The sequence below is a fragment of the Camellia sinensis genome, chromosome 13 (assembly GCF_055761805.1).
Source record: "Camellia sinensis isolate YWXY chromosome 13, ASM5576180v1, whole genome shotgun sequence".
Taxonomy (NCBI): Eukaryota; Viridiplantae; Streptophyta; class Magnoliopsida; order Ericales; family Theaceae; genus Camellia; species Camellia sinensis.
The window spans coordinates 30,384,580-30,456,668 of record NC_138973.1 but is presented as its reverse complement, the minus strand read 5'-3'; the positions used below and the strand labels follow the sequence as shown (position 1 = coordinate 30,456,668).

The window sequence follows — 72,089 nt, the reverse complement described above, 5'->3', positions numbered from 1 at the left end:
GCATTTATTCAAGTTATTCTAAACAATCTAAAACAACAAGAGTGTTTTTTTTTTTTTTTTTTTATATATATTTGTTGATGGTATGACTCCATACAGAACATAACCATTCAAACTTAATTCCAAACTGACGAGCATTTCTTGACTAAAAGATCAAGTATTTTTACTACTGCACTAGTTGTGTTGCTCATAATGCGCATAGTTACGAAGTCACCAAACAAGAGATTTTAAATAGGCTATGCATAAGCATGAGAATATTATTAAAGTAAATTAAACTTCGATTCAGGCCTATAATGAGAAATTTGGTCCTCCTTCACTCTCTTCTATATCCCTGCAATTTTGTTAGGATGATACCAAATTGAATGATGTCATTTTTTTTAAAAAATGTTATGAATGATTTTTTTAAAACATGACCCGACTTCATCTACACTAACTGTGCTATTCCCTTTATAATGTAAAATAAATATATACATATATATATATATTGAAGAAATTTTTTATTTTTATTATTATTTTTTTTTTTTTGTCATTTATAAAAAAGATACTCTGAGGTGTCATCACTGCATCCGTAGGCTTAGGCTCCGGAATAACCGGTTACTAGCTTAATTTAACCCAACCCATAAGAAAACATCCATCACTGATGCACCAATAGATCTTAGCCACACGCCTCAAAAAAGGCCAAGTGTCATCGGAGTATAATGGAAAGTCTCCGTAAAAAGCCAACTGAATAACCTAGCAGATTCGCACCCCCCACGAATGAACCTGACTCACTCCTATAGAATGAGCTGCCTCGGCCACCATGCCACTGGTTTGAAGAAGATGTTGGTACCGAAATTGACGACTCTGTTAATTTGGGTTGGATAAAATGGTTATAATTTCTAGATCCTCTGCACAGCAAATAATGGTGTCCAGTATCAATAAATTAGGGGTCCTTACGAAGTGATTTCTTCAGAGAACAATAATTTCTCTATACAGTGCATCCAAGTACATACTTTGCTATAAATTTACAAAACAGTATAAAAAATAAATTTTAAAAACAAAAAAAAAAAAACAACAACAACAACTAAAAAAGGACCCGAAACCAAATTCAGAAAATTGAGACCATAATAGTTCTTAAAACTAGAACATGGAGACTGGCTTTCCTCCCCCATTTAAAACCATGATTTTATGTTGAAGAAAGCTTAAAAACTAGAACAATGAACAACCACCAATCGGAGGTGGAGTTCTTTGTAACGATGCGATAAATATATAGGATTATTACTATCACTAGTTTTTTAGATAATTATTATAAAATTAATTATAGCAACCTTACCATGTACAAATGCAATAATCAACCGTTTCTAACTAATAGTAATTATCCATCTTGCGTATAAGAGGTTGGGGGTCAACTCTTGTCAAATGCAAGAGTTGGGTGGCATTGGTTACACTTCTTTAGCTTCAATCTGTATAACCTGACATCCATTGTAATTGTCACTTAGTAGTTCTCTTTCCTCATCTCTTTAAAAGCAGGCTAGATTTGAATTCTTAAAAAAGAAAAGAAAAAAGAAAGGCATACAAATATAACAAGCATTAAAATTATGTCAAGAATAATAAATTTTTGTCTCTCATCCACATAATTTGTGACTACACTAACTAGTCCCTGTAGCATCTAGCGGCTCAGTCAAGGTTTCTGGCAAGTAAAACACTATTTCTTTTCTGCTACAAATAAATAAATGAATAAATGAAAATAGAAAACTCTTTCATCTTCAACTCTCACTTAACTCTAAATCCATTAAAAAATAAATTGTTGCAAAAATGTCAACAAAATTATGCTTATGTGATCCAATAACACGGCACTTGATCGTAGGTTCTTATTTAGAAATTCTATAATTTAAAAATATTGGCTTTCTTCAACGAAACCGTTCATGATCTCTCACCATTGGGTAAACATTAATGTAATTCATAAGCAAGTATGTTACTATGTGCTTCATTTATTTAATTTTGTATTACGATTCAACTATTTCTCTGACTTCTACACTCACTCTCTCAAGTCAAAACAATTTTATAATAGAATTATTTTTAATTATCAACAACGACTTCCCAGCTAGATCAGGTATTCCATAATTGTGATTAAACAAAACATTTAGCTTTGAATTATAAAATCCAAAATATGAGCTCATTTTGAAAAAAAATATATATATATATAAATTAATTAATTAATTATAAGACTTTGTTTTTATTATAGTTTGTCAAGGGACCAAGCCAACTGGCTTTAGTTGGTAATTTTGACTTTTATTTTGGTGTTAATTACTATTTTTTAATTGAAAAAATTATGAGTGCTTCCTCGAAAGCTCCTAGGACAGTACATGAATATACCAAATCAAATGTCTAATGATTAGTTATATATAAAAAAAAATGCATATTTTAGTATAATGATAATTTTAATTATGTACACAGTACGTACATGCATGTGTACTTCAAATCAGATACGTGGACATTTGCATGCTATATAAATCATCTTCCTAACCATCTTATTTTGCATATTAAAGTGTAATTTTACACATTTAAAAAAAATATAATTGAAAAAATAATTGAGAAAAACACTTTGATAGTTCACGTTAAATTAAATTTTTTTCATACACATGTTATTTGTATTTTATTTTTTTTAATATTCAAGCAAAACTCATTGTCTGTCAGGAATTTTTTTAGATTTTTTTTATTTTATTTTTAAAATACATGTAGAATTTACTCTATATAAAAAAGTAAAGAAAACATGAGAAATGACACATGTATGTATAAGGATTTTAGAATTTATATAAAACTCGGTTACAGCTAACTTTCATGTTAATGAATTGTTGGTTATTAATATATATGAATAAGGCAAGTGAAGTGAAGGTGCCATGAAATGAAACACTTCAAAAACAGCCACATCTTATCTGTAAAGTCAGGGAATGACTTGGTTGTATACAAACTGATTGCATTTATATAATTATAGGACACCATATTCACTTACCCTTTTCTTTGTCTCTCTCTCTCTCTCTCTCTCTCTCTCTCTCCTATAATAGGTGTTTGGGAAGAAACTTTTTTGGCTTTTTGGATTAAAATCATATTAAAGACAAAATAAACTAAATAGTTAATAAGACAAAAATTTTATTTTTTCTCATAAACATCGTATACAATTACAAAAAAATTCAACTCTCTTTCCAAATACAACTATTTTAGTCTATTAAAATAGTTAAAATTAAAATAATCAACTTTCCAAACGGGACAAGTTACTTGTGGACAGACCAGCTAGTAACTCTATTATCCAAGATTTTAAAGGACTGCTCACACTTGGATTTGGTAATAGCATAAAAGAATTTTTTTTTTTTTTTTAGAAAAAAGTGGATTTCCTAGAACTTGCAATTTGCATACCTCATATAAAAAGGAAATTTATTTATAAACAGAATTTTTATATAGAATTTTTTTTTTAAAATGATTTGATAGTATTATGTTAAAAAAAAATTATAACCACCTCCACATCACTGCCACCACCACCACTACCAACTCTACCATACTAATTCAACCACTCACACATTAATTTTTAAGATAACAGCAAAAAAAAGAGAAAAACATTTTCTATGACATATTTTTTTTAAAAGAAAAAAATTCATTGAAAAATATTTTTTGTCCAAACTATAAGTTATTATTAGTTCCTTCTCTACCAAATTTTTAATAATTAATTTTTTTTCAACTTATTTAAGTCATTTTTCTTATAATCTATGAACAGAAGTTGCACTAAACTCTCACTAAAATAAAATAAAGTAATAAATACTCTCCATAAATTACACCAATGAAGGCAAACATTGCAATGTAATCATACAAATAGTGTGACTTAGCATCTAGTCAACCCACACTTTGGTCACTTGCAAAATATGATGGAATTGATAATAGAGACGGACAATAAAATATAGAAATCGGATCTCCCGAGAAAATTTGCTGGCATTAGGCTATTAGTTATTATGAAATTCTGTCCACAACATATAGATGTTGGATGTAACATTAATATGTAAAGACAACAACTGATTTTTGTTAGGACACATAAAAAGTGGCGAGCTCATGATGTCAATTTCAACAATTGAAAAGAAATGAAACCTTTTTGCATTTGGTGCTTCCACAACCTTGCAAAAGGACAGAATCTTGTGTTAGATCTTAAATCTTTTTCTTTATTTCTACAAATATTACAATATATATGCATCAAGTTCTACTATCTAGTAATATCCAACTGGATTTGAATAGTGTGGGAGTTAGCTAAACACAACAATGAACAAATCCACTTCAAAGGTCACATTAACGCTGTGTTTAGTTGGAATATTTTGGAAGGAATTTAAAAAGAAAAAGGAAAAAAGTGTGTGAAACTATATGAAATACAGATATATTTTATTTTCATTCCACCTACCTTTTTCTTTTTCCTTTCTAAATCGCCTCCCAAATCCTCTAACCAAACCCAACATAATAGTGGTGGGAGAATTCTTCTCTCGTTACATCTCTCTCTATATATATATATCATAAATAATATGTACTTAGTAAAAATATCAATAAAATTGCCTAAAATTTGAATATATAGTGTAAATTAAGATCATGATCAAAATGAATATGATCTATATATTTTAAATTTCAAATATTTTTTAAAATATTTTTTTCTTAATACGTAACATTACAATAAGATAAAAACATGTAGAAACAAATGATAGCCCAAATTAAGAACTCTTAAAAAGATGAAAAGGCTAATTATTTATAAAAAGTTTCACAACTGTCTCCCATATTCCCAACTTTACAAACACAGCCAAAAATTTGATGGTTTGTAATGCCACTATAATAGTTTAAAGAAATAATGAAAAACATGACTAAGGTGCCAACACTAAAAGGTGAGCTTATTCCCCCACCCACTTTATAGAGTTCTTATCTAGGTAATAAGCAAGGTGTCTAATAAATAAATAAAAAGATTTCCAAAGAAAATATTAAGGTTGATTAGACTTCGTACCTTTAGAATTTTATCAAAATTTTATTTACATCTTTTCACTTTAATTATAGAATCAACTCTACACGCTTTAATTATATTTAATATTTACTCAAAATTGTACATTGTTTTAAGCATTGAGTTGAAGATCTAGACACTATAATTTCAATTTAGAAAACACAAAAAATAAAAAACTAGCAACAACTATAGTGTAGACGGTTATTTTAGACATTTTACAATATTTGAAATGTTATTTGTAAATCACATGTCAATTTTTTATCCAATAATGTAATAGATACTTAACAAGATGTTTTACATTGCTATAAATTGATAACTCAAGGTGAAAAAGTGTAACATTTTATAATTGAAGGTGATGGAAAGATAGTGAGTGATATTTTAAGGGGATAGTGTAACTTGTCAAATAAATAAACAAATACAAAAAAAAAAAAAATTAGGTAAATTGCACTGACCGCTTTAGAGATTTAGAAAAAAAATACAAATCTCCCGAGTTTGGCATTGTTACAGTGATTTTCCTTTTAATAAAGCTGAAGCGTCATAAATTAATGTAAATTATATGTAAATATAGTGATAAATAAGATAAAATATATAATTTTATGTTTAAAAAAAAATAGCCAACCTTATTTTTTTATTCATATGAATAATTAATTATTGATCAAAATGATGTTAAATATTATATAAATTAAAATTTTAAAAAAAGTACAATATAATTATATGTAAAACTTGTGAAGTTCAAAATATTTTTTCCAAACTTAAGATAGAGGTTTTTCGTTTTTAGAGAACTAAACTTAGATTGAGGTTACTGTAATTTAAAAAATAAAAATATGGTGTATACTATATATTAAGAAAAAATTACACTTGTCCCCCTAAAGTTTTATCCATTTCTCATTTTGGTTCTTTAAGTTTAATTTTTTTCACTTTGACTCTTTATGTTTGCAATCTTTCCCACTTTGGCGCTTTAAATTTAATTTTTCCCACTTTGGCCTTTCATATTTGCAATCCATCCCGCTTTGGCCCTTTATATTTGCAATTCATCCTGCTTTGGCCCTAGACTAACTTCTATCCAAAGAACTAACGGAATTTGCTATATCACTAACACATCAGCTCCATGTGTAATGCAAAAAATTCACTAAAGATGCAAAAAATAAAAAATAGAAAACAAAAAAAATTGAAATTTTTTTAGCCTTTAGTGAACTTTTTTTTTTCAAATTTATTAGATGCAACTAAAAAAATAAAAACAAACTTCACTAAAAAAAGAAAAAAATTTACTAAAGGCGAAAAAAATGAAATATACTGACTCAAATACCTGTATTGTTAATTCTGAAATGAAAAATTTACTATCGTTTTTTTTGTTTTTAGTGAACTTTTTTTTTTCTTTTTTAAGTTAAATTTGTTTTTATTTTTTTAGCTGCATCTAATCTAGATGCATCTATAATGCAATAATGTTTATGAATAAATTTGAAAAAAAAAAAGTTCATTAAAGACTAAAAAAAAAATTCCAATTTTTTGTTTTTTGTTTTTTATTTTTTGCATCTTTAGTGAATTTTTAAATCATATATGGAACTGATATGTTAGTGGTGTGACAAATTTTATTACTTTTTGGATGGAAGTTAATCTAGGAGTAAAGTGTGAAAGATTGCAAACATGAAGGGCCAAAGTAGGAAGGATTATAAACATGAAGGGCCAAAGTGGAAAAAATCAAACTTAAAGGGTCAAAGTAGAAAGAATTGCAAACATGAAGGACTAAAGTGGGAATGATTGTAAACATAAAGGGCCAAAGTAGAAAAAATCAAATTTGAAAAGCAAAATAAGAAAGGGATTTTTGGTGAAAAGCCCCTTCTATGGGGTTTTCTTTGTGTGAAGCCCATCAAATAAAATAATAGTTTTAAAAGTCCCTCAAATAAAAAAATATGATGAAAAGGCTGAAATATCCTTCCATATAATCCAAAACCCTCGTTGAACCATTTCTCTTCTTTTCTATCTCCACATTACCGGTATCCTCTTTCTTCCCTTTATTTTCTCTCTTTCTAAACCCTAAACCCTTTTGATCTCCATCTTCGATCCATCTCACAAAATCAAAATCTTGAAATCGTCTATTGAAATCTATCACCATCTCAGATTTGATGCCTATGAACTCATGTTTGAGATCAATAATTTCATATTTGAGATAAAATGACCTCATATATGTCAAAAAAATGATAAATTGATATATTACAACGAAAAATTGAGAGTTTTCTGTTTGTTTGTTCATATATCTAAAGTAAAATTCAACTATAATTCATTTATCTAGTATGTACTCTGTTTTTGGAACAGTAAAATTTTACTCTAGTTAATGAAAAATAAAGTTTATTCTCTTATGCATAGACAAACATTTACTCTGAAATACAGTAAAATTTACTAGAAAACAAATCAGAAACTGCATAGACAAACATTCAATAACATAGTAAAATGTTACTTTCAATTCAGAGTAAATTTTACTCTGAAATATAGTAAAATTTTACTTTGAAATAAATTAAAATTTTACTTGCAGATTCAGAGTAAATTTTACTCTGAAGATTCAGAGTAAATTTTACCAGAAAACAAATCAGAAATTGCATAGACAAACATTCAACAACACAGTAAAATTTTACTTTCAATTTAAAGTAAATTTTACTCTGAAATACAGTAAAATTTTATTCTGAAATAAAGTAAAATTTTACTTGCATATTAAGAAAACAGACCAAATAACACCAGAGTAAAATTTTACTCTCATTCTGTCAAACAAAAACAGAGCACAAACCAAAGTAAAATTTCACTCTCATTATATCAAACAAAAATAGAGCACACACACCTGATTAAACTTGGCAAATCAACAAAAACAAATCAAAAATAACAACAGATTTATACAGCTTTGCAATGTAATCTCTCATTTAATTGATAGTGTTGATCTTGGATGGCGAGATCGTGTATTGTTGACCAAAGGTGAGATCATCGGCAGTGAGATCTTCAGACTTTGAGATCGTCTTCATGGATTTCGCAGATCATCTTCATTTCGCAGATTATTTTCAAGATTGGTGAATGCATGAGCTGAGATTGTTGAAATATGTGATATATATATATATATATATATATATGATGGCAATATGGTAAAAAAAAAAAGATACAAATTATAGAATGTCCTTATTGAGCTGGACTTCTCATACTCAGGGACTTTTTGAAAGAGAATTCATTGAGTTGTCCTTTATCTTAAAAAAAGACCCAAAAAAGGAGATTTCACCAAAAATCCCAATAAGAAATGAGTGAAACTTTAGACGGACAAAGTGTAATTTACCTATGAGAGATGTTACAATATACACCCTTAAAAGGTACATATGATATGCCTTTTATGATTTTTTAACAAAATTTCATAACTTAAACCCAAATGTCATAATTTTTTCATTACAAAAATCATAACTTTTTTTCACTGAAAAATGTCATAACAAAATCTCAAACCGTCATAATAAAAATTACAAAATATCATAACATTATTATTCTTAATTTTAGGGTGCACATCATAAATGTGCTATTTATACCTTATTACAAAATATCATAATACACATTACGAATAATCATAATGTTCATTATAAAAAATCATAATTTCTTTACATTATACAACTATTTAAAAGGATGCTATTGTAAATTTGTCCTTTTACGCATATATTTGCCAAAGAACATTAAGGGTTGGTTTGAGATGTTCTAAAAAAACGCACTTTTTGACTTTTTGACTTATATGGGTTGGGTTTAGGTTGGGTTTGATGTGATATGTTAGAGAGGTAATGTAATTTAAATAAGATGATGTGACTTAAATAGGATAGTGATTTTTTGACTTTTTGTATTATTTAGTTTATGCCAAACCAACCCTAAACAAAACCTTGCAAAGTGCCGTTTTGGGAACCAAAATAAAAGGCCACGTTTTTGTCAAAATGTCCAAAAACGCAAGTGGCCAGAACACAACAAAATTGGTTTGGGAAGTGTCAAAAACGCAAGTGTGAAATTACAAATTGGGGCCTATGACAAAAAAATAAAAAATAAAAATTTTTTTATGCTGGGTAAAGGTATTTTGGTCATTTTAATTTGATTTGACACCATAAATAAATATTAAACTAAAAAGTCAAAAGTCAACTTTTTACTAACTTTTCAAATTACTTTCCAAAAAGCTAAAAAATTTAATAAAAAGTCAAAAGTCAACTTTTTACCAACTTTCTAAAACACTCCAAAATGGAAACATACCAAAATAAATAAATAAATAAATAAACTTTAAAGGGAATGAGATGATGATGATGATGATGATGATGCAAGAGAATGAAGAATTAATGATACATACTACTAAAAAAAGGATGATTAATTGTATGGAGAATGTCAAAAAAAAGAAACAAAATAAAACAAACAGTATGTGTTCATTACCATATCATTAATGATATTATTAAAATACCACTTTTATGTGCTCCCAATCAGTTTTTCCGAAGAATTTGATGCTCAAACGCAACTGTACGTTCATGCACTTGCAAATCTTTTTTCATTCCAAAAACGAAAGATGACTTTTATAAATAAAATCTTCTTTTCTTTTCTTTTTTTTTTTTTTTTTTTTTTTGGAGGAAAGTATGAATAAAATCATTGACTGCCATGGATGGTGACGTTTCGGACAGGTGTCTCATTGTTGTACCTTGTCACTTCTCTCTCTCTCTCCAACTCATTGGTTGATATACTTCTAAAAATTTTGTGTATTTTATAACAACAATGATTCATCCCCTTTTCCCTCACCCCCTTTGACCCCCTCTCTCTCTCATTGGTTACATTTTTTTTTTTTTTTTCCTGCTCCTCCAATCACTACCCGCCACGTGGCAAAGGGGTGAAGGGGTGACCCCCAAAAGGGAGTCCCAAGAATTATTCATTTTATAATTGAGTAAAAGAAAATGGTTGAGACCATTAATTAATAATAGCATTAATAATGTAGTAGTGGGCCTTACCCAATGTCACTGTGTTGCTGTGTCTTCTTTTTTTTTTTTTTTGTTAAAATATATGTCAACTCACTAATGGTGTTTTAAAACACCACTTTTAGTAATATGTATTATTGCCATTGAGTAAATTACAACTACCACTTTTGAAATTTATAAATAAAATATAATAAATTATGAAAGCTAATAAAGTTAAAACAGTTAGAAACTAATTTACATACATATGTACTATATAAATATATTATATATAATCGGATCAAGATAAATCGTTAAGAACATTCTTTGATTCAGATCATTTAATAAACGACTTTAAAATTTTATTTCAGCTTGACTTATAAATTTAAATATTAATTTCAAATTTTTTTTTTTTTAAATAAAAAGGATCAAGATGGACAGATTGCATGACCAAAGGTCGCCAAGAAAGTTTGCATATTTGAAGGTTTTGCTTGTGTTAGGCAACTTTTGCTTATTCAATTTGTCACGCTATTTATTGGGAATAACAGTATAAGCTATCACACACATGCCACTTCCAACCTTTTGGTTGGGGCTAATATGAGTTTTTGCACTTGTTTCTTTTGGTTTGCAATGTCACAAAGATGTAAATTGTAGTGTTTGTTTGTAGCATTGTTATATATTTGTTATATTTTTAAAGGGAGGTGTAATGTGTCACATATATGCCATTTCAAACCTTCTTGTTCTTCTTTCTTTTTTTTGTTTTTTGTTTTGTGGTTATGACTAGGGTGAGTTTTTGCACTAGCTCCTTTTGTTACAATGTCACAATGATGACCTTTATTGTTTGTTTTTATTAGTAACAAATTACATGACAAAAATGGATTACTTGTCTGTCTCAATTTTAATTGATTCTCTATTACTGAATAGTAAGATTGGTTTCTCGAATTAATTGATCCAGTAAACCGTGCACTGAGTTATCAAAAAAAAAAAGATAAGAGTACTTATCATCTTTGTTTACAACACTTTAATTATGATATTAATATGTCGACTAATGATGATGACAGCCAATCATCCTCATCTGAAGAATCAATAGATCAAGATATTTCATCAGAAATAAATAAAGGGAAAAGAAAGGCAGAAGAGCCAATTGATCCCGAATTATTTGACACATGGGGAGATGGAGAAAATTTTGTTTTGGCAATAACTAAATTAAGGAGTATTTTGAAAAGATGGTTAAAGTTAGCTTTTGACTTTTAACCAAGATTTTTGATTTTTTTAGAAAGTCATTTGAAAAGTTAGTAAAAAATTACTTTTTGACTTTTTTTAATATTTGTTTGTACTATCATATCATAAGCAAATGACCAAAATACTCCACCCAATTTAGGAAATCATTTTTACACATCTGGCTCATTTTGCAATTGGAGAGTATTACTGTAATTTCATAGATAGTTTTTGCCTACTTTTTCAAAAAAAAACTAGCTTCTAACTTCTTACCTAAACTTTTATCCTTGTTCTCAAATGGCCAATAAGTCATTGTAAGTTTTCTCCCCCGCCGAAAGCATGGAATTCAAAGCCTTGGAAGTTTGCAACTCTCTCTTGTTTACTTCATTTTAACAAAAAATTCATATACTGGATCGCATTTTTTAAAAAAGAAGAAAATTATTTTCTGCTTTTTTTCTCCCATTATTTCTTAGCAAAACTATTAATAGGTTCTAATAGTTAAATTTAATTTTAATCAAATTCTATTAAAAATAAATCTTAATAAAATCGACGTTAAAAATAATTTTTTATGACGATTTTTTACATGTCACTAAAATTTGAAATTAATAACTTTTTTTGTCATGATTTTTATAAAATTGTCTCTAAAACTTATAATTAGTGACGTTTTTCTGTAATGAATTTTTCAAGTTGTCGCTGAAAGTTAAAAATTAATGACTTTTTGTGACAATTTTTTTAATGTCACTGAAACTTATAATTAGTGACATTTTTTGACAATTATCAAACTGTCTCTAAAAATTAACAATTAGTAACATTTTTTAATAGTATTCGATAAAAAATGTTATTAATTATCCGGTGGCGCTACATGCACCAATTAGTATACTAATTAGTGTACCAATATTAATTATGACATTATTATTGACTCTATTTGTTAATGACATTACAAATACTAAAAACCTCTTTAATTATGTCACATCGTCAATTAGTATACTAGTTAGTATATTAGTTGGTACATATAACATTATTCTTAATTATCATATGACCTATTAAATAATAAATCAACCTATTAAAACCTATACGCAAGCCTCTTTATTTCTTACTTTCTCTTTCAATATTTAGAAACAAATAAAACAAAATAAGTTTGGTTTAAATCATGGTTTTTAAAATCGGACCGGACCAGCTGGTTCGACCGGTTGAACCGTCGGGGTTCCGGTCCGGATATACCCTCTAAACCGGTTGAAGCCAAAAACCGGTGTATTTAGAGAGAATAAAAAAAAACAACAGTTGAACCGCCGAACCGGTCGACCCGACGCCGATTCACCGGGTTTTTCAGATTGAAAATTTTGAACTTTTTTTGGATATTTTCTATTTTTTTTATTCTTTCTTTCTTTTCTTTCTTTCTTATTTTATATATATATATATATATATATATAAAAGAAAACTTTAATTGAAAACTCTTTTTCAATGGTCTCCTCTTGTGAGGAATCGTATTAAGAGATTGAAATTATTGTGAGAGTCTCTACCTATTTATAAGAAAAAAAATCTTCCAAAAAAATTCAAGAAATCCATATGGGATTCAATCAAATTTATTGGAGGGAGAATTGAAATTTTGATATCCCTCCAAAATTTTAGCTCTTCTTTCAATTAAATTATTTGAATTAAAATCATATGGAGGGAATATTGAATATTTAATTTTCTTTTCCATAATTAAAATTGTTAATATTTTAAAATTATTATTATATTTTTTAGTAAAAAAAATATTAGGAGAAATATTTAAGATAATTTAATATTTTATTTTTTTTAATTTTTAATTTTATTACTTATATTTTTATTTAAATATAAATTTAATATATTTATTATGTCATGGTTCGATTCCGGTTCAACCCAACGGTTGAACCAGTGATCCATCCACCCAATCTCTTTTCTAATTCAATCACCAGTCCAGCTTTTAAAGCATTGGTTTAAATGTTACAATTGGGTCAATTCCGTTGGAAATACTTCCTAACGTGAATCACGAACCAATTAATTGTGCCATTTGGACAACATGATTATGATTTTGGGCCCTCGTAGACTTCCGTATTCGTCCTGCTTGGAATTTTTTTTTGGGACCAAATTTAATACGAAAAGGCAAAATAAATAAAAATAATTAATAAGATTAAACGTCATATCAAATTCATAATCATTTTTTTTTTCTCACAAACATTACATCTAATTACAAAATAAAATCTAATCATCTTTCCAAACATAACTATTTTAGCCTATTAAGATAACCAAAAATTAAAATAACCAACTTTCCAAACACCTTCTCTCACATTTTTTCTTTGAAAAATCTCTAGTCTCTCCCGCTCTCAAATGGTACTTAATATGTATTATTTGCAATTAACCACCAAAATAATGGGATGTAGTGGAAATTAATCCTCTCAATTCTATGTATGCAGTGGAGGATTTCTATTACATATTCAATAACTATGAAATAGGGATATAAATTTATAATTAGTTTAAATTTTAAAAAAATCGTTACACTTACTTTTAAACGATATAATAAAACCTCTCTATTACAAATATGCAATGGGGGACAAACAAAACTACCCTAAATCAAAATTGTATTGTTCTTACCCATTTTGATGGCCAAGTCATGGGTCCAATGAAGATGGAATAATACTTCGTAGCTCAAAAAAATTGGCCCGAAGTGGCTTGAATACCCAAAACAATGTTGTTTTGGGTATTCTTTTTTTTTTTTTCCCCCCTCTCTCTAGAACAAACAAAAGAAAGAGAGAAGAGGCGAGAGAGAGAGAGAGAAGAAGAAGAAGGAGAAAAGATAAAGAGAAGGAGGAGGAAAAGAAGAAGGAGAAGGAGAATACACACACACAGGGGACAGTAATAGCGGCGCCGGTGGGTGGTTCTCTCTCTCTCTCTCTCTCTCTCTCTCTCTCTCTCTCTCTCTCTCTCTCATATATATATATATATATATAGATATGTGTGTTTATAGATCTATGTATACAAATAGATTTGGTGTTGATGATGATGTGTCTCTCTTTGCCGGTAGATGGCTCTCTCTCTCTCATATATATATATATATATATATGTGTGTGTGTGTGTGTGTATAGATCTGTGTATACACACAGATCTGGTATTGATGATGATGTGTTAATGGGATGAGAAGATGAAGAAGATAAAGGAAAAAGAAAAAAAAAATTGTTGATGATTGTTGGTTGTTGTTAATGATGATGTGTTGTTGAAATTTTTTCTTTCAAATTCAATAATTTTTTTTTTTTTTTTTTTTGTGATTGTTTTTGTTGTGATGATGATGTGTTGTTGTTGATGTTGATGCTCTCTCTCTCTTTTGGTTTCCCAACTCCCTCTTCTCTCTTCTTCATTTTCACCTCTCTGTTTCGGAGAGAAAAGAGAAAGGGAAAAAAAAAATTCAAAATGACGTCGTTTTAAAATTCAAGCCAGTTTGGCCAGCTTCCTCTCGAGCTACCTAGCAGCGCTGAATGAAGATGTAATCTTAGTTGGGTTTTTTTAGTTTGTAAATGAGATTGTTTAGATTGAATTATTCACATCTCTATTAGTCAGGAAAATGTGTGACATTAATAATTTAGTGCTTGACATTATCATTTTTCAAAAATCAATTAGATTTGATTCATTCTTTGGCTATTCACCAAGTTGATTAATTGCTCTAATCTAGCTCCATTAATTGGGATACAATTTCACTTAAATCCAAACTAGAAAAAGCCATATGCACAGAGATAGCTAATTTAGGAGTACATGCCCCCCTCAACTTTTCAAAATGTATTTTTTAGTTCAATTTAAGGTTTTGAAATGTCCCCTTAAATTAGATTTTTTAAAAAATACAAAGTTAATCCATTTACGTTGGTCAAATCATCCATGTTAACCATTAATATTTTAAAATATTTAGGCAGTTGAAACTTGAAACCAAAAAAGAAAACCTAAGTGGTATTTTTGTATATATCACATGTGACTTTTGTGTAAATATTGATATTAAATGAGCAATCTGAATTGAGTTACTAAAAGGCAAGATTTATTTATTAATGGCACTATACAAAATGACGATATCCCTGTTACCTTCAATATATATATATATATTTTATTTTATTTTTTGGTGCACAAAATAGAATGTTTGCAAATTAATAGTTTGTTAGACTATTACAGTATGCTGCCTTTCCATAGAGTTAAATTAAAAACCTTGTATTAGTCCCTAAATATTTTCTCAAAATCACTTTGAAATTCAACCTTAATCCAATTACTCTCAATATTAACCTTACATTAGTCCCCAAATACTTTCTCCAAATCACTTTGAAGTTCAACCTTAATCAAATTACTCTCAATATTTACAGAAATACTACTTATAATGAAGAGAAAAAAATTCACAAAAATCAGGTAATCAATTCTAAAAATTTACTAGTCACAACTACAAAATGATTTATGTAAAATATTTTCCGTGACATCTAGACTTAGTTGCAATATTCAGTCAGGTTTGTTTCGGAATTAATTTTTTAATAATTTTTTTGGAAAAGAAAATAATGAAATAAAGTCAAGATAATGTGTTAATTTTTTTATTGACTTTATGATTTTTGGTCTATTTTAGCCAATTACTAAACATGACCTCATTGTTGAGTGGATGATGATGGTACGGATGGTAAATTCATGGGAAAATTATCCCTCAGTGGCAATTTGATAAAATTATTACAAATAGATGAAAAAATTTATAATTATAATTATTAATATTGATAAAGTTTGCCACTAATTTATAATTATTTTTTTCATTTTATTTTAATCTGAAATTCTTCCTAAATTTATCTCCTCCCTGCATGTATCCTTTCGCATGCAAACCTGCGACGCATCACTTCTATCTCTAAAAATAAAGGGCAACTTATCAACCCTCCCTCGAGATTTGATTAAAATACGAATTCTACTTTGAGATTTAAAAAATTACAAATTGTCCCCTGAGATTTATATTTGCATAATAAATGAGGAGGCAATTTGTTATGTAAATATAAACCTCAGGGGGTAATTTGTTATGTAAATATAAATCTCAAGGAACGAGATGTAATTTCTCAAATCTCCGGGAGAATTTGTATTTTAGTCAAATCTCGAGGGGGTGTTGGTAATTTATCCAAAAATTAAAAGGGAAATATCACATCAGTGTGATGTTGATAAAGAAATCACAAATTAATGAGAAATTTTATAAATATTAATAATTAAATTTATAATTTTTTTACGAATTTGTTTTTTTTTTTTTTCGACATCACTGGAATGTAATAATCCCAAAAAACAAACACACACACACACTCTCTCTCTCTCTCTCTCTCTCAACTAGGGCTGCAAATGAACAGAGTTGTTCGTGAATAGGCTTGAGGTCGACTCGGTAAAAGCTCGGTTGAACTTGGTTCGTTAAATTTTTTTTACGTTCGAGCTCAAGCTCAAGCTCGATAAATTTTTAATAAATAAGCCCAAAAATTCTAAAGCTCGGCTCGTTTAATATTTATTATTTATAAATTAAATAATGTAAAATATGAATAAAAAATAAGATAAATATGCTATTTATATATTTAAAAAATATAAATGTAAATAATAGTTAACTATAGATAGTACATTTATATAATAGAGGTAGTAGATATTATTATTTTGATAAAATATTAACTTTTTTTAGTATGTTTATATATATTATATATATAATTATATAATTAAAATTTTAATTGTAACTTTAGTCTCATACACAAGTATGAATTTGTAAATTTTTTTACTCGTTAAGACTCGTAAACAGGTTCAAGCTCAAGTTAAGCCTAAGCCAATTCGACTCGAACTCGATTCGTTAAATTTTTATTCAACTCGAGCTCTGTTTCGTTAAAATCTTAATAAACAAATTCAGACATACTACAGCTCGGCCTTTTGTAATCATTTCTCAACCCTCTCAAACTTCCTTCCAAGAACCTGAGCTGGAGGGAGATTCCGTTTGTGGAATTCGAGCTGTAGCTGAAATCCCTTCTCTTTTTTTCTTTTTTTCTTTTTTTGGGCTTCCTCTTACCTATATATACCCTTCCTTATTCACTTATTTTGTTCACAAAACCAACTCAAAAACCTTTTCAAGCCTATCTAAACTACAATATCCGCCAAAACATGGAGTTCACAACCATGTTTTGCTTATTTGCTTCAATTCTCTCTCTCTTTATCTTCCATTCTCTCCTCAAATTCCTCACCTCCGGCCACCAAAAACCACCTCTCCCACCGGGATCTCTGGGTTGGCCCTATATTGGCGAAACCTTCCAACTCTACTCTCAAAACCCAAACGTCTTCTTTGCCTCCAAAGTTAAAAAGTCAGTTACTAAAGCTCATATCATCTTCTTTTTGTTTGTTTGTTTGTTTGTTTGTTTGTTTCTCATTTAGCTCATCCTTTATGTTATGTGATGCTTATGAGAAATGGGTTGGTGTTGGTTTTAACAGGTTTGGTTCCATATTCAAGACTCGCATATTAGGCTGTCCTTGTGTGATGATATCGCGCCCAGAGGCCGTGAAGCACGTGCTTGTGTCGAGAGCTCACCTCTTCAAGCCCACATTTCCTGCTAGCAAAGAGAGGATGTTGGGCAAACAAGCCATTTTCTTTCACCAAGGAGAGTACCACACGAAATTAAGGAAACTTGTTCTTCGAGCATTCATGCCCGAAGCAATCAAAACCATCGTCTCTGACATCGAATCCATCACAATAACCTCTCTGAAATCATGGGATGGCCAGTTGATCAACACTTTCCTAGAAATGAAGACAGTGAGTCTCTCCAAAAACTATCTTTTATTTCACTCAAAACAGAGCTCCTCTGTTTTCCCTCTCTTTCTTACCCTGTTTCTCTTCCCCTGTTTCTCTCTGTTTTACAAACTCCTCAACTGCCCAATTGGGATAGTGAAATTTTTTTCCAATTCAATTCGCTTCTTTAAGTAATTAAATTTTGTAATTTTCTTCTTGTTGCAGTACACATTCAATGTTGCGTTACTTTCCATATTCGGAAAAGATGAAGTTCTCTACAGAGAAGAGCTCAAAAGATGTTACTACATTCTTGAAAAAGGGTACAATTCTATGCCCATTAATCTTCCAGGGACACTCTTCCACAAATCCATGAAAGCAAGAAAGGAGCTGGCTCAGATCTTGGCCAAAATCCTCTCAATCAGGAGGCAAATGAAGCACGACCACAATGGTTTGTTCGGATCTTTGATGGATGACAAGGCAGGCCTCACAGACGAACAAATAGCCGATAACATCATCGGTGTCATCTTTGCAGCCCGCGACACCACTGCCAGTGTCATAACGTGGATCATCAAGTACCTTGCCGAGAACCCAAGTGTCCTACAAGCTGTCACTGTAAGATTCTAATTCAAACTCATCAAGAAAGAAATTTCAGTTTTTTTTTTTTTTTGTTTTAATGATAATTGAATTGTGTGAGGAACACGTAGAGATGGGCTGTTTATGTATGGTTTATTATAAAGTCAATGATGACTGTTTTTGACTTTACAGGAAGAGCAAGAGGCTATAATGAAAGAGAAGTGTGGTGAAGAGAAGGTTTTGACTTGGGCAGACACCAAGAAGATGCTATTAACTTCAAGGGTGATTCAAGAGACACTTAGAGTTGCTTCAATTTTGTCTTTCACTTTCAGAGAGGCTGTTGAAGATGTGGAATTCGAAGGTGAGTTGAGAGCATAGATCATCTGTTTCACTTTTTGTCCCATGCCATCAATTGAAAATCATGGATACCCATTTGCAATAAAGAAAAAATAAATAAAAGGAATTTTTACTTTTGTGTCTTAAATATGACTTTTGGGGTTAATATTTTTTATTTTTTTCAAAATTATTTTCAGGGTATCTCATACCAAAAGGGTGGAAAGTTTTACCACTCTTCAGAAACATTCATCACAGCCCAGACAATTTCTCCGAGCCTGAAAAGTTTGATCCATCAAGATTTGAGGTAAAATCCTAAAGATTTGAAGTAAATTTGTTTTTATCTTCTAACTTTTTGTTTTTTGGTCAAATTTTATTTTCTAAGTTCACCCATCACATGAAATTAAAATTTTTGGGTAATTTGCCAGGTTGCCCCAAAACCCAATACATTTCTGCCATTTGGCAATGGGACCCACTCATGTCCAGGAAATGAAATGGCAAAAATGGAGATTTTAGTCCTTTTGCATCACCTGACCACAAAATATAGGTGAGTGAAACCTCAAATAGCAAAATAACAGACTATATGACCTTTTCAATTTGTGGGTACATAGTCCAGTTTCTAAAAATAGAAATGTTTAATGAATCTTTTGCTGATAAGGGTCTGTTTGTTTGTTTTCATCTGCAGGTGGTCTGTGATGGGCCCACAGAATGGAATTCAGTATGACCCCTTTGCTCTTCCCCAGAATGGTTTGCCAATCAGACTCTCTCTCAAGTCATAGAGCTCTAAAGAGTTACAGAGATCTTTCTAAATATAGAAAGGAAAAGTCATTAGAAAAGAGGCTTTTCTTTCTACTTTCTTGAGAAAATGATGAAGAGTGACAAAATGACCATATTGCCACATTAACAGGAATGAAATTTAGAAAGGCATACAAAAAGGGCAAGCAAAATGTACATAAATAGATTTCATACTAATGTTTGGAGGGAAAGAAAAAGAAAATTTGAAGTTAAAGTGATGTTGATTTTCAAGAATGAGAAAGAAAATTGTACAAGGGATAGGAATGAATTGGATCTAGTTAGGTTAGTCCAATTGTATGGTTTATGTTGTTTTTTTATATTATTGTATGAAGTCCGCAAGGGTATAAATGAAATTAATATTCTAATTTTGACTCTATATAATTTTTCACTTTCATCTGTTTCTGATCTTTCTATTAATTGTAATATACATAACAATTAGTTGTGGGTTATCCACTCCTGTATAATTTGAGTAATGTTATATTTATCATTTGATTTGATTATTTACATTATCATTGATACATAAGTGCAACGTATGCGTAATGTTATTATTTAAGGTTTATGTAGTGTGCCGCTTAAATGATAAAGGAATAATCAATATCATAACAATTTAATGATTATTTTAATTTTTGTATTGTAAAACTATGCTAGTATTCAAACAATAATTTTCAAAAAATGATTAAGAATATACTCTTACTGTTTATGTGAATTAATTTGAGTGGAAATATTTTATTATTTATATTCTTCAACACGTCCTCTTGTGTATAGACATGTAGTGAGATTTTAATACACTAGTCGTGTTTTGAAACAATAATTACAAATCAATTATAAATTTTTCCATAAATCTGTAATTATTTTTTAAAAGTTTTACTGAATTGTAATTTTTCCTATCCATTACTTACTCTTATACAATATTGAATTGTAAGCGACCAACCTATCTAAAAATGTAAATTATTACAAATATATATAACTTTGTTATTTATATTCACAACCCATATTATTCAGACACAAGCTCATCAAATTAACTTAGGAGGTGTTCAGAGAAAATAACTTTATTATTTCCCGGTCCCTTGCTTTTAATTTCTACAATGTGTTCAGAGAAAATAACTTTATTACTTCTCTGACCCTTGTTTTTAATTTCTACAATATGTGTAGAGAAAATAACTCTCATAATAATAATAAACGTAAGGTGTATCATTTAAAAATAGGGAGATTTATTAGAAAATTATTTTTCAAGTGTTTATATATCAATTAGTGCATAAGATATTCTTATATTCTAATAAGTCTTATTATTTGACTATTTGATCTACCAAATGATAATTCTCATATTTAAGGTATTTTATGAACATTTCTACCCTTATAAATATTTTTTGAACGGTTAGCAATTTTATGATGTGAACATTCATATTTTACAATTACAATGTGAATATTCACATTGACAATATGAATATTCACATCGATATGTTAGCATTCACATAATGGTGTGAACATTCACATTAACGGTGTGAATATTCACATCACGCAACATTCGCACTGTAAATGTGAATATATTTAGGGGTATTTTAGTAACTGTTAGGTTTTATTTCTTGGCAATCCCGTTTGACAAAACTCCTTTGAGATATATTTATTTTCGCACTTTTATTTCAGTGAGGCTATGAGTTTTTTTAGATGCGAATCCAAACCCGAATCGAACCATGCAGAGAAGTTTGTGATGTTAATGCTTTCAAGATTGCCACTTCGCTGATTATTACGCTCGCGGCCGAAGCAAAATTCAAAATTGCATTCAAAATTGCATGTCCGTCGTTGCTCGCTCGAGCCAAGGAATTCTTGCTCGAGCTAGAGCTTTCTCGCTCGAGCCAAGGAATGCGCGCTCGAGCCAAGGATTGCGTCCATACAAAAACCTGAAAGAGTGTATTCGTCGCTCGAGCCAAGGATCCGTCGCTCGAGCCAAGGCACTAGTAGAAATCATGAAAAATACACTCCTCGCTCGAGCCAGAAAAGCTTCGCTCGAGCGAGCCTCAGAATCTGGATTTCTCAAGGAGTTTGTTTTCTTCCCAATCTAGGATTACTTTTGGTTCTCTATAAATACTTGGTTTTCTCCCAAAACTAAGATATTGATTGAAGTCCTCCAGATCTTCTTTTTGGTTCTTAAGGTTTATATCTGGGGATATCTTGTTTTTTTCTTTGATGTTTTTATTGAGTCAACTCATGATTTAAAGAGAGTACATCAAAGGTTTGTTTGTTATACACAAAAGAGAGAGTTATTCTTCAGTTGTGGGTTCTGAAGAATTCGAGCCTGAAGCTTTGGTGGATTCCGGGGTGGCTCATCAGAAAGACAATTCCGTGGTGAAGATGGGGTTGGAAGAGGCACATAGAGGTTGGTTCAATTAGGCGTTGTGGATTCGCTAGGTAATTGAGAGTATACCTGTGTAATTCCTTTAAATCTTCTTAGTGGATTGTTCTTATGGCTGTTGCCCGTGGTTTTTTTTATCACAGTTGGAGGTGTCCAATTGTGGTTTTTTTCACGTAAAATCGTTGTGTCTTTTTGTCTTGATTGTTTGATTGGGATTGTTATATTCTGCTTAAAATTGATACATAATCACAAATCAACATCTAGGGGATTTCTAGATTTTTCAGTAATTATGTCACCTATAGGACTTATTAGAATATAAGAAAATAATGTGGACTAAATGGAACATAAGTAGATGAAAATATCCCTAATGGTGTGAACATTCACATTGAGGATGTGAACATTCACATTAACGGTGTGAATATTCACATCACGGAACATTCACACTGTAAATATGAATATTATTAGGGGTATTTTAGTAACTATGTCACCCATAAACTTATTAGAATATAAGAAAATAATGTGAACTAAATGGAATATAAGTAGATGAAAATACCCCTAATGGTGTGAACATTCACATTGAGGATGTGAACATTCACATTAACGGTGTGAATATTCACATCACGGAATATTTGCACTGTAAATGTTAATATTATTAAAAGTATTTTAGTAACTATGTCACCCATATGACTTATTAGAATATAGGAAAATAATGTAGACTAAATAAAATATAAGTGAAAAAGAATTTATGAAAAAATATCCCTTAAAAATACAATACCCACCATCATTAAGACTATAATTTACAAGTTTACTATTACTGCATCATTTTAGAAGTAAATACTGTATAAAAATTAATCAAATATTTATAAACCTTCATTAATTCACATGGGGATCATATTTCATTTTTTTGGGTTCTCAAGAATGCATTGACAAACCATATTCTTGATTGACAAAATCAAGAACTTCATCTTTTGCATAATGAATATACTATAATAATAAATCATTTCACTCACATAAATATGGAATCCATGTATATGTGAGAGGAATAGCCACATTAGCACACTTGATAAAGTCTTAATAATTTTTCCAAGTATGTAATGCAACTGATTCATCAATTTTAAAAAACTGTAGTTGTGTGTACAAGGATGGTTTAGCAAAGAGCAAACTTCAATAAGTTGCTCTTGGTGTAGGTGTGTATGTTCACTTTCACCATTATTGCACCTCAAAAAAAGTCAATTATATTACATAATGCAAATAAAGATCATCATTGAAATTTTCATATGAAATGCAAAGATGGTAGAATTGCAATGATAGATCATTTTCAAAAAATTTGTACTTAATCTCTAAAGTTGTGAATGAAAGCTAAATCCTTGACAATCAAGCCACATTTTTATCTTAAAACCAGAATCCTTACACACCTAAGAGATCAACGTTTGACCCTTCTTACATGACTCTTTACTTCTACATTTATTTGGAATTTTTCTCGTTTTTGTTATATATTTATGACTATACGTTGAACTTTCTTTCATAGCTGAATGTCTAGTTTGATATAATTCTATTGATATTTACAATTTATCTTTCACCTATTGACAAAAATATCCTAAAATTCTCGTTCAATCTCCAACTTTGGAATGCATTGATAAAATTATCAAAAAAACAAAACAAAAAACAGATTGAGAGATGAGGCAACACAACATATAGTAGCCATACATGGTGTTGTTATATGAGAACAAAGGACAGTTATTATCTTAGAAGAATAACAATAAAAAAAAATTATTTTATAGGAATTTCAATATGATGTTAAAAATAAACTTTCCTGAAAACTGAATCAACCCTATTGTTTTTAATCAATAGCCGGACAGCGAATATCTATTGAATCCAAATTTTGGATCATGCAGACTTTTGAGTAATTTGTTCATCACTGTCATTTTCAAATAAAAAAATTAAAATTAAACCTAATTAAGAGCCAAAAATAGACCACTGAAATTGCGACATGTAGATATTAGTTTATTGTATTTCAGTTTTTTGAAAAAAAAAATCTAATTCCAACCGAAATTATTGAAACCGGCAAAATAAAATATAAAAATTGAATTGGTCAATTTCAATTACAAAAAAACTCTCTCTCTCTCATCAATATCATCATCGTAACCTTTGGTCCACAGTCCTTATTTTTTGTTTGACTTGCCTATATTTTATTTATTATCTCGTATATCATCTTTACATTAGTTTAATGATTCTCAATACTTGTATTTGTTATTAACATAATATAGTGATAATACATGAAATAATAGATAAAATATAATATAATATACTTATCAAAACATTATTACTGTTCAAATAATTTTAAAATTATATGATCTCGTGAAAACTTTCATTTAATATAAAAGACTCACTTGATTGTGTAATTATGAAGATTGTTGAATAATATTCCGAAAGCACCATAACATCGACATGTGTTTCATACTATGATGTTAAGGTTGGCAACTTTGACTAAACATGTGTTTTTCGATGTTCCCATGAAAATTGCAATTTGCATGCACTACCATCAGCAATGCATGACAAACATGTACAACAGAAATAGGATTCTCTGCAATAATATTTTTGTAATTATTTTGTAAATTATAATAATTAAAATTATTTCAAAAGTAATTATGTTTTAGGCTTAAATCATTTAAATTATTACTGGTTGTGTTTTTTTTTTTGTTACAAGAAATTCCTCCCTACTTCGCCGCAGGTCCAAGGCAGCGCCCGTTGCAGAGATCACCAAGGTGTCCTGTTAGCCGTTCCAAGCGAGTAAACTATAACCTAACAACTTACCCCGACCTCTTAAGACAAGCTCCGCCTAAGTCAAGACTCACACATCGGGAGAGCATTGAACCCATATTAAGTGCTGATTAGACAACTTGAGATCCAACCTCCTAACCAACTGTGCTTCGCTCAGAAATTGTGTTTTGGGTTTAACCATCATGGCAAAATTACTACAAAATCCTAAATGCCATCGTAGTTGACGTATTAGCATACGTAATAGAAGTGGCATTCACAATTCACACTAGGGTATACATTAGCAATCTTGCAATAAAAATCTGATTTTCTTCTTATTTTAAATTTTTATGTTTAGCAATATTATATACCTAGAACTTGTGCCCGAACAAATTAATATGTTATTCAGATCAATCTAAATCTAGAAAGTCCTACCATACAAGAACTGAATCACATTTTTTTGATATATTTTTTAGCATAAATTTTAAATATATAGCTTTTTACTTTCTTGAAATGTTATAATAATAAAAGAAAAATGAAGTTTAGTTAGCAAATGTCATTATAAACAACAATAAACAAACAGAAAATAAAAACACAAGTAAAAAAATTTTAGTAGATGCATGTATTCATTGATTCTTGGGCATGAGTCAATGGCAGAGAAATTTTCTCACTAGAAATTAATTGTAAGAAGATGAGTCACACATTTAATTTGGTCTTTAGTTTCATAATCCCAACTGTATCTTTCCATTTTCAGCCCATCACGCTTTGTATTATTTATTATAAGAACTTGCAACAAACTGACACGTAGTTAAGAGGAAAGCCATTTTATGAGACTGTACGCACAGCTTGACTTTAAAAACCAAAGTTGATATGTAAAACTTTATACTTTTATGTACGCATATATGTATATCTATATGATGTAATGAGGTTCTGTACCATTAGATTACTTTAATGTTTGTATTATTTTCATTCTCAGAAAGTCAAAACTAATTTAGGGTAAACCTAAGGGGGGTGTACTTGGGTTTTCATTTGTCAAATTAGTATATTTATTACCACTGGGGTGGTGGCCCGGTAATAAGCCAACCCCTCACCCCTCAAGAGGTCATGTGATCGACACTTGAGGTGTGTCTATAGACGCATTGTATTCCTGTCGCATAATAGTCAAGGACGCCTGTTGTGGCGAGATAGTTGGCACCCACCACCGTGTTTCGATGAGAGATCCCTTTTTATGAATTGAGTTAAATTTAATTGACAATTGATTATCTCAGAACCAGAGCTTGCAGAAGCAATGACATTCCCAAGGAGCTTCCTTTTTTTTCGATCCAAAAAAATAATAGAAACTGGGGTATTTATTTTATTGTTCCTAATTAACCATGGTCCAAAAGTATTATACAAACCATATTTATAGTACCAAATTTCAAGTAACAAAAACATTAAAAGAAAATATCAATTCAGTGTATGTTTTAAAAGAAAAAAATTTAAATTAGTGGTAACTTTATAAATATTAATAATTTAAGCTTAAAATTTTTGTATGAATTGTTATTATTTTTATAAAACTACCATTGAAAAGTAATTTTCCCCAAAAAAACTATACGGATTGCTGTTCCTGGTAGAAGCAAGTTTGAATGTTAGCATTTCTATATTTTAGCATTATTTGTCATAGCAATTAAAGTATTCCAATGGTTCAATAATTAAATAGCTAGTTATTGCTAATAATGAATGGGTAACAAAATGTAATATTTTAGCAATATTATTCCAGTAATTCAAATGCTATTTCTTCTATTTTTCTTACAAATTGCCACAGTAAAATGCTATCAGTCTCACTATGAGAGAGCACGGATACAAAGACTCGTTAAAATTTACTTGTAGCTAAACCTACTTCCAAATCATATAGCTGGTCATTGAAAAGGGAATAATTGAATTTCCTATTATATTTTAATTACAGCAATCATGAAATCTACCTCTAACCTGTTTTTAACGTTTCGAAATTCACCTGATGTATGGTAGAAGTTAAAATTGGACGATATTATCTAAACTGCAGTTAATTACATTTAATTTGATGTAATCTCCCAGGCTTCATAAACAGCAAAGTTTCTTGGCATTTCAAAATTATGGTTAAATGCACTTTAATACATTGATCTAAATGGCAGTTATAGTGTAGGTGGCAAATAGAGACAAGCATTCTGAGCAAAACAAAGAAAACCACATTCAGAAATGTTTAAAACTCATGCCTGATAGATATTCTGTAATCACATTACATGTCCCACATAATGAAGGATTTTAACAGTTGCATTTGTACCAATACACAAACATGTCACAGCAGTTGCAGATCATGGAGCTTACTGTTGTTGCTTGTCCCATTGCAATCCAAAATCCCAGTCTTGATCTACAAAATTTGCAAACAAGGAGAAATAACTTAAAATGCTTGCTAATTCAATCAACCGTGCAAGTTCTTTCCGTATTTCAAGAAAATAATTTATTATAAATAAAAAGGAAAAAAGAAGAGTGAAAGAGGGAAATGAAATAGCACCTTCTCGATAACATCTGCAGTGCCTGAAAATTCTTGCAATTCTTTTTTTAGTCGTTCAACACGAGCTCTCATGACACGTTTATGTTCTTCTGCCTAAAAAAACAAGGATTTGTTCAGAATAACTTAACCAGTGCTCAAGAATCCTATCTCCTCTAAACACAATTAGTACGTTCTCTTTCCTTTACAAATCCCAACTAGAATCAGATTTTTATCATCCCAAAAAGAACTAAATGTGACCTATCGCATTGATGGATTATAAATATAATATTACTTAGCAATGTGGTAAATGTTACTTGTGCACAACAATGTGACATGCAGTAAGGGAAATGCACAAGCAATGCTGTAAATGTCAAAGGAAATGCAGTAAATGTTGATAGCTTGATAAACATTGTTGAACCTCTTTGGCTTAAGCTTTTGGGACCAGCAGTGATCTAACATTGTACTAGAGCTCAAGTTGGGGGAGGGTTAATTTCTAGTACTGCTAAATATTGCCTATGATATGATGGAGATCCATGATCTGCAAACACCATGTGGTGCAGGATTTGTGGCTATTTATATATAGAATGGCTCCACACACACACAAAAAAAAAATTGTCACTTCAAAAAAATTCATAAATAACTTGGTTCCGTAAAAAATGCTGAAAATGTTTTCAATCATTTGTACGTGCTACTACCATATAAAAAGTAAATGATGGTTGTCAATTAATACTATACAGCCTACTCACCATTTGTAGCACACCCCTTAAACTTCAAAAAAAATCATAAATAATTTGGTTCTGTAAGAAATGTTGAAAATGTTTTCAATCATTTGTACACGCTACTACCATATAAAAAGTAAATGATGGTTGTCAATCAATACGATACAGCCTACTCACCATTTGTAGCACACCCGTTAAGTGTTGGATCTCATTCTTCTTCACTGTCGAAACATTCTGCCAAACATCTCCCACATCAGTCCTGCATTTGAGATGGTCAAAATTGATAAATCCACTGCATCAAAAATAACTTGCGCACACACAAAAAAATAATAATAATGTAGGAGTAGAGAAGAGAGAAAAAGGCATGACCAGGATGAAAACAAACAAAATATAAACCTACAGAAACAACCAAAATTTGAAGAGTTTATACACTTCAAAAATAAGAACACCTTATTTTGTGACATATATGATATAAAAGAATACAGGAATGAAAAGTACACAACAGGAGGCACTATGGCCCTATTTGGTAGGGCTTATTTCCAACTTATTTCAGCTTTTAGCTTAATTTAAGCTATTTTGATGTGTTTGGTTCAGCTTAACAATACAACTTATAGCTTTTTGTAAGTCAAAAATCAACTTATTCTTTGAGTGGGGAAAGAGAAGCTTAATTTATAAGTCAAAAATCAACTTATGTTCACAGTTATAAGCTATAAGTTTTTAAGGTATAAGCTATAATCACTTTCCCACAGCTCTACCAAACGGGACTTATGTAACCATCCAAGATTTAATATATATGTGCTCAAATTGAAAAGTTCTTTTAACCTGTTTCCACCTATAGTAATTTTAGATACAACTTTGTGATAGACATGCCAAACTGGCTTCCAGTTTCTGTTATTAGTAACTTCTATGCTAGGGTTCATATTTTGTAGTTGACACCCTTGGAACGTCTTACTCACTTATATCAGATTCTAAGCTTTCAAGTTTCATTGACCTTACACAAGCTAATTTATTATAAAATTGTGGTTTAAGGACACACAGAGTAATGAGGATTTTGCTAATAGAACAAAGATGTAGGATGAATAAAGTGGCAGCTTGCTTTCTGAGTGTCATGTATTCAGTATGTATGTAACAATTAATTTGAAGGAATTATGTTATATTACAACTACAATAAATGCTGGCAGACAAGATAAGCATGGCTGAATGGGTTGCAAGAGAAAAAAGGACATAGCTAAAAATGCAGATGTTCTGACGAAGTTAGGTAGCATTAATTGGGAACAACATAATTAAAGAAAAACAAAAAGGACATGGAGTTGATGTAAGCAAAGACATGGTTGTCAATGGTTTAAGTGAATCCAAAGCTCTTAGACAAAGCACAATGTAGAAGCATGCAGAGTAAAAATCAAAAAATTGAAAGAAGCTTGTTGAGCTGAGTATTCATATCATAAAAAGGACATGTCCATTAAACAAAAGAACCACAAAGAACATAGGGAAAGCAAAGACTCCCAATCCCTTCTGCATAGTTCTATACACAAATTATTTCAACGGCAACAATCTAAATCAGCCAGTTTAACGCCTCCTATTAGTTTCTTTCTAAATACACTCAACAAAAAAATAAATAAATAAAAAAATAACAACAACAGTAGTATATGTGGTGATGAACTCCAACATCCAGATCATCATGGCTTACCTATTATTATATTTCCATTAGCTGGTAACAGATATTTACACGCCATGAATGATGTGTAGGTATTAGGTATTAAAGGTTTGCCGGTAGTGGAGCTCTGGGAAGATAGTGGGTACTTCAATGGTTGGAGATCACTGGAGGAGACTACCAAGGCAACCTTAGAGATAGAAAGGGTGGCCGTGAAGAACCTTAAACACTTAGTTATGGGGTTGCTAGGCACAAGATATGCAAGTACTGTTATCTTGCAGTGTTCTCATTATGTTGTGTCGCTGCATGCATGATACCCTTAAATAAGTTTTAGTATTGGAGCCCAAGCAGGACAGGTGGTGAAGAAATTTCTCCTCAGCAGGACAGGTTGGTGACATCAGCCCTGCTGTTGTGTCCTATGCTTTGGACCTTGGGAAGGTTGCATCATAGGTGCTGGCAGAGGTAGATATGAAATCTTGGGAGGTGTATCACAACATGCAGCAGGCATGAGTAAGGTCAACATCTGCTCTCTCTAAGATTGATCAAGGAGGAGATGTCTTCCCTTGGGAAATAGCCACGCCACCTTGGCAAACCCGTGATCCTAGCCTCCAATCCATAATCCTTCGATGATCACAAGCAATAATGCCTAGGCCTTGCTCCCAACCTAGGTTGCCAAGTGATGGCTGTGAGAGTAGTGAGCAAAGTGATCCCAACTTCGGGAGTGAGTGCGTAGGGGAGACATGGGTGAGCCAAGGGCCAGACTATGTTGCAATGGAGCAGATGTGGTCACTCCCGAGTGTTCCCTATAAGAATGAGGTATGAAGGACCATGGTGAGCGGAAGCTCTAGGTGAGCCATGGAGCACCAGAGCCATGGTGTTGCCAAGCAGGTTATGGCTGAATGGTGAGCTTGGCTCTGCCGCATATGCTGTGAGCCATGCATTAGGCTCTTCATACTTTGACTCGTTTACTTTGGAGTATTTGCCTACTAGAGCAGCAGCCATGCTAGTGAGCTGAGTATCCAAAAATGATGGTGTGTAAGCCCCCACTTAGGCTAGGCATACAACCCTAGTTAATCCTGTGATAACACCGTGGTGCCTCGGGGGTCTACCACATGGAGGTATGGTGATAGTGATGTGACACCTGTAGGGCTTGCCACATGTCGGGCATGGTAACCACATGATGAAATAAGTATTTCAAACCAAACAATATATTTTCTCATGCCAATCAAATTTCTGTAAAAGAAATAAATGATGCACAGCTTATGAATCATAAATGAAAGCATGTTGTTGAGCTATAAAAATCACCAAGCATGTATGTACCAAACAACAGTCATGGAAAACAGAGATGCCTACTTATCAGAACACAAAGAGTCCAGGCTCTGTTCTTCCACAAGTTGATCTACAGTATCAAGAATGGTGCCTGCCTGCAAATTTTAAAAAACACACACACACAAAGAAAACCAACACATAGACTAGCATGATTAAAACACTGGCCAAAGAAACTAAAATTATATAATTTTTGCCAAATACCAAAACATCATAGGAAACTAAGTGGCAGGTCAGTTACCTAACTAATTAAATTTGATTTCTCTATGTGATGCACAATCATAATGGCACGCGAGAAGGCCTAGTAGGACTTCAAGTTCAGTTTCATATTTGGATTTTACTGCTCATTCTGTTCATTATCATGGAATTTTAGTAGGAACTAGGAACTTGCACTTCTAACATGGTTCTCCACTAATCAAGTAGCTTTCTAGGTATTGGTAGTCAAGTCAAATAAATTATTTGTCATCCCAAGTATTTCTCAGGAAAAGAATTCTCCCAAAATTGAATTTTCCAATTAATAGTACAAACTTCATTCTAACTTCTAAATTTTAAGCCGAGCTTCAATGAAGCTGTCAAACATCATCCACATTTGGATTGAACTGAAGCCTAGTCAAGACTAACTTAAGGTGATATCAAACATATAGATGTTCTAGTGTCAGCTCAATTACACACAAAAAATGTACCTTTTATAATGAATAAATAAATAACCTAGACAGTTTTACTTATTTTATCCTTTTGATGCCCATGGTTGATAAGGCCTTCATACTCATTTTAGAGGGTATCAGTTTGCTTCTCTCTCAATGTCTATGAGAAGTTACGTTCTTATATCCTGGTGGTTAGGTAGGTAAATATTCATTTTCACTTTAAAATGCATGGAACCATCTGTGAAACTTCAAGTGATAGAGCCATAATACCGTTACGATGATATAGAAGGCACACCTGTGTCTCAAGACATATTGACTCAAATTCATCCTGTGAATAAAAGGACACAAGTTAGTAGTCAACTTACAGCTTACAAATTGGAACTTATGATCACGTTGAATCAACTCTAAAGTCTAATGTGTACCACATCATAATTTATTCATAGTTATTTCTATTAACAAAACGACTGCTGGAAGCATAACTATTTCTCTTTCTGCATAAAAGATATACCAAGAAAAGAAGAAATGCTTACAGTTGCAAAATAACTCAAATGACCTAAGCAGGATAATCCAAGGCATGCTAAACAACACTAGCAATGCATTCTAATGATGAAAATTAAAAATTAGAGAGCTCCATTACATCTAAGTAGCACAGACCTGCACAGACATTGACTGCACATTGTAGTTGTTACATAAATACTTTGATATCTATACAAATTATATCATACCATATATAACTTTGATATATTTGGTTTCTACGTTAACAATTCCATAACATGGAATATGAGACATCATTTACCTTCTTCTTTTTTTATAGTAGTACCACTTCTCCCATTCATTTTTTTCCTAACATCGTTCTTTTCCCATATCAAAAAGTGCCTGTTGCTATCTTGACTTAAATGTGTACATTGTCAAATTCTCTTAAAAGAAAGGAAATGATCTGACACTTTGCGCATGTTTAATCTAGTTGCTATTAGCGTCAGAAAAATGCTCCTATAAAGAAGTGTTTGTACTGCATCGGTTATCTGATGGGAGATCTAGAAGTTTCAACAAAGTACCAGAAAGTTTGAAGTATTTTAATGTATGACATGTTGCAAGTGTTGGATACAATTCCAGAAATGTCCAAGAAGTGTCAGAGAAGATGGATCCCCTTGAATGATGCATTTAAATAATAAAGAAAGGATGCACTTAGAAAATATGAGGAAGAAGAATTCCGAAAATATGAGGAAGAAGGAATATATTTTTGTTATATTCAAAACTTCTTATCTTACAAGACCAAATGACACTCCTTATATAGGAGATATTACAAACATCATTATAACCCATTATATGCCACTTACATATTATATATTACCACTATCTACCACTATCATATTATATACATGCCACTATCTACCACCAACACCACTATCATATTCTATACATGCCACTATCTACCACCAACACCACTATCATATTATATACATTAACACAAATTTCCAGCACTCCCCCTCAAGCTGGTTTGAAGATATCTTCCATAGCCAGCTTGCTAGTCAGCTTATCAAATTGCTTCTTGTGTAGTCCCTTCGTTAGCACATCAGCTAATTGTTCACCTGTTGGAAGGTAGGTCATACAGATTATGCCAGCATTGATTTTCTCTTTGATGAAATGTTTATCCACTTCTATATGTTTTGTGCGATCATGTAGAACTGGATTATGAGCTATAGATATAGCTGCTTTGTTGTCACAATAGACCTTCATAGGTGTCGGGTGAGAAAGCTTTAATTCTTCAAGAATTCTTTTAATCCACATTACTTCACAGATTCCATGGGCAACAGCTCTGAACTCTGCTTCTGCACTACTTCTAGCTACCACATTCTGTTTTTTACTCCGCCATGTAACTAGGTTCCCACCTACAAAGGAGCAGTATCCGGATGTTGATCTCCTGTCTGTAACACTTCCTGCCCAGTCTGCATCTGTGTATACTTCAACTTGAAGATGTCCATGTTTCTTGAACAGTAAGCCTCTCCCTGGAGTTCCTTTCAAATATCTTAAGATCTTATAAACGGCTTCAAAGTGCTCTGCCCCTGGTGAGTGCATGAACTGACTTACCATGCTGACTGCAAAGGCAATATCAGGCCGCGTATGAGACAAGTAAATCAATTTCCCTACAAGTCGCTGATATTGTTCCCTCTCTTTAACTTCTTCAGCCTTAGCAGCTTGTAACTTCAAGTTAGGCTCGATCGGAGTCTCCACCATCTTACAACCAAGCATACCTATTTCTCCAAGGAGATCAAGAACATATTTTCTCTGATTAACGAATATACCTTCCTTGGATCTTGCAAATTCCATTCCGAGGAAATACTTGAGGGCTCCCAGATCCTTAATGTGAAATTCTTTTGCGAGTTTCTCTTTGAGGGCTGCTAACTCTGCTTCATCATTACCAGTTAAAACGATGTCATTAACATAAACAATCAAAATTGCAATTTTACTGTTTTTTGAATGTTTATAAAATATTGTGTGATCTGCTTGACTCTGCGAAAAGCCACAACTGATAACTGCCTTCCCAAAGCGTTCAAACCACGCTCTTGGTGATTGTTTAAGTCCGTATAATGACTTGTTCAATCTGTATACTCTGTAGCTTCCAAGTCTCTGCTCAAATCCCGGCGGTAGGCTCATGAACACCTCCTCTTCAAGATCACCATTGAGAAATACATTTTTAATGTCAAGTTGATGTAGAGGCCAATCTGAATTTACTGCAAGAGATAACAGTACTCTGATGGAATTTATTTTAGCAACAGGAGCAAACGTCTCCTGATAGTCGATCCCATAAGTTTGAGTGAAACCTTTAGCCACCAGTCTCGCCTTGTATCTCTCAACGCTTCCATCTGCGTTACATTTTATCGTAAACACCCATTTACACCCAACTGTTTTCTTGTCTTTGGGTAGATCAACTATCTCCCAAGTACCACTTCTCCTTAAAGCATTCATCTCTTCCATGACTGCTAATTTCCAATTCGGATCATCCAATGCTTCCTGTATATTCCTTGGAACAAACAAGTGTGAAATCCTAGATGTGAAAGCTCTATGGTTTTTAGAGAGTCTTTGATAGGAGAGGTAATTTGCAATAGAATGTTTAATGCAATTTCGGACACCTTTCCTAATTGCTATAGGAACATCAAGGTCGGAAATAGAAGGAATAGGATTACCTAAAATTTCGATGCCAGAACTCGGGTGGACATTCGGGTCATTAGGATGGACATTCGGGTCATTATTCCTCAGATGAAATCGCTTCCTAGTATAAACCTGAAGCTTAGGATTTAGATCATTTTGTAGTACTTCTCCCCCTAAACAAGAATCTTCTTGACTAGGCACCATAGAACTTGGTTCTCCCAAGTGATCATTATCAGACAGATGTGATTTTTGTGTAGGATAAATGACATTGGGGAGCGGGATAGAAATATCCCAAAAACGATCTTCTACTCTACTTGTCTCCCCCTGAAGAGAAGTGTTGGGAAAATAGGATTTTGTTTCCACAAATGACACATCCATACTCACATGAAATTTCTTGGTTTGAGGATCGAAACACTTATACCCCTTTTTGTTTGAGGAATAACCCAAAAAAACACATTTTATAGCATGGGGGTCAAGTTTTGAACGAAATTGACTGGGAACATGAACATAGGCAGTACATCCAAAAACTTTGGCGGGTAAATCAGAAAACAACCTCGTGTCAGGAAAAAAAGTTTTGAGACAATCAAAAGGTGTTTTGTATGTTAACACCTTTGTAGGCATCCTGTTTATCAAATAAGAGGCTGTTAAAATTGCTTCACCCCATAGATATTTAGGAACATGCATGTAAAACATTATAGCACGTGCTACTTCAAGTAGATGTTTATTTTTTCGTTCTGCAATGCCATTTTGTTGAGGGGTATCCCGACATGTAAATTGATGAAAAATCCCCTTTTTTTCCAAAAACTCACCCAACTGTTCATTGAAATATTCTGTTCCATTATCAGAATGTAAAATACCAATTTTGGTTTGAAATTGGTTTTCAATCATATTGTAAAAATTTGTGAATAAATTTTTCACGTCAGATTTTTTATTCATCAAATAAATCCAACATAAGCGGGTATGGTCATCAATAAATGTAACAAGCCATCTTTTACCAGAAAGAGTAGTGATTTTAGAAGGGCCCCAAACATCACTATGAATCAAATAAAAAGGTTTGGAAGCCTGGTAAGGTTTTGGCAAATAAGTAGAGCGATGAAATTTTGCAAAAATGCAACTTTCAAGAACAATCAATCCCTTTAAATAATTCTGGAAATAAATATTTCAGATAAAGAAAACTAGGATGTCCTAGCCTATAGTGCCATAGCATTATTTTTTCTCGAACAGAGATTGAACTAGTACTATTAAAGCTCTGAGCTTTTTTATTACTAACAGGTACTTCATCAAAGTAGTAAAGACCTTCAAGCATCCTAGCACGCCCAATCATCATCCCCGAGTTCTGGTCCTGAAATTCACAATGGGATTCAAAAAATGTAACACGACAATTAGAATCCTTAGATAGTTTACTGACAGACAAAATGTTACAGGCTAAGTTGGGGACGTGAAGAACAGCATTGAGATTAATTTTCTCAGTTAGTTTAATAAATCCTTTTCCTGCAATAGGTGAAAAACTACCATCGGCTATTCTGATTTTGTCACGACCAGAACAAGGGAAATAGGTACTAAATAAATGGGAAAAACTAGTCATGTGATCGGAGGCACCGGAATCTATGATCCACGGAAAGAAGTTTAGGCAAGAGAAGGCTTTAGGATTTCTACCTGTTTGTGCCAACAAAACACTAGGAGTACCGGCTGAGGAGTTGGATTTTATCAGCTTTAAGAGTTGATCAATCTGCTCTTTGTTGAAGGGACCTGAATCAGCTTCATTAGCGGTAGGAAAGCCACAATTCTTCTCTCCTTGTTTGCTGCTTTTCCAGTTGATAGGTTTGCCATGGATCTTCCAACACGTTTCGCGTGTATGGCGAGGCTTGTTGCAAAAATCACACCAGACCCGTGGCTTATCATCAAACCTGCGCTGGTAATTTGCAGCCTTGTTGGCCGCAACATCGCTAATTAAAGCAGAAATTCCAATTGATTCACCAGTACCTTTTTTCTTAAGCATGACGCTCCTTCGGCTCTCTTCCCTTCTGACTTCGGCAAATACTTCGCCAATGGATGGGAGAGGAGGTCTGCCAATAATTCTTCCTCGCACTTCATCGAACTCGATGTTGAGGCCGGCAAGAAACTTGTAAATACGGCTGTCTTCCACAGTTTTCTTGTGGTGGTTGCAGTCGTCAACCGATTTCCATTCGTATGTGTTGAAGATGTCAAGATCCTGCCACAACCTTTTCAACGAATTGAAATATTTGGTGACGGAATCATCTCCTTGACGAATCTCTCCCAACTTCAAAGTTAATTCGAAGACTTGAGATTGATTTCCTAGGTCAGAATACATCTGACTAACATTATCCCACAATTCTTGTGCAGTAGTATAGCACATGTAATTAGAGCTTATATCCTCCTCCATGGAATTGGCCAACCATGTCATAACCATGGAATTTTCAGCGTCCCAACTGTCGAACAGCGGATCATTAACAGCAGGAGCCTTCTTGTCACCAGTGATGTAACCGATCTTTCCTTGCCCACGGATATACATCCGGACAGATTGTGACCAGCGGAGAAAATTATCACCATTTAGGCGGATGGTGGTGATTTGGATAGAGTGAGAGTTGGACGTTTTCACCGGAATGGCAGCGGCAGGGGTTGAAGTGGTTTCGGACGTGACTTCCGACATGGCTATGACGGTTTTAGAGCTGCTGTGTTTTTTGTTGCTCTGATACCAACTTAGAAAATATGAGGAAGAAGAATTCCGAAAATATGAGAAGAAGGAATATATTTCTGTTATATTCAAAACTTCTTATCTTACAAGACCAAATGACACTCCTTATATAGGAGATATTACAAACATCATTATAACCCATTATATGCCACTTACATATTATATATTACCACTATCTACCACTATCATATTATATACATGCCACTATCTACCACCAACACCACTATCATATTCTATACATGCCACTATCTACCACCAACACCACTATCATATTATATACATTAACACAAATTTCCAGCAGATGCCCTAATAGAAGCAAATGTGCAATACATTAGGACAAAACAAGAAGTGGAATGAAAAATGTGTACCTCTATATTTTCATGTAAAGAATTAAGAACCTGAAAAAGTAGACAGCACAACATGGTATATTAGTCCAAGCTAAATTTAAAAGGGAAAGTAGAAGATATTTAAAAGATAAACGATGACAACAATGCCTCTTTTAATGCGGTGCTGAAAATCTATATTTATAAACTAAAGCTACAGGGAAAAGATGAGATCTTCAAAGCTTATTTAACACCATGGGTTTTTCGCTTTGCTTCCTTCTTCCAACCCCAAAAACTCCAATGCTTTTGAAGCAACCTCACAATGCAAAAGGAGATGATTAATAGACTCATCCACTTTTTTCAAATGCAACACCAATTGGGGAGCACCTTTGGCCCCCACTTATCAGTAGTCAGTATCACTTCCAAGGCTACAGTCACGTTAAGACACCTCAGCTGCTAGATGATCTTGCAAGGGAAGACAATGTGTGGCCTGGGGCAAGCAAAGAAGCTTATAATATGACCTCACTGCAAATTTTCTGGTCCTGTTGCCCCTCCATGATACAACATCCACTCTGTCACCAAGGACACCATTAGATAATGGGTTTCATGGTGGTTCAAGTTAAAGAAATCTTGTGGGTTTATTTAATTTTTTATTTTTTATTTTTTTGTGGATAAGAGTAGGAGGAATGCTGCAAGGTTATACGAATATGGATTAGAATTTGCTTGCTTGCAGATGTGTCAAATTGCTGGATGTTCAAAAACCCAAATCGCTGGAAATTCTTGACAAATTAAGGTTTTAGGTACTAAATTTAAGAATAGGAAGTAATGGAAACGATAGGGATCAATAACAGCCTCTATTAAGGGCTATTCTACAGTTGCAAATACTAAGATGTGAAAACTGAAAAGTAAGTATTTTGATAGAAGAAGATAGGAAAAAAAAGTAGGGAAGAAAAAGAAGAATCTAGAAAAGCCACCTTGTATTTCCTTACCTTAGGAGTCTTCAGGACTGAAAAAGTTTAAACCTACTGAACTTAAGGCCACATTTTTTTTTATTTTTTTATTTTTGATAAATTGAACTTAAGGCCACATATAAAGACCTGAAACATAACATTGACCCACAATATGGCTGATGAACCGTGTCAAGCAATCCTGAAATTACCAATAAAAAACCCTAAAGCCGGATAACACATAAGTAAAACCAAACCAGCATCAAATAACTTATAACAGGCATAAAATGAGACCCAAATTGACCTAAAACTAGATTGGATGAGGCCCATAGGCACAAACCTTTACAAATTCCAAACTTTCACTTTCTAGTTTGCATTCTCTACAACATGTATCTCCCTATTCTCAAACAATGTTAGCAATCTCTCAACTTGAACAAGAGCTCTGCAATTTCAATATTTTCTAAATTGGGACATTTCAAAGAATGATAACATTAAATTAATACCCAAGATGGTATATGGCACGGAAAAAATACCAAAAGCTACAATAATTTAATGATATGAAATTCTCAAAAGTAACCACTTCAGAAAATAAAAGACATCAACAAATATAAAAAACGCTATAAAAGTCAGGAAACAAAATACATACCTGAATAAATAGCCGATGGAGAGCTTCTTGCTCAGCATTAGTAAACCTCCCAAATGCTTTAGAGATTTCCTATTGAAATGAATATAGCATTCACAAACAAACATTTCATAAAAGAGCTTTATGATACTAGCTGAGTGCAACATTCATGCACGCTACTACACTAGTCAATCCTTCAATTAGATTTTTCCTTTTTCTATAAAACCAGTACCACTACAATGTATTTGCCAAGCACTATAATTCAAAATCATCTGATTTCCACAAACTTTATAAATGTTATTACAGTTTTATTGACGCGGTGAACGACAATATTTTACCTTAATAGGTTAGGCTACAAGGCACTGACATGATACCCTTGCTGAAACATATTCCATTATAATATTTACCTGCATACATCTTTCTTTCTAGTTGTGGATGCTATAAAACCTCTTTCATTTCCTTGGCTTATTGTTCAACATTCAATACCTTTTGCCCTTAAGATCTTGTGTAATATTTAAAATAAATCAATTCCCACATTCAATTGACAAAGCCTCGAAACTAGTCAACACCGGCAACACAAATCTTTATTCACCATCAGTTGTGTAGTACAAACTCTTCCATAAAATCATAGATATCAAATCTACTCTCACACCCAAGATTCTCTTTTGCATCCACCATGTAGTTGTGGCACTTTCAACTTGAGTATCCCATATGTACAACATTGCAATTAAATACTCTAAGCGCATAAGCATCTTCATTGTCAAGTAGGAGGTATGGCCAATTCTAAAATACTTCTTTAAAAGCAAAAAGTGACTCAAAAAGAAAAAGAAGAGGAGGAGAAGATGCTCATGTGGATACGATTGGAAAATGAAAAGCAGTCTGTATCTAGCATTAATCACCTCTTTTGAACATGTCATTGGCAGAGAACATATGCCCAGCTTAAACGATTTTTTCAATTTCAACTGTCGTGATCCAGGAAAAGGAAGTAGGCCTGTTCTCTCCATTGGATAAAGTAATAGGTGCCAAGATATATTTCAGAACTGCCAGACAGAATGAAAAAGGTTAAAGAGTATGAGGAGATGCATGATAATATTCAAGAAAAACAAAAACAATGCCAAACACTAACTAGTGCACCAACAAATATACTAAGACACAAGACATGAATGTGGGATCCACCACTTAACATGGGACCCATTTAAGATTTTGTCTAATTAAATTTTACCAAACAGGCCCTAAATTTTACCAAATAGGCCCTAAATTTTACCGAACGGGCCCTTACACTGTGTTTGGTTGGGAGATTTGAGAAGGAATTTGGAAAGAGAAAGGGAAAAGGTAGGTGAAATGTGAATAAAATATACTTACATTTTACCTAATTTCACACACCTTTTCCCTTTACTTTTCCAAATCCCTTTCCAAATCCTCCAATCAAACACGGCACTAATGTCTGTGAGATTATTGATTTTAAAAAAGAAAGCCAAAGGAAACTACACACCTACAAATCCTATTAGCAAAAAAAACTGCAGAAGAACTAGATGGGTTTAAAAAAAATTCCCTGAAAGTGATCCCGGGACATTACAATAGCTAATCCGAGGCATACTTGATATTAGAAAAAATCACAACTCAAAACAGTATGCACCAAGTATTGGGAAAGCAAAAACCACACCCCCATAGTCTGAGGTTTCAACAAAATGGGATTAAAGAAGAGGAAGACAAATCAGACAATTGCATGCACCCAAACAGGACAGCACCCATGCAAACAAGCTGTATATTTCAATATTTACTACACCCTTGTACAACCCCCAATACTCCAATTCAGACAACAAAATTCAAAAACCTATCAACAGATGAGAGTACACCAGCTAGTTATGATCAGAACATTAGCAATTTTTTTTTTTTCACCAATATTTCAATATTGCAAATCAAATGTAAATTTTCATTTTATAGTGTATTAGAAATTTTGATTCCATTAATCAAATGTAAATTTTATACAAAACGCGGATAATAGTAGCTCGAGATTGACAGAGAGCACTTCTGAATCAACTATACAGCCAATTAACCCATCATTCTCAGTGAAGCTATATCATCATCATCATCATATATACATACGTGTGTACGCCAGGTTACTTTGTTGCATTTGAGTCACAATGTCAAGACACTTGTTTTTCAATTATATCATCAATTTCACATATATGACCTTTCAATTTGCGTTTCAAGCCCCCAAACTTCGAATCACACTATAGAGACAACAAATAGAGAGAGAGAGAGAGAGAGAGAGAGACCAGCGATGATGATGATGATCCCTGACCCATCCGCCTTCAGGATCTGACTAACTCCCGACCCAAGCCTGGTGTGAGAGAGAGAGCGGGAGGTTGACAGGCAGGCGCGTCTGTGTGTTTGGGGCGGGTGGATGGATTCTTGTCAGAAGTAATCAACGAATCGGGTTTCAATTCGGATCTGAAGTCACTGGGTGTGTTTGGTTTGGTTTTGAGGGATAAATTTTAAAAAAAAAATTGAGAAGTGTGTTTAGAAACTTTTTTGGTTTGTTTGGTTTTATATTTTGGAGATAGTTTTGGAGTATAGGAGTTTGATATGATTTGATATTTTGTTGTAGTAAAGTGATGTGTGTGAGAGAAAAAGTGATTGAGAATGAGAGATAAAAGAGAAAAAGTGATTTATTAATGTGTAAGAGAGATAAAGTGATTTTGAAATTTTTTTTCTAAACAAAATTTTAAAAATTTTCTCCAAAACTACTCTCTCAAAAACAAACCATACAAGGCCATAATTTTTTTTTTTTTTTTTTGCAAATAAATGAAAAGATTAAAAAAAGGTTATGCTAAAAACCCCAAATGATTTATTAAATTTTTTATCAAACCTCTCATATAGGTATGAGACCTATACATATGTGAGTTTGTGTAAATCTCACACCTATATTAAAGGTTTGGTAAAAAATTTAATAAATTAAATAATAAATATGGTAAAATCATGCTATTCTATTTTTGTTCAAAAATAATCTACATAGAGAAACCTACAAAATGACCAACTTTACTGTTAAGCTTTCGTTTGAGATATGAATTGACTTTTTAACTATTTTAACTTGAGGCTAAAAAATCTCATTTAAGATAATTTTTTTTACTTTTGTAAGAAAAAAATAAAAATGATTATAATTTGAATCTGACGCTTTATCTTATCTGACTAAAATAACTAATTTTGTCCTATATAACTATTTTAACTCAAACAAACATGCCAAACATAGCCTCGGATGAGACCTGTGGTATAAATAATAAATAGAATTAGAAAATGTTAAGTTCCTTATTTTCATTACAAGAATGAAAATTATTAAAGACTGCAACACAGCAGAGACAAAATTTAGTAATAATTATTATTATTTTCATAAAAACAAAAACAATTTATAACTAGTGTTGCCTATTCCATGTAGCAGAGGCACACGAAAATAAAATATCAATTAAATTATAAAAAAAATAAATAAATAAATAAAGGACTTCTCATACGTAGAAAACGCACAATTTTCTAAGCAAATTGGCACGAAGTGTTTGATAAAAATAAATTTAGAACAAACAAAAGCCTAAGAAGAACATCCTCACCAATATATCATTATTATAACAACATGAGAGGCTGATTAAAAAAAAAAAAAAATTAAAAAAAAAGAAGAAAAAAAAGGAAGCCAAGATGACAAGGCCGTGTGGTGGAAAAGCAATGGGATAGATTCCTAAGGTCCCTGTAGCGATCCAAAACCAAAATGTCGGCAATCTTGCAAGTTGGAAGGCTCAATGTAGCACCGCTATACATTCCACCAGCTCTGGTTCTATTTCTACAAAACCCATATCATCCAATGCAACAGATACAAAGAAGCTGATCCCATTTCCGGTTTGGGTGCCTCTTAAAACTCCGCTATTAACATTGTAATTTTCTATCATCAACAAAATGCTCATAAAATTAACACCCACCCAGAGAAAACCCTTCCTAAATGACACAGTAATTATTCTCGAAAGAATCCCAAATTGAACTTTGCACAGTACCATTATATTCATAAATTTTTAGCCAAGCAAGTCCTTGAACAAGTTGGGATTCGGGCTTGTTGGTGTCACTCCCATTTGCCTTACCAGAGCATCCTTTACCAGCGATTCTTTAGTGTTCGGACCCTTGACAGTAGCTGCATTTGACAAAGCAGACATGATATTGACATCGTCCTTACTACTTTGCCCGCTTGTAAGCATATCAGCATACAGAGACATGAAATCTGGCGCTTCAGTAGAACCAACCGCACCGTAATTTTCAGCCAAAGAAGCATCTTGAGCTGCTGGGTCAAGAAGTCCTTCCAATTGCTTAAAAGGGTCCACAGACGGGGCAGTGCTTGTGACTGACGACGGTTCACCCAAGTCGAGCAAGTCTGGGGGCAGCTGAAGAGGAGTTTTCTGCTCTCCAGAAGTTTCAGAAGATGAAGTCACCACCCCCTTCACCGTGTGGGATGTCTTTGAAACCTTTTGGCTTGTGGTAGAGGATGACCTCTTCTCAGATTTTGACGGACCCCCAAACAGTGAAGCAGCAAGCTTCTGTTTTTCTGGAGAAATCTCAATTTGAGACCTTTTTGAATCATAAGAGGTATTGCGAGGTTTCGAGTTTAGATTGCCTGCCGCATCAGGTTGGGTCACCCCATTCACAGTTCTCTGGGAAGTGGAGCTCGAGGTGGATGGTGCAGGAGAGGAGTAAGTCGGCTTACCCCACTTCCTTTGAACCCCATCGAGTCTCAGCTTGAGTTCTGATGGACCTGTTTCGGATACAGATGGCACTAATACGTTTTGGTGTATCTCCCTCGGATAAGAAGGCTCGGGAACTGGAACAAGTTCGGTTGAGGATGCGATTGAAATTGGTGGAATTCTTGATGAGACGACTGGTTTTGGAAGCTCATAGGCCTCAAACCTAAGAGAATGTGTTAAAGCTTCATTATGCTCTTGGTTTCTGAAGCTGCTAACATCTAAAATTCCAGAACGTTCATTCTCGGGAATGTAGGGCTGAGCTCCCTTTTCCAATGACTGTTGGACGTAACTGTTGAGGAATGAAAGGCTTTTATCAATCTGCAAGGAAGATAAACATTAGTAAGTTTGAATTTTCCCAGGAAAATACGGGCAGCAGAGAGAGAGAACAGAGTCAAGTGGCCACAAGAAATAGTGGTCTGCAAAAAGCTGACTGCAGAATTTCAAGTCACAAAAACACAATATCTGTTGCCACAAAAATAGAGACGTGTATGCTTCTACATTGTCCATAATATAAACATGAACTTTATTTTAATCAACAGCAAACTGGCAACTGGAATATTTAAATCTACAAATTTAGTGAAATTTTTACAACACTACTATCTCCAATAGTTTTGTTAGATTACTCTCTTCCTAGGAAACTGGCATCTGAATTGATAACCAAAGAAATCTTTACAAAGTGAAACAATCATAATATCGGATTAAAAGAAACAAGGTTGTTCCCAATGCGCAAGGCTCTCGCTTACCCCACTTCTTTTATAAGATACAGGTAGCTGTGCCTCAACTTCTATTTATTTATTCTTTTTTTTTTTTTTTGTGCATTTGAAGAGGCTGACTCCGATGATTTAAACCCGTGCCACAATGCTGGCGATGGTGGACAGCACTTGCCATCACACCATTCGAATACATGGAAAAACAAGTTACTAATTGGCAAGTAACTTGAGCACCAAACGAAGTGAAAAATTAAATATGTACTGTCAAAACATATAGGAGAATAGAAGAAGTTATAGCAACAATAATTTATGAGATACTGGAAGAACTCCCCAATAAAACAATAGGATGCATCCAAGAGAGCAAACAAATAGACAACAAGAAAAGCTTCTAATCATTTTGTGAAAAGTGTATAGGGAATGCAGACTAATTTATCCATGTCAGAAGTATGCAAAAGCTAATTAACAAGCCAAGAACCCCAACAATAAATTAAAAACAAAATGTACTATGTGGGTGTTTGGGAAGTGAGTGTTTTTGTAGGTTTTTTTAGTTGTAGGATATTATTAGAGGAAAAAAAATTTGTGTTTGGGAAGATAGTTGGGTTTTTTTGTGGTTGGATGTGATGTTTGTGAGAGAAAAAGTGAAATGATTATGGGGTTTGATGTGATATTTTGTTTGGATTAGTTTTTTTTGGTTTTGCAAAACATTTGTCTTGCAGTGAAAAAAATCAAAAAAAAACCCAAAAACCAACTTGTCAAACACCGCCTATACTTAAGATATCAAAAAAAACCTCAATGTCTTCACAACTTGCATCCAGTGGCATAATGCTTTCAACAGCATGAGCATCTAAGCTGATGACTGCTTGGAGCTCATATGCACGTTGCTGCAAATCTGTTGAGTGGGATGCTGATAATTCTTCAATCAAAGATTGACACTGCAACAAGGAAAGAAATTACCAATGTATAGTCAAAACATAAAAGCGGAATTGAATTCTCATGATGCTGAATACGAGTCTATGACACAGAAAAGCATATACTTTCTTGTCTATGATGCCCACATATATTTTGGTGATGATATACACATACAAAACCAAAATAATAATAATAATTAATATAGCAAGCAGTGCATATAGAAAAGCAGGGAAGCAGTAAATGGAAGAATGCCACTAGCAGGGAAACCTGAGAACATAAATGAATCAAATAAATCAGGCTCAAATCGCATCGTAACTATCAACTCCAAAGAGAGAATGCATACCCTAGAGACACATGATTTAGGTTCAACATAATTTAAGGATATGGTATAGATCCAGAAGGATGGGGTTGAGGCAGAGTCGAAGAGAAAGAGGAAACTTTGGCTTATGATTTATAGCGATCCCATTTAACAGCTAGTACCACCACAAATACTCAGCCACTTAAGTACAAAACTGATTTAGATGGCTAAGGTATGAGACGTGTGCTGAAAATACCAAAAAGACCTACCTCAGGTAGCACATCGGCTTTTCTCCCAGCTGCCATCTCAAAGGCGTATATTTTCATAAGTGCTGTAACTGCATATGCCTTGAAGGAAGAAAAAATTCAGTACAAGTTCAAACTAGAAAAGAAATGAGTGCAAGGCAATAAAATCATCAATTGTATTACTTTGTCAAAAAAAAAAAAAAAATCAATTGTATCAAATCTCAAAGAAACACTCCTTTCAATAAATTATAATCAATTATATGCATGTGCATATTGAAGAGATTCAAAGTTGGTAGTTTTTCCTTTTTCAGTTCTTAGATTACTCAAGGGCTCTCAATCAAAACTGAGTCATCAAATACAAAATTGGGATACTCCATACCATAGGAAGAGACAAAATTCCAAGGTACCTTGACAGTGTCATCACTGGAATATGCTTCTGCCACATCACATAACTTCCCAGTAATATAAGAGGCTGAATACTTTCCATCTGCAGTTCCATATTCCCCCAAGACCCAACAAATTACCTGTGACACAAAACTAAGAAATAAGACAACAAACACAAGAAGTATATCCAAAACAATGTCAACACATATACCGCGGGGGGGGGGGGGGGGGGGAAGACAAGAAAAAAATAAAACCTAGATAGGAGAGAATGTACTTGTAGAAATGCAGATGGCAGCTTTGGCTCTCCAATGATATGCAAATATGACTCTACCTGCAGCCAAAAAATAAATAAACATCAAGAGAGGAATGCTAAATTAGAAACTTTTGGGGGGGGTGTAAACTTAATCCATTGAAATCAATCAACAATAAAATGTGGTGGGAGGAGAATATGCTTTTTTTTGCTATGAATGAACATCATATTTTAAAGCAAACAGTTTCATTCTGGATAACCCAGTGAGAATCATTAGATCACAGAATATAAGAAGACTGTTAGAGTTGGCTTTAAGCAACAGCAAATATATGAAGTGAGCCAGTAGAAATTCATTATGAATACATACAGCAGAAGATCTGAGCTGACTATCTGCAGTATCATCATCCTCCCCAAATCCCTCAGCAATCAACCGCATCAAGTTATGTGCCACTTTAATATTAACTAGATCCCCTGCATGCTCGAAGACTCTATTCATGGTCTGTAGTACATAAATCAAGAGAAAGCCAATAGGTGGAAGTTCAGAAGACATAAATATAATGTTATCTCCAAACAATCACAACAAGAAAAGGTAACATTGACATAACCTGAATGAACCATTGGTTGCTTGGTGCAAATTGCTCCGCAAGCTCAACACATCTGGACGCTATTTCAGTTTTGTAATGATTGTCATTAATGTTTATCACGTAATCAATCATACGATCAACAATAACTTCTACATTGGAGGACTTCGTCATCTTATAGAGAAGTTCAAAGGTTTTCCTCTTTAGAGTATCATCTGGGTCCTGTGTCATCAAGCATGTCAAAGTTTGACCAAAACATAGTTGAAGAACAATTATGATGAAAAACTGTCAAAATTAGTTTGAACATCAAATTGAAAGGGTAACGTGGCATTAGTTTCAATAAGATTACAACCATAGAAACAGAAAGAATTTCGCAATGGAAACACGAAAGATTAGAACTTATAAAAATAAATAAATAAAATGAACCAAAAAAAAAAGGAGGAAGAGGAAGCATTGAGCAGCATCCTTATCAGGCCATATCTAGTTATCACCTACTTTCAATTAATTATAACTATTATTCATGGAGTACAAAGGTCCTGCTTTTTCCTCAGAGAGACACTCCAGTTTTTCCTTTCTGGTAAGTAATAAAAACACCCCAGTAATCAGCAAGAGGTCATTACAAAAACTTTTTGAAGCAGCGATAATGCTAGCTATGTTTTATGCAACCAAATGTTGGGTAATACTTGCCATTACAATAAAATAGACTAGCTAAAGAGCGAAAGTTACAGAGAAAAGCTAGCTCATCTTTGCTTCCTTTCATAAATTTCTAAAAGCGAGAAAAACTTTTTGGAATTATTCACTCTTCCATTGAAGTGCTAGGTGTCATCACTCCAATGATGACTTTGTTAATGCTCTATAAACATTTACATTCCAAATACTTTGCTTACCATAAGACAAATTTCACAAATACTTCAGCAGAGGTCAAAGTATAGGAGTAGTTTACATCAGCCTGACAAAGCAATATTGATCTAAAAATTCCATGAATGCATATACAATAAAATAGACTAGGTAAAAAGTCAAAGTTACAAAGAACAGTTAGCTCATCTTTGCTTCCTTTCATATATTTCTAAAAGCGAGGAAAACTTTTTGGAATTATTCACTCTTCCATTGAAGTGCTAGGTGTCATCACTCCAATGAGGACTTTGATAATGCTTTATAAACATTTACATTCCAAATACTTCGTTGCTTACCATAAGACAAATTTCACAAATACTTCAGCAGAGGTCAAAGTATAGGAGTAGTTTACATCAGCCTGACAAAGCAATATTGATCTAAAAAATTCCATGAATGCATATACAGCTCATGTAAGACAGATAAACTAATCACAAAACAGACAGAAAGTATATATTAACTACACAGTTGTTAAAGCAATAAAATAAGGTTAACATGGAAAGGTATAACCATTCAAGTGTGCACAAAAACAAAGGGGAAAAACAAAGAACATGAGCACAGCCTGCATCTCTGATGGCTCCATCAACACGAATATATTGATGTCAAATGCATACGAGAAAATGTTTCTCACCTCTAAGCAATCAATCACGGCCAGTTGGTGTTGTTCAGCGATTTCTGGACTTATCTTTATCAACCGACCTAGGGCATCTATGCCCATATATTTTAGATTGTGACTATCACTCTGTCCAACAGATAAGAATGCATAAGAATGCATGAAAACAAGTTAAAGACAAAAAAAAGCAAAACAACACACACAAGTTGCAGAAGGCAAACCTTCAAAAATTTAGATATTGCTTCTGCTGCAGCCTCTAATAACTTAGTATTGGGATGTATGGATGAAGCACAGCATATGCACTCATATAGAACAGCATTTCCTATGTTACTTGATGAGTCAAACTTTCTCATTATGTCACCCACAACAGTATACATATGTTCACTAGCCTGCTTGTCACCACTACCCAATAATGCCAAAATTTTCAGCAACTTGATCTGCATAACAAAAGGAGTGAATACTTAAAACATATCTCAATTTCAAAATAAAAATAAAAATAAAGGCAAGCAAATCAACTCAGTAATAAGTATAATGTAACAATTTAGAATAAAAGAGACAATCACACTCATAGAGAGAGTGTGTGTTTGGGTCCACACACACACTCTCTCTCTATGGGTGTATGTTTGGGTGCGTTAATGGGTACGATTGTAGCATTGCTAATAATTTATCAGAAAAAATAGACAATAATTCTAATAACCAAGTAGGGCATAAAGTTTTCAGGTTTTGCACCAAGACGTAACCCCAATGTGCGGAAACTGCTTCTTTATCTCATGTGGAGAAGCAAAATTGCCACAATCCAAAATGTCAAAATGGCAACGCTTGGGTAAGAGTTATTGAATTTGTTGTTTACATGGATCAAAGTGAAAATTAATCACTCTCCTAGTTCTTTTTTTAATTTTAATGATACTTCACAATGTCACTATGTTTCGAAGTTGCTCTTGGTGCAGATAATTTAGCATGCAATTTGAATAAGGTTGTCCTTGGCACCTTTTTGGTGAATAAATTTTTTTGCTCCAAGATGGAGACCCTCACCTTGCCATAGCCACCTTAGATTTTTAACATAAAGGGGACAAAAAAGGCAGAAAAAAATATAGAAAAGGATCAAGCAGAAAAGATCATGGACATGTTAATATGTACAAGCCAAAAAAACATGGAAAAGCTCTCATGTCACCCTAAAGACATCAATTTTTTCACATTAGCAAGCAATACAACAAAGATCTGCTAATTTGAGCAGTTCTCACTCCCAAGAAATAATTATGCCAAGTCAAATTGTCAAAGCTAAAGCTATAAAAATTTGTTTAAAATATTTGCTAATAATTCCCAAGAATATTAAAGTCTATTCATTAAACCCTAATCCCATACTAAGAGAGAGAGAGAGAGAGAGAGAGATTAAACCCTATTAGGCCCTAAATTCACAAGACTAAACAGGCCTTCCTAAAGCCTTCTATTAGCAACTCTCAAGGACCACTTACTGCTCTTAAGAAACAGTGCATGCAGGCTATGTTTTGCATCCTTTATGCCTACAAATTAAGCCTCTTTGGCATTAATTTAGCTTCTTCAATGAATGAAAATAATTGGCCGAAACAAATTTCATAACCAATTTAATCTTGGCCCTTAGAATCAGACTAGTATGGCTAAATTTCAATTACCCAAAATCTACGAAACCAACCTAAGTTGCACAGACACGAGTATAGACACGAGACACTCAAAAAGTTACAATACGGGCACGGTGGAGATACAAGAAAAAAATATTTTCTACAATTTTATTTACTATGTATATGAATATGAATTTAGGAATATAGATATGAGAGGCATCGATGTATATGTGGGTTCATTTTATTTTTTTATTACTTTTTTCCCTCTTTACTTCCATGTATTTTACTTTGACCCCAAATTAGCTCTCTGATATTATTGTTATTTAAAAAAAAAAAAAACTACAAAGGTATCCTTAGGTGTGTCCAAACACAAGACACATGTCCATGAAGCATTCCGAACATGTACTAAAAAAAATAATTAAAAAATTTGACACGCAAAGTGAAGTGACGTGACGTGTCAGACACATGGACACGCGTGTCCCTGCTTTGTTAGACATGAACATATACACAACACCTATCTTGGAGTGTCGATGCTTCTTGGAAGCCAGAACATAAAAAGTCTAAAAATAACACATGAAATATCTAATAGTAAATCCCTTTCACGGTTCTTTGTTTGTTTAATGAAGACCAAAGTTATAGCCCAATATGATTTTCGGGGCAATTGTTTGCTTTGGCAGGGCCATAATTATACAAGTATTTTGGTGGCCACCACTTTGCTTACAGTCTCCAAAGGCATATAAAGAAAATCCAGCAAATTAGCCTCTTCAGGCTTTAATTTCATAAGCCCCACATGGTACAATTTATTGTCTCAAAAGCCTCCAAAAAATCTATAGCAATCAAAGCCTCCTTAAAGTCCCAGAAATTGAGTTTCATGAAGCCCAAAATTTTATCTTCAAAAGCCTCTCATGGCTCCCCTGAACTTGTCTATCAAGGCCCAAGTTTACCACCTCCAAACTCTAACCATCAAAACCGCATTGGGTTACTAACTTAACACCCAAATTCAGCCCATTCAAATGGCTTCAAAATTGAAAAAGCCATGCAACCCAAGTAATGACTAGTTCGTATTGCTCTCTTAAAAATTAACTTGGACAACCTCTTGGCCAGCCCCATTGTGTCTTAAAATGAACAAATTAACACCCACAAATTCATTCAAATCCAAATCCAAATTCTTTCTAGAACATGGCTAACTTGATTTTGAATCAAACTTGTTTCCTGATTTGGATACGTAGGTGACCCACTTAAATAGACCCAGTCATAATCCTAGCAAAAACAAATGTTCACCCAAATGAAATGTTCGGTCATTTGCCCACTCAAAGCAAAACCCAAAAATAATAGGTTATTTAACCACAAAAAACCAAATCAAATCAAATCAAATTACAAAATTAAATAGAACATATGCCCATCAAACCCAAAAATAAAATTATACTCGTCTTCGAACTACATTTGGCTTGATCCCACAACATGGGTACGCAAGCAACTTAGATGAATAATAAGGGTCCAAACCTTGAAATAAAAAAACAAAAAACAATTCTCTGTCTTTTTGTCTTGATGAGACTTGTGATATTAAGAAGTTGGAATCAACGGGTATATCCCTTAAAACAAGGCATTGTAATTAAGGGATACATTATATCCTGAATAGGTCTAACCTATATAATAAAAATTTATTTGACATGTTGTCACGTGAGTGGAATTGTATATGCTGGAAATCGAATTTTTGCTCAACAAGAGCATTCAACAAACTATTTGCTAGTTAGATATTAAGAAAGCATGTGATTAAATATTATTTTGGTTTTTCTGTTTTATGTCATGGATAGGATGCAAATATTCTTCCTTCTATTCATCTTCGTGCTACAAACTTCAAGTAAAATGTTGGCTAAAGATAGTTACTGTTGAATTCATTGAAGGCTTTCAAGTGGGGGAGGTCAAATGAAATGATTTGATTGTATTCAAAATTCCAATATAATTCATGCAGATGAACCCATTACCTTAAGTGGAAAAGTACTGCATCAATCCAAATACCTCACATCTATGAAGCACCGACACGTTCCCAGGCTCTGCGTACGAGCGTCGGACACGTGTCGGACACGGACACGCATCGGACACGCGGTAGACACGTGTCCGACACTCTCACTAACGTGTCTCCTTTTTTTTTTTTGAAATCTTCCAGTTTGGACACGCCATGGACACGGCGGGACACTTTTCGGACACTCGTGAGGTGGATCGAAGGAGCCCTAACTATTTTCCTTGATCGACAGAGAAAGAGAGAAAGGGATCGAGGGAGACAGAAAGAGAGAAAGAGATCGAGGGAGACAGAAAAGAGAGAGATCAAGGGAGGAGAGAAGACAGAAAAGGAGAGAAAGAGATCAAGGGAGAGGAGAAGCTAACCTGTTCAGAAGCTAAGGAGAGGAGAAGCTAACTCGTGAGGTGGATCGAAGAAGCCCTAACTGAGGTATTCTTCTTCTTCTCTTCTTCTCCTTCTTCTCTGTCTCCATCATCTCTGTTCTTCTTCTCCTCTTCATTTTCGTCTTCTCCTCCTCCCTTTCGTCTCTCCCTTTTCTGATCTCTCTCCCTCTGCCTTTTTTACTTCACATTTTCTCTCCTCTATCATTTCTCTTTTATATTTTTTTTCTTCTCATTTTCTGGACTCAACATTTCTCTCTCCCCCCTCTTTTTTTTTTCTTTTTTTTTTTTTTTTTTTTCTTTATCCTTATTTTTATGTTAAACTTAAAATTCATAAAATAAATTATTTTTATTTAAAAAAAATCATTTTTTATTAATTTTTAAAAAATATATATTTATTAATTTTATTATTATTTTGATTGTATAAGAATTAATAATTTTATTTTTATTTTAGACATATAATAAATAAATAAAATTATATATATTAAACGTGTCCCCAGCGTGTCGTGTCCCCTATTTTTTGAAAAATTGCGTTTTTGTGTGTCCGTGTCGTGTCCGTATCCGTGCAACATAGCCTCACATGTAGGGGTGTAAAACGGACCAAGTCACTCAAGCTCGACTTGTGTTCAACTCTTAAAATCTCATTCAATATTGGAGCGTAATGTAAACAAGCCAAACTTGAACATATTTCAAAACTTGTTAAGTTTTCAAACCAAACTTAAACAACCTAATACTTGGCTCGTTAAGCATATATGCCATAAAAAACCAAGCTACCTTCCATGTACTTGGGTTACCAATGAAGGTACATTGACATGTATTGTATCTAGGCCAAAAAATTAAAAAATAAAATAAAACAAAACAAAACAAAAGGGCAAAAAGAAAAGGCTTAGTTAGGATCTTCAATAAATCCATATAGTTGGATACAACTCTTCAGGCTAAAAAGATGGAAGCATCATTACCCTTTCATGCTTCCAAAACTATTTACCTTCATAAAGCCCAAACAATATTTGCATCTACCCATAGATTGTGGTTCTGGGAACTATTTCCTCAGGTAAATATGGGTTATCAAAATTAGACATCCCATTATCTAACCTCAACACAGCATGTCTGTAGCTACACAAGAATAAGAAAAAATTGGGGCTTGTGCAGATTAATTCACCAAATTCTACTAAAATTTGCAAGCAGTTATTTCTGTTAATGCAACCATCACCTTATTTGTCCCTTTGAAAGAGAAAAAAAAATTACCAATATCTTGTACAATAGGCTTGAATATGAGCTAAAGAAAAAATAAGTATAATGTGGCATACCTGAATGAACGGAGCAGGCATCTGATGATAATCATAACTCTTTGGTAATCTACGTTCAGCCACTTGCTTAAGAATGCTGACAAAGCTGACAACTAAATCCTTATAAGAAGGACCATCTACTGTAATGAGATCAAAAAGAGGGCAAAGTGTTGCACCCATAACCCCAGGATCATTATCACAAAGCTTCTGCAAAAACAAAATTTTATTTAACAATAAGAAAACAATTGAAAAGAAAGATAAAGGAACATGTGGGCTCCCTTTCCCGGAGTACAGCGGTTATATATGTGATGAATCGATGATATATATATACACATACATATGTTTGTATGACTCAAACAAACATCGTTGGGGTAAAATATATACATCCATTTTGGATGGGCTATATTGAAGAACGACATAATTGAACCATTGTTCTCATATGTGTGGGTGTGGTCCTCATAAGGGATTGGATTACTCCACTCTAATTTGCTCTCAACCTTAAAGTGTTAACATTGTTAAAGCAATCGGGTCTTGTTTACAACAACTTGTGGTATCTATAATATATATTCTATTATATTAAGTCAACAGCTTTGGTAGTGTTCTACAGCTTTCTCTCTCCTTGTGCCAAATGCCCAATTCTCTATTCAAAACAAAACAAAACAAAACAAAATTTGATAGAGAAGAGAGAAGGACTCAAACCTAAGACAATGAGTCTTGTAAAGAACACTCTTACCAATTGACTGGCATGCGAGATATATATAGTAAATATTTTGTTTTGTTTTTCCTTATTTGAATTGAATTGCACAAGCCAGCTGCTAGTATTAACAAGTTACAGACTTCAAAATCTCACTTTGATGATTGCCACTATAAACACAACCAACCAGGCAGTTGCAATTCTATTGCGAATTTGTAATCAGCCATATTTGTAGAAATACCAACACTTATCTTTAATGCAGACACAACAATGTCACAAATAACAAGTATAGAGTACCATACACCATCAAATCTAATTCAAAGTAACGCTTTTTTTGTTTTTGTTTTTGTTTTTGAATTAGTACACACCTTTCGGAAATTGGAGATGAGATGGTTGACAGAAGACGGCGACCGCTGATAAAACCGATGAAGCGCCATGACCGCCTTCTTCCGAACCGCTTCCTTGGAGTGTCCCAAGAGCTCCACCACCTGAGGAAGCACCGCAGGGATGGTCTCCTCATTGATCAACTTACACACAGCATTCAACGCAGCACAAACCACCAAGAAATTATCCGACTTCAAGTCTTTCTGAATCGTATTCACTATCAATATAATCAGATCGTGGTCCTCGTTCAAAAAAAGCGTCACAGCCAAGTACCCAGTTCGCTTCAACAAAAGATTGTCATCGTGGGTCATCTTCACAGCATGTATGTACCCGAACGAAGCATCGTGACCGAGCATTTCAACATAGACGAGTCGAATTATGTACTCCTTCATCTTCCTCTTGGGTATATCGGGCTCTGAAATTCGGCGCTTGAGGATCTCGATCTCGTGTAAAACAATCCGATCTTCTTCGGCCTTGGATCGAGCCTCGCCGATCGACTTCACGAGGTCGAGGAATTCCTTCGATTGCCCAAACCCGCCTTGGGAGCCCATTGCGAGCTCTCTCCCGATTGTCTTCAGCTGCTCCATCTTGGAATTTTCGATTCCAGGGCTTCGATTCGATTTGAAATATCGAATTTGAATCGAATGGGTTTCTAGGGTTTTTCGGGTGATCGAATTTGGGGTTAGGGGGGTCGCCAGAGAGGGATCTGAGAGAGAGTGAGGAGAAGATGAAGATCTAGAGGAGAGAAAAAGGGTTTGGATTAATTTGAAGCGTAATTGAGAGAGAAGCACATGACGACGAAAGGGGCTGCTGTTTTTTTATGAGAAGTATACTATGACACGTGGCGAGCATGTGGTGTGAGAATTTTTATTATTATTTTTTTTATCAAAAATTTATTAGCAAAAAATGGGACAACAAAAAAAAAAAAGAAAATGTTTGGTGATCATAAATTTTGTAACTCAAATGGCTCGAAAATGTCAAAACGATGTCGTTTTGACATTTTTGGAGTTGTTTTGTACTCGAAATGACATCGTTTTGACGTTTCCAAACCATTTGAGTCACAGAATTTGTGGCCACCAATCATTGCCCAAAAAAAAATTAAACTCCAAAATAAGTTTAATTTTTTAAATTTTGTTCAATTAAATTTTAAATTTAATCAAAATTCTCATTCATCATTCTCATAGTTTAATTACACAATTGTATAAATTATTAAAAGAAATATTAAGTAAAATAACATGAAAAATATAACAAATAGTGTATTTATAATATTTTGAAATATATATCTACAGGAAAATTATTATTTTGAATTTAAAATATTCATATCACAAATATATATATATATATATATATATTGTCTTGACATCATGTTACAAGAACAGCGATGATAGGTGGTCACAAATTCTGTGGCTCGAATGGCCCGAAACTGTTAAAACGACGTTGTTTCGGGTATAAAACAAGCTAAAACGACGCCGTTTTAACAATTTCGGATTATTTAAACCACATAAATTGTGGCCACCAAACATTTTTCGTTACAAGAATTGGTATCCTGTCAAGCCTACCTATCTTGGCTTGTTAAAAATAGAGCTAAAATCCACCCGTGGATTAAGCCTAACAGGCTTTTTATTGGTGAACTTGAGGCAGGACGATCTACTATTAAAACTTTAAACTCAAGTATTATCCAATAGCCTTGTTCCAAATGAGTTCATCGGTCGGGCTACCTTTCATATGTCAATGGGTTAGGCTCACAAGGTCGGCCACAAGTTTATTTCAACAGACTAGAATTTGAAGCCTATTTTTTTTAATATTTTTCATTAATTTTCATATATTTGTTTACAATTTATGATTTTTGAGCTACTCTAATAGGGTGCCTCTCATGAGCCAACATGTCAAAACTATGAATCGAGCTAAGTCAAGTTTCAAACCCTAGCCTAATCTCAAACCCAACCTCATTTAGGCTGAGCTTAGCCAAACTAGGCTGGGTTGGTCCACATGTGATATTGGTTCAAACCAAATAAAAGTCTAACGGTTTTAGATCAAATGATTACCCTTATGTCACATAGTAGACAAACAAAATTTGTTTAACATGTATCCTTCAATTTGTTTAGTTAAGTTTTTTTCAAAGCAATATATAGTCTCATTCTATAATTTTACCATTTTAAAAATAATATATGATGTTATGAATTTTTAAAATTTATTTTATTTTTTGACAATATTGTTAATATTATCATATACATGCTGAAAAATAATGATTTTTCGGCAACTTTAATTAGAAATTAAAGTGGGACCTAACCGCCAGTTAAGGTGGGGCTGAGTGGTTTTGTATTTTCTTAGGTGAGAAAATTACAACACAAAAATAATGAGCTGAAACCATTGAGTTGTAAATAAGAATTATTTCATAAAGTGGGCATCAATAAAGTTGGGTTTTTAGACTTAGGTCTCGTTTGGGAACAAGTTTTTTTTAGTAACTTTTTAACTTTTTGGCTAAAATATGATGTAAAAAAATTAATATATTTGGGATGACTTTTTAATTTTTTACGGAAAAATATGCAAAAAGTAGAGAGAAAATGGAATTTTTGACTTTTTGGTAGGTTGTTGGCTTTTTGATTTTTTTAGTGATTTTTTAGCTTTTTGGCTAAAAAAATCACTTGTCAAACGAGGCCTTAGTCTTGGTTTGGACTGGGCCTAGACTTGTACTTGTGCATGTGCTGGGTTTGGTCTTAGACTTAGACTTGGACCTAGTCTTGAGCTTTGGGTTAAACTGTGTTGAGCTTAGTTTGTTCATGTATTTAAAATTGAACTTGGATCGAGTTGTGACTTAACACTTGTATCCATGTTGCAGCCTATTTAATTTAATTCTCAAAACTTATACATTATATACATATTATGATTTATATAATGATTTTGGAGTTTTGAACCTTGGCAACTCTAGCCCTAATGGCTAGAGTTGATAACATTTGATGACCCCATTGATGTTAGTCTTCATGGCTAAGGCTCTCCCTTACTAGTATAAATAAAGGTCTTTCTCCTCCAACTTATTAAGTTATTTTTAGAGAGGTTTTATGATGGAAAATGAGATGATGTTTTGAACTAAAAAGTTAGAGATGATTTTTTACGCCAAATAAAATTTTTCCTATCTTTTTTTTTTTTTGCTAGCCTCTTCTTTGGTTCTTGTTAGAGAGAGTGCAATCATTGTCAAGTTCGCCGAAGCTATTTAGAAGGTACTTTTGCATTAGCTGGTTTCGACCGTCGTATCCTATGAGGCAAACATCAACATACCTCCAGCACCTATCGAGAAGATATGAATCTGTTTTAAATAAACTGTGGTATCACACAGGTTTCGATTTGCTTCTTTTCTTATAATTTGTTATTTAATTTTTCAAAATTTAGTTTACCTCGACGAGTTATAATTTTTAGTTATCCATGTTAATAATTTGTTCTTTTAGTAATATAATCTAATTAATTTTCGTTTGTAGTTGTGTCGTTTATTCTGTATTTCATTTTTTAATAACAAAAATTATTTTGTCATTTCTATTTAATTTATTTTATATATTTTTCTTGTATTATTATGAAAAAAAATACCAACAATCTTAAAACAGATTTTTTATAAATAGTTTTGCAAAAACAATTTAGTTTTATTTTAATTTATTATAGTAACTCTTTGAATTAAAATTAATTTAATTACCTAGAGATATTGGATTGTTTTGAATTATTTATTTTTAATAATTTATTCATGCAATTTATTTTATGTTAATTAGTTATTATTGCATAAGTTATTTGATTGTTAGTATTTCAGTTGGTAGGAGTTTATAAAAATAAAAATTTTATTATGTAAGATTCTTACTATTTTATTTGATTTGTTTGATTGTTTTCTTTTATAACTAACTTTATATACAGGTTTACCTAAGCGAGAAATGATGATGTATAATACGAACAAATAAATAAATTGGAATTAGTAAATTGGATTACTAATTTTTTATTTTATCAAGATTACCTTTGCGTGGAATAAGGAATAATATTAGATCTTCGGAATTTTAGTGAATTTAATTATTCACTTTATAGTTCAGTTTGATTTTGGATTTATTTCATATGTTGTTTTGAAAGTGTGGTGATAATTTCAATTTAATTTGATTAATTAAATTCTTGAAAAAACTAATAGCTAGATTTTGAAAATTTTAAGAGATTCGGCTAGCCAAGAAGTTTTCGTCGGTATAAAGTATCTCCAAACAACTTTGTTTTAAGAGAAAATTTAGTAAAACAATGGTCTTATTTCTGTGATTGCTTATGATTATGTTGCATTATCGCATAATGGTATAATTTAGCATTGTAATGATAGTAACTCTTATTCATTCTATTTATTTTTGGTTGTATCAATTGTGAGTTCTTTCATGTCTTGATAGGTTATCAAGAAAATTACTCCAAAATATTTTTGTATTCCTGAAATGATAAGTGGGAATTTAACTTTATTATTATATATATTTTATCATGGTTGCACTATTGGATTGCCAACATTATAACCATAATATTTCTTTATGTATAATTGATTTATAGCTATGCAACTCATAACATTTTTGTAACGGCAATGCATCTATATCCTTTAAATTACACATTGTGAGTTATAACTGAAATTACTTGTGTAATATTCATTTTATTTGTTCATTGACTCATCTTGTATCCAAGTGTGTATATGAACAATAAGCATGGAGATTTAGCGGCAATGATGATAAAGTTTATAATGTGTTCAGGCAAAGATAAGCATTACAAGTGAAGAAGTGTGTTCTTGGCTAAACAGATAATTCTAGATGCAACCATGAACTCCATTTTGTAGATTTAGATAATTTGTAATTGTAACAGTTGCATTTTAATTCTATAGTAGGTTTAATTTGTAATTGGTAATAGCAACCATGAACTCTATTTTGTAGATTTAGATAATTTGTAATTGTAACAGTTGCATTTTAATTTTGTAGTAGGTATAATTTGTAATTGGTAATAGTTTCACCATAGTGAAAAGAAAGGGGAAAATAAAGAAATTATAAACCTTCGAGTTTAGAGAAAGCCTTTGGGATTGATTTTATTATTCCCAAAGTGCTTTGATTTTCTGTATTAGAAACCAAAGTTTAGCTTTGGCTAAAGAGTACTTCTGATTTGTTCAGAAATGGAAACTAAGATGGATTTGATTTCAAACCTTTGTGGTTGAAAGAAATCTTTGGGTTTTATCTTTTTATTCCCAAAGTGGTAGGAAACTAAGTTTTGAGAAAGTCTTTGATTATAATTTGATTATTTCCAAAAGTGTTTTGTTTTGGGAAAAGAAACCAAATTTTAGCATTAGCTCAAATATTTTTGATTTTTATTCAGAAATAATGGGCTTAATTCTGGGAGTATCGGTTAACTTTTATGAACGGTGTAATTCTGATAGCAAATTTTAATTGCTTATAAGTTTTGTAAACTTGGTTTGTTTTAACCTAGTTTACCCCCCTGAAAAACTTAATTATAAATTTGTTTCTCATGAATTAAGAGTCAACATGCTCTTGAAAGTTTTGTCTAAGGTTAACTAGGTCTTAAGTGGGACCGGTGTGACCCCTTTAGTCTTCTTGGAAATTTTCTTAACCACGTTCGATCCTAGGGTAAGTGGTGAGATCAATTTTAAATTAAATTTCAAACTTTGGAATTTTCTAGTGTTAAGTTTAGTTTGTAGAAAAACAGAATAGTGAAATTCTATAGTGATTTTTCAAAAATGGCTTCAAGAAGTGACAATAGAAAATATTGCTCCACCTGACAACCTTAAACCTTGCGAGGTTCTTAAAAGAAGATCTAGAGAGATCAAGTGTGATTAAAGGAAATCATAAGATTGCATGATAATATCTCTAAATTAATCAAAGGTAATTAGTATGTTATCCATGTGTCAATTATAGCATGTATGATTGCTATGTGACTTTACTTGAAAGTAAAGATGAGACAACCCGTTAGGGTGGGTGAATATATTTTTGAATCTTTTAAATTTCAAATATATTCTTATATTGGTGGCTCCTAGTGAGTACAGGATCATTGATCACAGAGATAGAAAACTGGTGGTTCCTAGGAGGTATTAGACCACTGGCTACACAGTTATGAGATTGTAGTTCCTAGTAGTGGAGAGGCTACTGTTCATATGTCAAGACATAATGATTCCTAATAATGTAAGAGTCTATTGATCCTATGTCAGGACGTTGTAATTCTTAATAGTAAAGTGACTACTGATCATAGGTCAAATCATTGCGATTCCTAGTATTCGAAAATCTACTGACTACATGCTGAGAAATTAGTGATTCCTAGTGATAAAACTACTGGCTATGTTATGAAGTTCCGAATAGTAGATTATTGAACACTGTATTTGTGTTTCCTAATAGTAAGACTATTGGCTTCAGAGTGACATGTTGGACCAAACTTGTTTTGGTGCTTTGAATTCCAGAAAGACCTAATTCAGTTAATGACGGTTTGAGAATATGTTTTCTATGATATAATTTTGAGAGTTTCATAATCATTTTGACACAAGCAGTTGTTTAAAGATCCTGTATGAATTTTCAGAAAGGCCAAAAGCCTTCATATAAATTCTACAAATGTGGGGGTGTCATGTAAAATGTGGTAATACCTAAGCCCAAGATGGTTAGGATAAGCCTTAAAATCTGTTGATTTTGTATTCAACGGTTATGTACAATATAGTAGTGTGTAGACGTCCCCGAACGTCCCGGGAGGGAAATCCCACCCGTTTTGTTCATTGGGCTCACTACAATTCAGGACTCAATGCCACGGTCCTGTATCTAATCTCGCAGAGTGCAATGCAAGACTGATGAAATAATCAAAGAGTCCAAATCCGGCAAATCGTTTTTGAAAACAGATTTTTTTGAAAGAAGTGCCAAACATGGACTGCTTTGCCAGATACAGAGTCGCCACCTAAATATTTTATTTTGGGAAATTTAGGAAACCTTGACTCGTTGCCTAAGGCCACGTGTCCGTCATCACCAAAGTTGCCTCGGCTCGGGAACTTGGGTACGATTGGGGAAGGTCACTTCGTGAGCACCCCCGCTCGCCCGATCAAAGATCGGCCTCTACTAACCATGATATCTAGTTTTGAAAACATTATGCGTCCTTAATCCGGTTATTAGCCTAGATTACTATGTGATGCGCACAACATACAAGTATAGACTGGGTTGCCTGAATTGGAACAAAGCATCTCATGTTTGTTTTGAAAATGGTTTGCTACTCGCAAGTAGGCTAAAATGTGGATTTGCCACCCTCAGGTGGGCTTAGAAAACATGATGATTTGCCACTCTCAAGTGGGCTTAACAACTCGCAATTGATAAATTGTTCCAATTCAAATAACCCAACCTTCACCCACAAGCATTCAGGTAGTTATGTCACATAAGCAATTAGCTTCATGGTAAGCATGCTATCATGGCAGTCACTCACACACATGCAAGGATGCTAAAGCATAAAACTTACCGAGTACTCCAAGCCAAAACATAAGCTATGTTAGAAATCCATGCATGATCCTAACTATACAGAAATGCCTAATGCAACACATGCAAAATGCAACTACAATAGGCTCGGCTATTCTAAAGATGGCATATGAAATGCTACAACTAACAAGTATTCAACTCGGAATTGAAATACAAATGCAGTTAGTATGGTGCGCCGAGCCCGGTGCATGTAAGACAGATGAATGATGCAAACATGCTATCATACTGTATGCTAATTGAAACATGCCCTAATCTAACCATCATAAGCTGGTAAATAAAAGGGAGAAAGACGTGGGGTTGGGAGACATACATCACACACACATACTCTTATTACAGTTGTGCCCTCACTCGGAGGGTCGGAATAAATAATACAGTCCGAAATGAATAATTAAATATTACAAAACCCTAATTAATTAACAAATTAACTAGGAAAGCGATAAACTAGCATGTAAGCCTATGGACTGCCACAGCTCTGTTCCAAATGGTGGAATGATGCATGCTTGAATTGCCTGGCGCGGAAATCCATTGCGATGCCCCGATTTGCCTCTGCTTGCAATTAATGCCGGAATGCTGTGCAAGGCTTTAGAAAGCTGCTGATTTCTAATTTACTGCAATAGAGAGCAACAAAGGGGCATGGCAAAGCATTTCACATATGTATGCATGACTACTCTTCAGGGAGTATAGTCCTCGATCCTCGTGCCACCAATCACGCATATCGATGCATGATGGCCGAGGAGTCGAATTGCACGACTCAATATGAAATGAATGCACATGAAAACACAACAAGACCTAAACTCCATCATGGGTAATCCGGAGTGTCGGTGACCGAGAATTGAGACACATTCCGTCACTCGGAGTACGAAACGTCCCTCGTTTCCCGTGCTCGGGCTAACTCCTATCTCAAACACAATGCAAATGAGATGGCATACAGAATGTGACTAACATACAACCTAGCATACGCAATGCTATGATATGACAGATACAATGCTCGATGTAACATGGCATACACAATGCTCTAACATGCAACCTAGCATACGCAATGCTATGAATTGAAAAGGCATACACAATGCACAATGGACTTACACCAACATGAGTGGACCTCAGCCGCACTCACATCAGTGGCCATAAGATGAAAATGAGATGACCGAAATGCGTGCACACATGCACGCAAATCGAGGACCGAACCTAAGGCATAAAATGCCACTTTACCAAAGCATGGCAAGGATAAAGCATGGCATTCAAACATGTAATCTTTAGCACTGAAACATAATGCTAAATGGTCCCGAATCATGCAAACATGGCACCCGATGCATGGAGTAAGCCCCGAAACTCAAAACTAGGCACATGTATTGACTTGTAGCTATACAAAGCATGCATTATTTGACCATGAAGTATAATGACAGAGCCAAGGCAGTCCCAAACACATGAACATTTCTAGTTCAAAGCATGACCAAAAGATGCTAGCATGATGGACTAAAATAGCATGCAACTTTGACTAACAAACATGGTTTACATGGCATGCATATGAAGCATATGAAATCTCACCAAACCAGCAAAAATCAGTGAATAAAACATACCAAAATATGTCCAAATAATCACTGAAATGCAGCCAACATGTGCAAAAATGAGGGGCTTCTTTGGAAGGGCATACAAGGGATAATTAAGCACATGTATCAAGGACACTTAGCATGGCACAACCAACTCTGGAAATCAAATATGACAGCCCTAAAACTCACCAAATTGACCTTGAAATTGGTCTAGGGAACATGCAAAGAAAGGCCTCTTTGAAGGGCCTTGAATGGGATTGTTCTATACATGCATTGTAGGTATAAAAAATGATCAAAAGGGCCTTGGACAGACCTAAGGCAGACCCTAAAACTCACAGAATGAGGCCTGAAATCAGACTTCGATGCATGAAAAATGGGGTCCCTTTGGGAGGCCCAAAAGATCCCCAAACAAAACAAGGAGGGAGGGGGTCACCCCCCCTCTAATTTTGGCCCTAAAAAATGCATCAAAGCCACAGAAAATCCACTGGATTTCAGTGGCTAAGAGGCCAAACCATGGCCAATGCAAGTGCTCTAATGCATGGCCCTAATCATGAAGGAATGAAGCATGCATAGGGGAAGAAGACCCCAAACACATAATAGACCTTAATCAAACATAAATATTATATCAAAACAAGATTTTTTTCAGTTTAGGTCGAGGTCTAAAATGGCTCACAAATAAGGCTAATGTATGATGCAAAAATAGCCCTAAAAGAGAGATAAAGGGAAAGGGGCAGTAGATGGCCTCAAAAAGTAAAGAGCCCTTCAATAAAGTTAAAGAGGGGCTCAAAAAAAGATACTTCACAGTTTTGCTCGAAGCCCAGAAATGCTCAAAAACAGGGCTAATAGATCATGCAAAATAAGCCCCAAAAGAGGGATAAAGCACAAAGGGGGAGTAGAAGACTTCAAAAAGAGAAAAGTCCTTAATCAAACATGAAGATGAGCTCAAAATAAGACTGTTTTTAGTTTAGGCTGAAGCCCAAAAATGTAAGCAAAAGGGGCTAAGATATAGAACAAAATATTGCAAAAATGGGGAGAATAGGAGCTTACCCTTGTAGCCTAACTTTCCAGCAGCCTTTGGTCCAAGGAAAGGAGCTTTAAACCTCTGCAAATGACTTCCAAGGAGCTGGAATGGATGATGGTGGTGTGGTGCTATGGGTTGTAGTGTAAATGGACCAAGGAAGTTAGGGTTTTGGAGCTTGGAATGGTAGCAATGGAGGGAGAGGTGTATATGCCCTGGTCAAAAGTGTCTAACCCTTAGACATGAAGAGGAGGGCCTCTCTTATAGAGAAGAGAGGCCAAAGCTTCCCTTGGAAGCTTCAAAGATCCTCCATACACGTGTATGGAGGATGCCCCAAATGATCTCCAGCTGGCACAGTTGGATTACACTCAAAGAGAGGAAAAACAATAAGCAGGCCGGCCAATTCAAGTGGCCGGCCGGCCACTCCCCCTGGTCGGCCGACCAGGGGTCACAAGGTTCAAGAATAATTGCTGGTCGGCCTACCCAGAAAGGTGGCCTCCCAGATGAGTACAACACAGCCCTGTGGAGAAAAACCAGAAAATGTGACCCAAGAGAGAGAAAAGCTAGCTTTTAAACAAGGTTCAAAAGGGGCAAAGTGAATTACTGGTCGGCCTACCCATATTGGTGGCCTCCCAGGTGAGTAGATCACCATAGTGGTATGAAAAGCCAGAAAATGTGGCTCAAAAGTGGAAAAAACTAACTTTCTGTCAGAAAAATCGGCTTTTGGAGAGAGAAAATGAGAAAACTGGCTTTTCAGGGGAATAGGTGGCCGGCCACCATCCTACCATCCTCCTAATAGTGAAAAAAGGGTCTCAATGGACTAAAACGGATGCAAAACGAAGGTTCGGGGGCCAAAACGCGCGGTTTGGGGCCCCGAAAACAGGCTGTTAGGCACCGAAAGCAGCGTATGACCACGAAGGTGGTCTCCCGGGCCACAGTGTTCCTCTAAAGGGAGGAAATAAGACGTGTGCCAAAAACCGAAGCAAATGAAGGTAGTTAAGCGGTCCCGAACCAAGGCACACGGTCGACAGCTTCGAAAACTGAAAACCGGGCTCCAAACGGGAAAAATGGCCTACGACCATGAAACGTAGCTTACAGCCACTGAGAGATGGTCTACAAGTCCTCTTCCTCCCTTTGGGAAGAGAAAACAAAGAAAATAGGACCCGGTTCGCAAATCGAGGCAAGGTACAAAAGAGCTCCGAAGTTAGGAGGCAAGGCTCGCAGCCGAGACTCTGAAACCTCAGAACGAGCACAACATGCAACATCACCGAGCGCTCAACTGGTGACATCTGAGTCTTAAGGTCGGTCAAAAATGCGGTGTCTATATCGTGCATATCGATTTTTTGTGTGGACAAATCTGATATTCAAATTTACACAAGAATATTATCATGAAATTGAGGAAATGGTTTTCATGAAAAAATAAATGAGCCTAGAAGATGTTAATATGCTAGGACTTTAAAGTTCTTCTATCTAAATCTTCTTAAACTTATATAGTGGCTAGTGAGGCTAAAAGCTTCTTTGAAGCTGTGATTTCTCTAGACAATTTAGGGTTGTCTTGCATAGGTAGTAAGCCTTGGGATGCAAGTGAATGAAAACCGATGAGATAGGCCTGTTATCAAAGGATATCGGCAAAGAGAATGCCTGAATTACTTTGATATGTGATCACCAGTTATAGTGAGTATGATCGCAATTGTGCGACATCTGGGAATACATCAAGATGGATATTTTGATAGCTTTCCTATATGAAGATTTACTTGAATAAATCTTTAAGGTTTGAATACTTGAGAAGATATTCAATGTTATCAAGTGAATGTTGTATTTTAAGTTTGATGTGAAAGATATGAGCCTTGTAGATGTGATTCTAAGTATTAAGATTACTAGAATATCTGGTAGTATTGTACTTTCTCGGTCTCATTATGTTGATAAAATACTTGAGAAATTTAGTAAATCAAATACAAGTGTGTCGAGGACACTAGTAGACTTATGTTTACATTTGGCCGAGAATAATAGTGAAAGTGTATTTCAACTAGTATATTCTCGGGTCATTGGAAGTTTAAAGTATCTGATGAGTTGTACATGGCCAAGTATAGTCTACTCAGGTAGCAGGTTGAGTAGATACACGAGTAATCCTAATGCTACTCATTGAAAGGGCATTATGCGGGTGTTGGATTATTTACACTACACCTGGGATTCGGGGTTGCATAACACTTGATATCTAGTTGTACTAGAAGGGTACAAAGGCGTTTACTGGATATCTGATACAAAAACTATGAATCCATTAGTGGATATGTATTCTCTAATTGGAGCTGCAACCGTGTCTTGGAGATCTTCCAAATAAATGTGTATCACAAGATCAATGATGGAATCGGAATTTAGTTCTTTAGATAAAGCTACTAAAGTAATGGAATGGCTTTGCCATTTTATTGAGGATATTCCATATTGATCAAAACTTGTGCTAGCAATTTTGTATTGGTAGGGCACAGATAGAAGGTCTAGACATTTTTGTTGAAGACATAGTTCCATACGACGACTACTCTTGTGTGTTGTCACTATAGACTATACACAGTCTAAGGACGAAATTACGGATCTGTTAACCAAAGGGTTAAATCGAGAGTTAGTAGGAAAGTTGTCAAAAGGAATGAGGTTAAGTGTCACGACCCAAACTCGGCCCTATGGGTTTAGCACCGTAACCGGCCAGTAATTCGAGATTACCGAAGGCCTGCAGAACAGTAACACAGTAAAATAGAGTACAGGGCCTGGCGGAAGCCAATACAGTAAATAAATAATGTCCATTGAGCTGTGACAGTCTGTATGCCAAAAAGATTTTTCATGCATTCACATATACAAGCAGTACAGTCTATACAAAATTTACAGTTACACAGTACAGGGACCTAATCCCTTGGTAACAGTACAGTTAGCAGCTGACAGTCTATACAGTAGTCCAACAGTGTGGGGACAGACGGAGGAAAAACAAAACACCCCAAAGTCATAGCATGGCAACTCGGAACCTCGCAGTGAGGCACAAAGGCTGGCTTGACAAAACTGGAGTCTAACCCGCGCTCCTAGCTCCGATCTGGTGGCTGAGCACCTACATATATATATAAACAGTGAGCTAAAGCCCAGTGAATAACATAATGCGTAAAGAGGTTAAGAATGAAATGTCCTTACAGTAATGAAAACAGTTCATTAAACAATACTTCAGTCTTTCAGTCAGAACAGTTATTCAGTCATATGTGGTACATCCATTAGCACAGCAGTAAACAGTAGGTCTCAAAGACCAAACAGTAGTGATGGCCATCAGTCAGTAAACAGTAGTGGTTCCGCGAGGGAACTGACAGAGATCTCTGTAACAGTAGCAGTAACAGTATACAACAGTTGCTAAGGATGCCACAATACATTTCGGAATATAGGACATATATTCAACAATTAACAATAAGTACTTCAGAAAGCAGTTTCGTTAAACAGTCAGAAAACATTCTCAGTTGAACATATCTTTACACAATTGTTACTCACAGTGTTCGGGCTACGGTGTGCTAGAGCGTGTCTCCCCAGTCGCCAACCCTACACAGTTCACAGGTTGAACACACACTAAGCTACACAGTTGGGAAATATCATAATTTAATCCCTAATGCCTCGGTGTGTTCTACATCTATCTCCTCAACAATATGCCTTAAACTAGGCCTAAGAATGCCTAGAATGGGATGAGGATGCAAAGATGTGATCAGAAAACAGTTTCGGAATTTTCAGAAAAATAGATTCCCGCTCGAGCTCAGGTTTACCCGCTCGAGCGGACATGCAACAAAGGTACACGCTCGAGCGTCAACTTTCCCGCTCGAGCGTACTGTAAAAGTACTGGATGGATGAAATCTCCGCTCGACGGACGCTCGACGCCCGCTCGAGCTTGAGACACATGACTCCGCTCGAGCTCCCAATCCTCCGCTCGAGCGGACTGTAAAACAGTGCAGAGATACTGGATGCTCGGATTCCACGCTCGAGCGGAACTTCCCCCGCTCGAGCGGAAGTGCAAAATCTGGGAATTCCAGATTGCACCTCCAAGCCAAAACCCAGGTTCAAAAGCATCAAAACCGATCCTATTGGGCTGAATTTCCAGAAAACACTTGTAAACATATAGAATAACACGGTTCAAAGCTCAATTTTGAGAAATCAAAGCCCAAGGGTGTTTAATTCAAACTCAATTTCAAACTAATTTCATGAACAATATGAACATGCAAACATGCATGAATTCAAATCATTTTGAAGCTCCAATTTGATGTTCTAAGGAGCCACTTGATCCCAAAACAAGTTGAAAACATGGACCATTACAAAATTATGAACATGCATGCACCATTTTACCATGAATTCAACTCGAAAACTCATTAATTCAAACATGCATGCATGAAGTGAGCTTCAATTCACCATTAATGAACCAATTCATGACTTAGCTCTACAATTAGACATGAACCATGCAAGAACAACTCAAAGACACAATTAAGAAGATGAATGATCTACCTTAGGTGTAGAATTAGGAGTGAGGGAGCTCAAATATGCAAATACACTTCAATTTCCTTCAAGTCTCTCAAGCCAATTCACAAACACGAACTCAATTTTCTCTTAAAGCTCTCACCTCTCTCTCTACTCGGTGGAACTCAAGGAAAAGGCTGATCAAATGTTGCTCCTAAGTGAAATCAAGTCTCAAGAAGGTCCAAATAGTGGGCCACTAGAGTGGCATTTGTGTAATTACGGCAACCATTGCAATTTAACTCATTTTAATCTAATTTAATCATACCTAATCAGTTTTTTTGATAATTACACCATAAAATTACATAAATCATGATGATCATAAAACATCAATCAATTCCCGGTTCGGCCGCCGATAAGGCCTTCAATTAGCAGTTTAAACATGGAACGTGAACAGTTCAAATAAACAATCAAACAGATAGAATACAGATTAACACTCATACTCGGTCAATTCAGTTCCAGTTTTCAGTCAGTCAGTTCAGTACTTTAATCAGCTCAGTTTAACGGTAATCAGTGTTTATCGGTAATCTATCAGTCATTAATCGGTAAACAGCATGAGGGTTGTTACATTAAGGCCTTTAGTGAATGTTACCGGAATAGAAAACCCAACTTAGTTGACTGAAAATCCTAAGATCTAGAGTCAAAGGGACAACCTAATTGCATGTAACGGATGAGTCACTGTGGAGGGAAATCCTCCTACCCATTCCTTAATACAATGGTACCCTGTGGGGTTGTCACAACCCAAACTCGCCCCTATAGGTTTAGCATCGTAACCGGCCAGTAATCCCTAGGGTTACAAAAGGCCTCTGAACAGAATAATATATAAATTGGGGCTGCGAAAGCAAATATACTAAACATACATAGTCCATTGAGCTGTGCAGACATACATGGGACAGAAAATTTTCAAAACAAACTCATATATATATATATATACAGATGTGGTGTCAACAATACATTAGTCTTACATCACCCAAGCCACTTATACAAAACTTTCAAACATGTTCAGACCAGACATAAGCATTTAGAAAGTACAAAAGTCCCAAGGACACAAAACTTGAGCATATCTCAAAAGAGGAACCTCCACGGGAGGCACAATGCCTAGCTAACACCAAAACTCGCCAGACAGCAACTTAGGTCTGGTCACGCGCCTGCTCACCTACATGCACACAAATAAATAGTGAGCGGAAGCCCAGTGAATAATAACAAGGCAAAAGGTTTTAATGAATGATGTTCATCACAAAGTTAGAAATCAGAGTTTATATTAAAAACATATTCTTATCGGATACAGAGTCTTATGCATATTCAGATTTCAAATTAGAATTGGATTCAGATACATGCTCATATTCATATTCAGATTTAGATTTTGCATAAGATCATACGTGGTACACCTATTAGCTATCATATCAACTTGGTCTTGAGACCCACATGCATAGTTGGTACCGATAACCATAAAGGTCCATATCTTGCGCGCAAGTAGCCATGGTATTGTTACCCCCAGATGAAGGCCACGTGAATATAGGCCTCGGTATTGTAACCCCTGGGCGAGGGCCATGTGAATATAAGCCACAGTATTGTTACCCTTGGGCGAGGGCCACCTGCATATTGGCCACGGTATTGTTATCCCCGCCGAGGGCCACGTGAACTAAAGATGCCACAAATACATTTCGAAAAAATGGACATTCATTCATAATTCATAAAATAGCATTTTAGAAAACAAATCGTATCATATCAATCAGAAAATACTTGTAATTAAACATAACTTTACAGAGTTATTACTCACAGTTAACAGATGGTTCCCAGTAACGAGTAGAGTAGGTAATTCACTTAACTCGCGGCGCGTGACCTACATAACATGACAGAGACATACATTGAAACACATGCTCGAATTGCACATAACACATTTTCATGTCCTAAGTGTGTTTCTAACCTTTATCCTCATTATAGTGTCTTAATCATGGCCTAGGAATGCCTAGGATGGAATGAGGATGCAACAATGCACTTGAAAACATTTTTCAAAACTCGCTGAAAACAGGGTCCACGCTTAAGCGTGGCTTTTCTCGCTAGAGCATATATGCAAAATGTAAAGGTCCGCTCGAGCGTAACTTCCTTCACTCGAGCGGTCTGTAAACTTTGGTAAAAGTGCTGGTTGTTTGTTTTTCACGCTCGACGGACACTCAATCCCTGCTC

At 34.0% G+C, this 72,089-nt stretch overlaps 3 protein-coding genes across 9 annotated transcripts; 1 reads left to right on the top strand and 2 right to left on the bottom strand.

Annotated features, from left to right (window-relative positions):
* The first annotated feature begins 17,062 nt into the window (after positions 1 to 17,062).
* Positions 17,063 to 19,973, top strand: CYP707A1 (cytochrome P450, family 707, subfamily A, polypeptide 1). 2 transcript variants are annotated; one of them, XM_028210319.2, is made up of 7 exons: positions 17,063 to 17,474; positions 17,602 to 17,920; positions 18,122 to 18,508; positions 18,662 to 18,830; positions 19,003 to 19,109; positions 19,231 to 19,349; positions 19,488 to 19,973. In XM_028210319.2, the coding sequence occupies exons 1-7, from the start codon at positions 17,278 to 17,280 to the stop codon at positions 19,579 to 19,581; spliced, it is 1,392 nt and encodes a 463-aa protein (XP_028066120.2). In that variant the 5' UTR covers positions 17,063 to 17,277; the 3' UTR covers positions 19,582 to 19,973. The 2 variants fall into 2 exon arrangements, with proteins under 2 accessions (XP_028066120.2, XP_082757942.1); XM_082901816.1 differs by lacking the exon at positions 19,231 to 19,349 and having other exon boundaries at positions 17,178 to 17,474.
* Positions 19,974 to 26,813: 6,840 nt separating this feature from the next.
* Positions 26,814 to 41,959, bottom strand: EMB3006 (embryo defective 3006). Of its 6 annotated transcripts, none has more exons than XM_028210310.2 (9): positions 41,591 to 41,959; positions 40,211 to 40,351; positions 39,336 to 39,404; positions 37,788 to 37,817; positions 31,849 to 31,881; positions 30,937 to 31,007; positions 28,110 to 28,191; positions 27,235 to 27,327; positions 26,814 to 27,090 (listed from the first exon to the last, which is right to left on the bottom strand). In XM_028210310.2, exons 2-9 carry the CDS (start codon positions 40,313 to 40,315, stop codon positions 27,019 to 27,021), a joined length of 555 nt encoding a protein of 184 aa, XP_028066111.2. In that variant the 5' UTR covers positions 40,316 to 40,351; positions 41,591 to 41,959; the 3' UTR covers positions 26,814 to 27,018. The 6 variants fall into 6 exon arrangements, with proteins under 6 accessions (XP_028066111.2, XP_082757939.1, XP_082757940.1 ...); XM_082901813.1 differs by having other exon boundaries at positions 41,418 to 41,613; XM_082901814.1 differs by lacking the exon at positions 37,788 to 37,817 and having other exon boundaries at positions 41,591 to 41,887.
* Positions 41,960 to 42,817: 858 nt separating this feature from the next.
* LOC114269043 (Adaptin family protein) lies at positions 42,818 to 56,160 on the bottom strand. The gene is made up of 11 exons (XM_082901812.1): positions 55,311 to 56,160; positions 54,270 to 54,455; positions 49,189 to 49,404; positions 48,986 to 49,096; positions 47,488 to 47,685; positions 47,250 to 47,381; positions 46,907 to 46,963; positions 46,656 to 46,772; positions 46,273 to 46,350; positions 45,585 to 45,728; positions 42,818 to 44,404 (listed from the first exon to the last, which is right to left on the bottom strand). Exons 1-11 carry the CDS (start codon positions 55,911 to 55,913, stop codon positions 43,367 to 43,369), a joined length of 2,880 nt encoding a protein of 959 aa, XP_082757938.1. The 5' UTR covers positions 55,914 to 56,160; the 3' UTR covers positions 42,818 to 43,366.
* Between the last annotated feature and the right edge of the window lie 15,929 nt (positions 56,161 to 72,089).

Coding starts and splice junctions, on each gene's coding strand:
- CYP707A1 (XM_028210319.2), top strand. CDS start 17,278: ATGGAGTTCACAACCATGTTTTGCTTATTTGCTTCAATTCTCTCTCTC. Junction 17,475..17,601: donor TTTGCCTCCAAAGTTAAAAA/GTCAGTTACTAA, acceptor TGGTTTTAACAG/GTTTGGTTCCATATTCAAGA. Junction 19,350..19,487: donor CACCTGACCACAAAATATAG/GTGAGTGAAACC, acceptor TTTCATCTGCAG/GTGGTCTGTGATGGGCCCAC.
- EMB3006 (XM_028210310.2), bottom strand. CDS start 40,315: ATGGAGAGAACAGGCCTACTTCCTTTTCCTGGATCACGACAGTTGAAA. Junction 39,405..40,210: donor CAATGACATGTTCAAAAGAG/GTGATTAATGCT, acceptor TCATTTCAATAG/GAAATCTCTAAAGCATTTGG. Junction 27,328..28,109: donor TAACGGGTGTGCTACAAATG/GTGAGTAGGCTG, acceptor TTGTTTTTTTAG/GCAGAAGAACATAAACGTGT.
- LOC114269043 (XM_082901812.1), bottom strand. CDS start 55,913: ATGGAGCAGCTGAAGACAATCGGGAGAGAGCTCGCAATGGGCTCCCAA. Junction 54,456..55,310: donor TCATCTCCAATTTCCGAAAG/GTGTGTACTAAT, acceptor TTGTTTTTGCAG/AAGCTTTGTGATAATGATCC. Junction 47,382..47,487: donor GCAACCAATGGTTCATTCAG/GTTATGTCAATG, acceptor TATGTACTACAG/ACCATGAATAGAGTCTTCGA.